This window comes from Muntiacus reevesi, chromosome 5 (assembly GCF_963930625.1).
Source record: "Muntiacus reevesi chromosome 5, mMunRee1.1, whole genome shotgun sequence".
Lineage (NCBI taxonomy): Eukaryota > Metazoa > Chordata > Mammalia > Artiodactyla > Cervidae > Muntiacus > Muntiacus reevesi.
In genome coordinates, this window is record NC_089253.1 from 26,422,835 (window position 1) to 26,494,923 (window position 72,089).

The 72,089-nt window shown below is 36.9% G+C and overlaps 3 protein-coding genes, 1 non-coding gene and 3 pseudogenes across 4 annotated transcripts; 4 read left to right on the top strand and 3 right to left on the bottom strand.

Moving 5' to 3' along the window:
• Nucleotides 1–2,643: 2,643 nt before the first annotated feature.
• On the bottom strand, nt 2,644–2,748 carry LOC136170084 (U6 spliceosomal RNA). Its single transcript, XR_010663536.1, has one exon. It is a non-coding gene; the product is annotated as a U6 spliceosomal RNA (small nuclear RNA).
• Nucleotides 2,749–11,524: 8,776 nt separating this feature from the next.
• LOC136168993 (olfactory receptor 8B3-like) lies at nt 11,525–12,464 on the bottom strand (annotated as a pseudogene).
• Nucleotides 12,465–22,288: 9,824 nt separating this feature from the next.
• On the bottom strand, nt 22,289–23,224 carry LOC136169441 (olfactory receptor 8C8-like). Its single transcript, XM_065937196.1, has one exon. It carries the CDS (start codon nt 23,219–23,221, stop codon nt 22,289–22,291), a length of 933 nt encoding a protein of 310 aa, XP_065793268.1. The 5' UTR covers nt 23,222–23,224.
• A 17,319-nt stretch (nt 23,225–40,543) lies between these two features.
• On the top strand, nt 40,544–41,475 carry LOC136169963 (putative olfactory receptor 8G3; annotated as a pseudogene).
• Nucleotides 41,476–50,732: 9,257 nt separating this feature from the next.
• LOC136169244 (putative olfactory receptor 8G3) lies at nt 50,733–51,668 on the top strand. The gene has a single exon (XM_065937044.1). The coding sequence runs from the start codon at nt 50,733–50,735 to the stop codon at nt 51,666–51,668; it is 936 nt and encodes a 311-aa protein (XP_065793116.1).
• Nucleotides 51,669–62,073: 10,405 nt separating this feature from the next.
• Nucleotides 62,074–63,022, top strand: LOC136169004 (olfactory receptor 8G1-like; annotated as a pseudogene).
• A 5,175-nt stretch (nt 63,023–68,197) lies between these two features.
• LOC136169116 (olfactory receptor 10D1B-like) lies at nt 68,198–69,130 on the top strand. The gene has a single exon (XM_065936893.1). The coding sequence runs from the start codon at nt 68,198–68,200 to the stop codon at nt 69,128–69,130; it is 933 nt and encodes a 310-aa protein (XP_065792965.1).
• The last annotated feature ends 2,959 nt before the right edge of the window (nt 69,131–72,089 follow it).

A 72,089-nucleotide genomic window follows, 5' to 3' on the forward strand; every position in this document is an offset into this window, starting at 1 on the left:
CTTCTCTCTTCTTTATGAGTCTGGCTAAGGGTTTGTCAATTTTATCTTCTAAAAGAACCAGCTTTAGTATTATTAATCTGTACTATTGCTTCTTTTATTTCTTTTTCAATTTTTTTCCTGATCTGATCTTTATGATTACTTTCCATCTACTAATATTGGAGGTTTTTTTTTTTCTTCTTTTTCCAGTTATTTTAGGTATAAAGTTAGGTTGTCTATTCGATGTTTTTCTTGTTTTTTGAGGTATGATTGCATTGTTAAAAACTTCCTTCTTAGATCTGCTTTTGCTGCATCCCATAGGTTTTGCGTTTTCATGTTTCATTGTCATTTATTTCTATAAACTTTTTTATTTCCCTTTTGATTTCTTCAGTAACCTGTTGGTTATTTAGAAATGTATTATTTAATCTCCATGTGTTTATGTTTTTTACAATTTTTTTCTTGTAATTAATATCTAATCTCATAGCATTGTGCTCAGAGAAGATGGTTGATACAATTTCAATTTTCTTAAATATAACAAGGTTTGATTTGTAACCCATGATGTGGTCTATCCTGGAGAATGTTCCATGTGCACGTGAGAAGAAGGTATATTCTTCTGCATTTGAATGGATGTCCTGAAAATATCAATGAGATCCTTCTCATCTAATGTATAACTTAAGACTTGTGTTTCCTTATTAATTTTCTGTTTTGATGATCTGTCCATTGGTGTGAGCGGGGTGTTAAAGTCTCCTACTATTATTGTGTTACTGTTAATTTCTCCTTTTATGTCTGTTAGTGTTTGTCTTATGTATTGAGGTGCTCCTGTTGGGTGCATAGATATTTACAATTCTTATGTCTTCCTCTTGGTTTGATCCCTTGATCATTATGAATTGTCCTTCCTTACCTCTTGGAATATTCTGTATTTTAAGGTCTGTTTTGCTTGATATGATTATTGCTACTCCAGCTTTCTATTTGCATGGAATAAATTTTTATATCTTCTCACTTTTAGTCTACATTTGTCTTTAGGTCTGAAGTTGGTTTCTTGTAGACCCCATATATATGGGTCTTATTTTGTATCCATTCAGCCAGTTTGTGTCTCTTGGTTGGCGCATTTAAGCCAATTAAATTTAAAGTAATTATTGATATATATGATCCTATTGCCATTTCCTTAACAGTTTGGGGTTGATTTTGTAGATCTTTTTCTTTTCTTGTATTTATTGACTATTATAAGTCCCTTTAGCATTTTTTGTGAAGTTGGTTTGGTGATAATGAATTCTTTTAACTTTTGTCTGAAAAGCTTTTTATTTCTCCATCAATTTTGAATGAGATCCTTTCCAGGTGCAGTAATCTTGGTTGTAGATTTTTCCCTCAGTACTTTAAATATATCCTGCCATTCCTTTCTGGCCTGCAGAGTTTCTGCTGAAAGATCAGCTGTTAAACCTATGGGGTTTACCTTTTATGTTAATTGCTTCCTTTCCCTTACTCTTTATAATATTCTTTCTTCCTGTTTAGTCTTTTTAGTTTGAATAGTATGTGTCTTGGCATGTTTCTCCTTGGGTTTATCATGTATGGGACTTTTTGTGCCTCTTGGACTTGACTGACTATTTTCTTTTCCATGTTGGGGAAATTTTCAAATATAGTCTCTTCAAAAATTTTCTCATACCCTTTCTTTGTCTCTTCTTCTTCTGGGACCCCTATAATTTGACTGTTGGTGCATTTGATATTGTCACAGAAATCTCTGAGACTACCCTCAGTTCTTTTCATTCTTTTTACTTTATTCTACTCTTCAGAAATTATTTCCAAAGTTTTGTCTTCTGGCTCACTGATTCATTCTTCTGCTTCAGATACTCTGCTGTTGATTCCTTCTAGAGTATTTTTATTTCCAGTAATCGTGTTGTTTGTCTATGTATGTTTATTCTTTAATTGTTCTAGGCCTTTGTTAATTGATTATTGCATTCTCTCCATTTTGTTTTTGAGGTTTTTGATCATCTTTACTATCATTGTTTTGAATTATTTTTCAGGTAGTTTGCCAGTTCCTTTCATTTATTTGGATTGCTGTGTTTCTGGTTTGTTCCTTTATTTGTGTAGTATTTCTCAGCCTTTTCTTTCTTTCTTTCTTTCTTTCTTTTTTTTTTTTACCTTATTGTGTTTGATGTCTCTTTTTATCAGGCTTCAAGGTTGAATTCTTTCTTTCTTTTGGTTTCTGCCCTCCTAAGGTTGGTGCAGTGGTTCATGTAAGCTTTATATAGGGTGAGACTTCTGCTGAGCTGGTTTTTTTTTCCCCTCTGATGGGCAAAACTGAGTGAGGGGTTAATCCTGTCTGCTGATGAATGTGTTTGTATTATTGTTTTGTTTAGTGTTTAAATGAGACGTCCTGCATAGGGTGATACTGGTGGTTGGGTGATAGTGGGTCTTATATTCAAGTGGTTTCCTTTGTGTGAGTTCTCACTACTTGATGTTCCCTAGGGTTATTTCTCTGATACTCTAGGGTCGTGGAGTCATTGCTCCCACTTCAGAGGCTCAGGGCTTGATCTCTGGTCAGGAATGAAGATTCCACTAGTGGTTTGCTATGGCATTAAATGAGATTAGAACAAATAACCAAAAATGAGAAACCAACAATTAATCCCAGACAAGTAGGAGTTACAAACTCAGGCAAATAATAATTTAAAAAAATATATGGAACACTTCAAGACTTTGCATGTCATCCTTGCATGGTGCCCATACTATCTTCTCTGTAAGATTTCAATTTTAGTATATGTGCTGCCAAGCGAGCACTAAATATTGAGTTTTAAGTCAGCTTTTAAACTCTCCTTTTTCACTTTCATCAACAGACACTTTAGTTCGTCTTTACTTTCTGCCTTAACGGTGGTGTCATCTGTGTATCTGAGACTATTGATATTTCTCCCAGCAGTCTTGATTCCAGCTGTGCTTCATCCAGCCCAGTATTTCGCATGATGTACTCTGCATAGAAATCAAATAAACAGAATGACAATATACAATGTTAACATCCTCTTTTCCTGATTTGGAACCAGTCTGTTATTCCATGTTCAGTTCTAACTGCTGCTTCTTGACCTGCATACAGATTTCTCAGGAGGCAGGTCAGGTGGTCTGGTATTCCCATTTCTTGAAGAATTTTCCACAGTTTGTCATTATCCATACAGCAAGGGATTTAGTATAGTCAATGAAACAGAAGTAGATATTTTTCTGGAACTCTCTTGCCTTTTCGATGATCCTACAGTTGTTGGCAATTTGATCTCTGGTTCCTCTGCCTTTTCTAAATCCAGTTTGAACATCTAGAAGTTCATAGTTCACGTACTGTTAAAGCTTGACTTGGAGAATTTTGAGCATTACTTTGCTAACCTGTGAGATAAATGCAATTGCACGGTAGTTTGCACATTGTTTGGCATTGCCTTTCTTTGGGATTGTAATGAAAACTGACCTTTTCCAGTCCTGTGGCCACTGCTGAGTTTTCCAAATTTGCTGGCATATTGAATGCAGCACTTGCACAGCATCAATTTTTAGGATTTGAAACAGCTCAACTGGAATTACATCACCTCCACTAGCTTTGTTTGCCATGATGCTTCCTAAGGCCCGCTGGACTTCCCATTCCAGGATGTCAGGCTCTAGGTGAATGATCAAATCATCATGGATATCTGGGTCATGAAGATCTTTTTTGTATAGGTCTTCTGTGTATTCTTGCCACCTCTTCTTATTATCTTCTGTTTCTGTTAGGTCCATACTGTTTCTGTCCCTTATTGTGCCCATCTTTGCACAAAATGTTCCCTTGGTATCTCGAATTATCTTGAAGAGATCGCTGGTCTTTCCCATTCTATTGTTTTCCTCTGTTTCTTTGCACTGGTCATGAAGAAAACTTTATCTCTCCTTGATACTCTTTGGAACTATGCATTCAGATGGTTATATCTTTCCTTTTCTCCTTTGCCTTTAGCTTCTCTTCTTTTCTCAGGTATATGAAAGGCTCCTCAGACAACCATTTTGTCATTTTATATTTCTTTTTCTTAGAGATGTTCTTGATCACTGTCTCTTTTTCAATGTCATGAACCTCTGTCCAACATTCTTCAGGCACTCTGTGTATCAGATCTAATCCCTTGAAACAATCTGTCACTTTCACTGTATAATCGTAAGGGATTTGATTCAGGTCATCTTGAATGGTCTGATGGTTTTCCCTACTTTCTTCAATTTAAGTCTGAATTTGACAATAAGGAATTCATGATCTGAGCCACAGTCACCTCCTGGTCTTGCTTTTGCTGACTGTATAGAGTTTAGCCATCATTGGTGGCAAAGAATACAATCAGTGTGATTTTGGTATTGACCATCTGGTGATGTCCATGTGTAGAGTCTTCTCTTGTGTTGTTGGAAGAAGGTGTTTGTTGTGACCAGTGCGTTCTTTTGGCAAATCTCTGTTAGTCTTGGCTCCAAGGCAAAATTTTCCTGTTAATCCAGGTATCTCTTGACTTCCTACTTTTGCATTCTAGTCCCCTATAATGAAAAGGACATCTTTTTTGGGTGTTAGTTCTAGAAAGTCTTGTGGATCTTCATAGGACATTCAACTTCAGCTTCTTCAGCATTCCTGATTGGGGCATAGACTTGGAATACTGTGATATTGAATGGTTTGCCCTGGAAATGAACAGAGATCATTGCATCATTTTTGAGATTGTACCAAGTACTGCATTTCAGACTCTTTATGACTATGAGGGCTATTCCATTTCTTCTAAGGGAGTCTTGTCCACAGTAGTAGATATAATAGTCATCTCAGTTAAATGTGCCCATTCCAGTCCATTTTAGTTCACTGATTCCTAAAATGTTGATGTTCATTCTTGCCATCTCCTGTTTGACTACTGCCAATTTACCTTGATTCATGGACCTAACATTCCAGGTTCCTATGCAGTAATGTTCTTTCAGCATTGGACTTTACTTTCATCTACAGTTACATCCACAACTGGGTGTTGCTTTGGCTTTGGCTTTGGCTTTGGCTCCGTCTCTTCATTCTTTCTGGAGTTATTTCTCCACTCTTCAGTAGAATATCGAGCACCTACCAACCTGGGGAGTTTATCTTCAAGAGTCATATCTTTTTGCATTTTCATACTGTTCATGGGGTTCTCAAGGCAAGAATACTGAAGTTGTTTGCCTTTCCCTTCTGCCATGGACCACGTTTTGTCAGAACTCTCTGCCACTTTTCTCAAAGGTTAAAACAATTCCCATTCTCACAGAGAATAAATGAAACCTTTATGTCTTCTCCAACATTTCTAAATTACATTCCTCTATTATTCAGCTTGAGAATCTTTTCATTAATGTCTAAATTGTTTGGATTTGCCTCTCTGTGACTTACACTTATGTCCTCCCACCATTTTCCATGAGGTCAATTCTCATTTGTTGTTCAGTTACAAAATACAGTGGATATTAACCTTATACCTGTTACTTGCTGTTAAACTCAATTTTTTCTTAATCTACTATACTCCATTGATTTACTTAGGGTATATTTTGACAAAACAACATTATATTTAACTCAATAAAATGTGACTACATTTATATTTACTTTATATATATATATATATATATATATATATATATATATATACATAAAATTAGGCTCAGATGATAAAGAATTTGAGATGCCTGCAATGTGGGAGACCCAGGTTCGATCCCTGGGTCGGATGGTAAAGAATCTGCAGATGCCTGCGGTGTGGGAGACCCAGGTTTGATCCCTGGGTCAGGAAGATCCCCTAGAGAAAGAAATGGCTACTCACTCCAGTATTCTTCCTTGGAGAATTCCTTGGACTGAGGAGCCTGGCAGGCTACAGTTCATGGAGTCAGACACGAATGAATGACTAACACAACATTTACACAACAACAACTTGTATTTCACATCTATGACACCACCTCCTTGATCACAACATTTACACAACAACAACTTGTATATCACATCTATGACACCACCTCCTTGATTTGAGAACCATAATCTGTTACCATTACTAGTGCTACTACAAACATCTCCTAAGTAGACCTCTCATTTATTTATTGCCTTCTGCAGTTTATTCCTCCCAAAGCAACTGGAATCATGCTTAAAAATTTTAAATCAGCTTATTTTTAATTTTCTGGACTCCATTTCACTCAAAGAAAAAGTCTAATTTTCACAATAACCCGTAAGATTCAAGGTGATCTTCCTCTTGTTACATCCCTGTCCTCATCTCCTTTAACTCTCTCTTTTATTCCATCATTCAGTACAGTAGCCCTTGTTATTTCTCAAACACGTTAGAAGCATCACCTTAGGGGGTTCTCACTGGCCATTAATCCCACTGAAATTATTTTTGCAAATATCAACTTTAAACATCACTTTCTCAGTGAAACAGGATTTATGTCTAATTTATCTTTGTATCTATTGCCTGGAAAATTCCATGGATGGAGGAGCCTGGTAGGCTACAGTCCATGGGGTCGCAAAGAGTTGGACATGACTGAGCAACTTCACTTTATCTTTGTATCACTGATCTTTAACACATTTTGTGACATAAGGATTGTGGTATATTTGGATAAGTTTTCCTTCTTGCATGTCACCTAAGCAGGGGTTAGGGGTTAAATTGCAAGGCTAATTTGACTGGCTCTAAAATATTCTGAAGTGAGTGAAAATATTTTAGTCAAATAATTCTTTAAATGGCCTTTAATAATTCCTTTTTAAATTAAAGACAAATTTTTGTAGCAATCTTTAATAATAATTAATTATTTAATTAATAATTCCTGTAGTAATTTCTTTTTAAATTAATGACATATTTTTCTTTTGAAATTAGAGGAACATATATGGTCATTTTTGTTGTTCAGTTGCTCAGTCATATCCAACTCTTTGCATCCCCATGGACTGCAGCATATCAGGCTTCCCTGCCCTTCACTATATCCTGGAGCTTGCTCAAACTCATGTTCATTGAGTGGATGATACTATCCAACAATCTCATCCTCTTTGCCCCCTCTCTGCCTTCCCTCAATCTTTCCCAGCATCAGGGTTTTTCCCAATGAGTTGGCTCTTCACTTCAGATGGCCAAAGTATTGGAACTTCAGGTTCAGGATCAGTCCTTCCAAGGAATATTCAGGGTTGATTTCCTTTAGGATTGACAAGTTTGATCTTGCTGTCCAAGGGCTTTGGCCATAAAACACATAATCAAATGTCAGGAGTAATGCTGATTATATAAGATGAATTTTAGAATTCATTCCTGTGTGAGATGTTATTCTATTTTGGTGCATTATCAAAAAATTGTCTTTGATCAGTCTCCTACATGGTCATCTTAATGTCTGTCAAATACAGCATATTGCAATATGTTACCAGGGACTCAGTAGGTAAAAAAAAAAAAAAAAAAAAATTGTTGTTGTTGGGTTTTTACCCAAACAAATTAATGTCTGAAGCAATAACAATTCCTTCTGGTTAGATTCAGCAAATACTTCTGACTGAGTCCAGGAGCTGGAGCAAGAAACATCTATCTGAATATGTTTGAAAAGATTAAAAGTGAGTTCCACACTATGCAGTAATAGACAGTGGTCTCATCAAATAGAAGACTTGAAGACACTGTGTGTGTGTGTGTATGTGTGTGTGCGTGTGTGTGTAATCCCTGTAAATGAAAGTAGAGGATGAAATTCAATATAGTGCAGTTTCAGGAATTAAATGGATAAAGAACTCAAAATTCCTTTTACTTCTCATTTTCATCAACCCTTAATCACAGTGACCCTCATCTTGCTCATTCCAAACCTGATCCTAAGTAATGATATCAACTCTCTCAGAGAACATTTACATTAAACAAATTTGAGATGTAACCAGGGAACTTGCATTCTGCTCTTTAACTTGAAGAACCATTTTCTGTTAAGCTTACAAACATGAAGTTTTCACATGTAAAAAGGTCTGTCTTTTTACAGTGGCACAGGGGAATCCCACGGCTCACCCAATTGATTATCAGCTGTGGTAACTTCAATAGAACCATTCTGAGAGGATAACAGTCTCTCCAAGTAGAGGAAATAGGCTGCAAGTGTCAGACATTTATTATCCTTCTCTTAAGAGGCAGGAGGAAACAAACTACAAGTGTTAGATTTTTTCCCCTTCTCTATACACATTTTAAAAGAGATATCTTTAAAAATTCTGTGTTGCCATGACAGCACCTTGTTCCACCTGAACTTAACTTTTCTCAGACCTTGAGTTAACCAATGTGTTTTTCTTATGGAAATGTTTATTTTAATCTATGTTAATGAACTATGTATTTACCCTATACTCTGTCTTCAAATTGGTTCACCTAAGACTCAAAACCTACTTGACAAACCAGTATGTTTTACTCAGGCAAATGTTCTCTTAAGCTATGTTAGTGAGACTGTATTTGCTTGGAAACCTGCCTTTCTTCAAGATTCTTGTCAATCATTTTATGGACCAGGACAACTCACGTTGTGCCAATGGTATCTCAAAATGCATGTTGTGGATGAAGGGCCTGGTGCTAGTCTCTGAGTTTTGAGATATTTCCTTTCTCCAATTAGTAGACTGCTAGTAGCTGTATAACATCCAGCTAAAGACTAGTGGGGGCGGGGGGAGGGGACTCTTTCTGCCCCCTTCCACTGTCTATGTCAAAACCTTTCTCTATATCTTTTATATTTTAATAAAACTTTATTCAACTAAAGCCCTTAGCCATATAGCCTCATCTCTAGCCCCAGATTGAATTCTTCTCTTCTAGAGGCAAAGAATCCAGGTATCTTTCATGGCTCAGCAGCAACTTTTCAATTCCTTCCCTCAAAAGGTGTCAGTGTCATTCACATAGCTCAAAAAAGCAAAAATGACTAAGAAATACTAACCTGTGCATGGAAAATACTCTGACTTGATTTCTCTCCTTTTGAAGAAAATCCAAATGATAGACAGGCTTATTGTAAAATAAAAAGTACTTAAACTGATTAACTATCAGTAAACTTGTCTCTCTTAAATTTAAATTGCCACACTTAATTATTACAAACTGTATTTTTAAATATAATTATTATTTTTTTCAAATAGGTAATATATAAAATTAATTGTCAAGATAGTTTACCTTCTCTGAAAATGAACACATTTATCTGAATTTTTAAGCTCATGAGATTAAACATTAGTGACCACACTAACCCACCATTTGCTGTTGTTGTTGCTCAGTTGCTAAGTTGTGCCAACTGTTTTGCAACCACACAGACTGTAACCCGCCAGGCTTCTCTGTCCATGACATTCTTCAGGCAAGAATACTGGCATGGGTTGCTATTTCCTCCTTCAAGGGAATCTTCTCAACCCAGGGATTGAGCTCTAGTCCCTTGCATTGTCAGGTGGTTTCTTTATATTGAGCCACCAGGGAAGTCCTACCCTTGGGAAAGCTCAAATATTTATAAAATACATAACAGAGTGAGCGGATGGAGATCTGAAACGTTTCCAAATGACTTGACATACGAACTTGCTTAGACACACCTTTGTTATTATAGGGGAAACAAGCTGGAAACAGAACATAAAAAATAAAAAAAGGAAACTCCTACCAAGATCAACTATTTTAAATAAATATAACTATTTCAGTGAAAAAGAAGTATGTTGATATTAGAGGTCAGGAGATGGGAGATGAGTGGTCATTTTAACCATAAGACAGAGATTTAGCCATGCCAAACAACTAAAAAATTTTTTGAAAATTTTAAAATATCCAACAAATCAGCTATGCTAAATTTCACAACACCCAAATATTGAGTGGAGATTAGGAAAATGATATATAATAATATTGTTAAAGTATCTTGGAAATTATTTTCATTATATATTCACACATCATATTGAAGATTTTTAAGGTAGTATTTTTCCTTTAAAAAAAAATCCAACATGCTTTTCAGTAAAGTCAGTGCCAAACTTTGGTGTATTCACCAAAATTTGTTTCAAGCTATCATTACTAACCAGCAGGACTTTGAGGATTAGTACCATGAAATGCATATGGAAATAGCACTTGGAAGTCCTGTTTCTGTGGATTTAATTGTTCTCAGGTTCTCCAGTTCAGTTGATTTAACTGTTTCAAAAAGTCTAATAACTTGAGCTTTCATCCTATCCAAAGAAACCCTCTAAGCTCCATGATATATATATCTAGGCCCTTCCAGGAAGGAGAGGGGAGTCATAGGTGAGGACTTTATCCATCATTTTTCTTCTCTAAATTCCTATTTCCTAACTGAGTTTCACATGCTCTTAACAATTTTATTACTTGTACCTGCTGCCTTCTTCTTTCCTGGTTCCAAATGCGACTGCAACTTTTTCACCTTCATTTTCCAAAACACTACTATTTACAGTCATGTACATCATAGCTTTATCAAAGATTTATAGAAAGTGAAATACATTTACAGTCCTGTACAGAAAGCATACAGATTCAGAACATTTGTCTCCTAATGCTCATGAATACTTTCCACACAAAACCTCTTATTTGTTGACAATGTGTCTTGTTGTGGTCTGGCATAATGATGTGACATATTCCCTTAATAAAAAAAATCTCAAATTCAATTTTCTTAATTTAAAAAAAAAAAACAAAAATCAGTAGCTCCCTATTTGAGTCAATTATCTCACCAATACACTAGCCTGAAAGGTCTTCTTTACCCACCCAAATAAACCCATGAAACTCTTTGCCTAAACAAGCAAACAACAGAAAAGCAACAAACAGCATGAGAGAAATTCACGTATTTCCCTGAATAAACAAAAGTTAAGCTTCAAATTTAAAATGTCTTCTCATTAATGATTGTACTGAAGGAAATAGAATAGAATGAAGTGGATGTAAACAAACTACAAAAGTAGCAGACTTAAAATTAGAAGGCTGTTTAGTCCAGATTTTTTCTTTATGAAGCTGTGACATTAAATCATTAACCATTCTGAGCTTCATTTCACCATCTATAAAACAAATATATTGATATGATCTGTCATTTGCTGGTTTCATTGAACAAAAGTAAAAAGAAAACACTTGCCCAAAGAAGCTTGATATAAAATATTTAGAGATGCAAAATAAATTATAATCAATATCTTAATGAAGGCTTCAATCTCTGACATTTAAAGGAGACACAGTCTTCCTAGTCAGAGAATAGAAAAATGGGAGTAAAATCAGAATAGTATCTGATACATGCTTCTAAAGCACGTGGAGGATACACACAACTCCAATAAAAATGATGTTGCTCTAGTGGTATCTAGCTGATTTTCATCATTGCTCTTTCATTATATCAAAGGTATCTCAAATTTGATCACTTGGAGACTTTTTTTTTTCAGTAAAAATTAAAACTTCGAAATGAAGCTAGAAAATAGCAGAGATGTTACATTTACAATTTAATTTTATTAAATAAAAGGAAAACTGGAGGAGATATTGTGCAAATCATTTGGGAAATAAAAGAAGTCCCAGACAGAAAACCTGGAAACATATTACTGAGAGAAGGCTTAAATTTTCTTAGGCATGTTATTTTAAAAAAGAGAAAAATAAGGCCATGACTAAAAATATTTAATTGAACACACAGAATCTCCTTGTCCTATACTATATGCACAGACAGATAATGTCTCCGATCAAAACTCTGCCACACATAGGGTTTTTCTCAAAGCAAGTTTAACATTTTTGTTCCTCAAGCTGTAAATTAAGGGATTCATCATGGGAATCACATTTGTGTAAAAGACAGAGGATATTTTCCCATCATCTGCAGACACAGAAGATGGTTTGAGATACACAAATGCACTTGATCCAAAGAACAGAGAAACAGCAATGATGTGGGAACTGCAGGTGCTGAAGGCTTTGGACCTGCCCTCTGTGGACTTGATGTGGAGGATGTTGGCAAGGATGAGGCCACAAGAGATAAAGATGGTGAGACTGGGCACAGTGATATTGATGCCTGACATGATGACAACTTCCAGCTCAAGGATGTAGGTACCTGTGTAGGAGAGCTGGAGGAGAGGGTAGATGTCACACAAACAATGGTTGATGGTGTTTTCATCACAGAAGGTCAGTCTCAGCATGCATCCAATGAGGGTCATTGCTTTAAAAAATGCCATCAGGTAGGAACCAAACATGAGGTTGAAACACACTTCAGGGGACATGGCAGTGTTATATAGTAGTGGGTTACAGATGGCCACATAGCGATCATAGGCCATTGATGTCAGCACATAACTTTCAGAAATGCCAAAAAAGCACAAAAAGTAAAGCTGAGTCATGCACCCCATGCAGGAGATAATATTCTTCTCTGATATGATGTTGATCAGCATTTTAGGTGTAAAAACAGAAGAATAGCAGAGATCTATGAAGGACAAATTAAAGAGGAAAAAGTACATAGGTGTGTGCAGGTGTGAACTCAGCCCGATTAGGATGATCAAGCTCAAATTTCCCATCACGGTGACCATATACATTACTAGAAACAGGAGAAACAGGGGGAGTTGAAGAGCTGTATTGGTCTGTTAATCCCACTAAAATTAACTGAGTTATGAAAGAATCATTCCCCAGAGCCATTCTTCTCTAGAAAACAGGGGAGAATGGTTTCATAGAAGAAAAAGAGTATTTCTCACACTTCCTCACATAAAGTGATATATGTGCTGGGAATGACTATGGGTAGCCCAAACTGAACCCATAGAATTTACTTACCATTACCATGGAAATGGATGACATAAATTTTCTTGATAAATGCTTTATAAACTAAGTAGCAAAAAGCATCAAAATTTAGCCTTTTCCCCAAAAGTAAAATGGAAAAGAAGTTTGAACCAGGACAGAATCTTCATTCTCTCATCTCACCATTATTTCATTCACTTGATCTCCTCTTCTTTTGGCAGCAAACCCCCAAAGCCTGATTTTGTCTCTAGTGCAGATAAGAATTTACAGGGTAGGAACCAAAAATTTTTGCTTCTAATTTGAAAAAAAAAAAAAAAAAATGGGCGGGGGGAGAAAGAAAAAGAAACACAAGAGCAACCAAAGTCTAGAAAAGTATAAGTCACTCCATGTATCACAGACTAAAAGCTATAAAAGTAGAAGAAAGAGCATTCCATCTATGGAGAGGGAACTTACTAAGAAACTGCATCACATGTATCCCTTAATAATTCTGAACAATCTCTTCTCTCCTTTCAGACAAATTTCTCTGCAAGATTCAATTGAATCTCAGGACTTCACAAATAGGAAATGAACTGTCATATCTGAGTCTCCATCTTGTCATATCTCAGTCTCCATCTTGGACAAGGAAAACATGAATATAAATGGAGTTTGGAAACTCACTCTCTTAAACCAGAATATCCCACGGCTTTCTTCTTAGTGATTTTACCTGATGGTCCTGGAAACACAATTTCAGATTCTGAGACTTTGGTTTCATTTTTTCTAAGAAAATGTCACCTGTAATTAATTTCTGATATACCTTAGAAATCTTTCAGAATTATAGATCATAATTTTGTTATGATTTTCATCCTATCCAGTAGCAGAAAACAATAAATGGACTCTAATATCATATTTGGCACATAGTAAATCACAGAGGATTTTAATGTGAGTGTAATGATACAATGCATTCAGTTACAGACATGGAAGCAGCTTGTCCAGTCTCTTCCCTAGGGAACAGTTTCTACATGTAATAGGGAACTAAAGGGACTGTCTTTACAATCTGTCTTTAGTCCCTTATAGCTTCAATATTTTACACAAGTTTTTCCTTCACTGTGGGGATTGTGCATCTCTTTCCTGGCATGAACACACTGACTCAAAAACAATTTATGTCAGACTCCCTCTGTAAAAAATCCAAAACTTACTTAAAAGGATCTTGAAGAGTTCAATCATGATACCAAGTCAAGATATGTCTTCCATATACCTATGGAGGTCCAGAACCACATGGCTGGGACAAAATTGCCAATTCCCAGGTTCTCCCTGGGAAGAGAAAGAGATGCATAATATATCCAAAACTCCAACTTTTCTAGGGGCCATCCAGGAGACTGGTTTCTGTTTAGCCTGTGCCAGAATGCTGGACAGGCACAGGAAATGGCATAATCTAGCTGCCTGAGGTGAGAGAAGAGAGACAGCGGTTTATGCTAAAACTCTCTGTAGCCACCCCCCTCACTTTGGTTTAACACAGCTAGAAGTAGAAAATACTTTTCCTACAGCTTCTCCTTATAAAGGAAAAGTTGCACTGTGCAGCCACTAACACAACCTACCTAGGGCCTACCAGAGGAAATTGACTTTACTCTCCCATGTTAAGGATCTAATGGGATCCTGACATTCTCCTGACTCCTGGGACCTACTAAAAACTAGGAAAGTGGATTGTAGTATCACAAGATTGAGAGGTCTGCCTTTTCTCACCAAGCTTATTAATAGGACCAGCTCCAGTACAAGGCCAGTTCATGAGGATTAAAATAGTTTGCTATTTTTGCCTGTGTGCAGACATGAGTGCAGAAAGTCAAGGAACAATAAAGAAAAGTTCAATGACATTGAAAAAAGAAGCATTCCAAGAAAGTGAGCATATGGAGTGGACCTAATGGAATGGAGATATATTACTTACATGACAGAGAATTCCTTTAACTGTCATAAAGATGCTCAGTGTAGTCACAGAACAATAGATGAACAAACTGTGACTTTTAACTTTAAAGAGTACCAAACAGAAATCATGAAGTAAAAAACACTATAATTGAACTGAAAAGTTCACTAGAAGGTCAAAATCACAGAGTAAACACAAAAAGCAAAGGATTATAGAATTTGGGGAAAAGGACAATTGAAACAATTCAGTAAATGCAGTGAATAGATAAAAGAATGAAAAATAATGTCAAAAGTCTAAGATTTATGGAATGTATTATATCACATGACACACAGGAATTATAGGGATCACCAAAAGAGAAAAATGTGAGTAATAATCTAAAAGAGTCCCCAAAGAAAAACTAGCTGAAAAAATCCGCAAAGCTCTGCAAGGAACTGGACATCCCAAACCAGGAAACAAAAATATTTCAAATAAGACAATCCCAAAGAAATCCACCACAAGGGACATTACAATTAAGTTATCAGAAGTCAAAGAAAGTTTTTTTTTATTGAAGTATATTTGGTTTAAAATGCTATGTAATTTTAGGCATACAATATAGTGATTCAGTATTTTTATAGATTATACTTCACTTAAAGCTATGTAAAAATATTGGCTATATGCATCACTGTATATGCTTGGTGTTTATATATTTTATACATACTGGTATGTATCTCCTAATCCCCTCCTTCTATATTTTCTTTTACCCCTTCCCTCTCCTTATTGATAACCACCAATTTGGTGTCTGTCTGTGAGAATGTCTCTGTTCTGCTATATTCATTTTTTTTCTTTTATTTTTTTATATTACATATATAACTGATAACATACCATATTGATCTTTGTGTTAGCTCACTGAAAATACTATTCTCTAGGGACCAGCTACATGACTGCAAATGGCAAAATTTCATTCTTTTGCATGACGAGTATAATATATATATATTATTGAGCCATTAAATGTATGTGTGTATGATAAATGTGTGTGTGTGTGTATATATATATATATATCCATATAATTCATCTGTTGATGTACATAAAGGTGGCCTCCACATCTTTGCTATTGAAAATAATGCTGCTAGGAACACTGGTTGCATGTATTTTTTCATATTACTATTTTCATTTTCTTCAGATATATACTGATTGTTGGATCATAAGGCAGTTTTATTTTTAGTTTTGTGATGAACCTCTGTACCTTTTTCCAAGGGTTTCCCTCATGGCTCAGAACTTAAAGAATCTACCCAAAATACAGGGGACCCAGGTTCGTCTTCTCCAACTCCACAGTTCAAAAGCATCAATTCTTCACTGCTCAGCTCTCTTTATAGTCCAACTCTCAAATCCATGCATGACTACTGGAAAAACCATAGCCTTGACTAGATGGACCTTTGCTGGCAAAGTAACGTCTCTGCTTTTTAATATGCTGTCTAGGTTGGTCATAACTTTCCTTCCAGGAGTAAACACCTTTTAATTTCATGGCTGTAATCACTATCTGCAGTGATTTTTGGAGCCCAAAAAAACGTTAGCCACTGTTACCACCATTTCCGCATCTGCCGGGAGCCATTATGGGAGGTCCCACCCGTGACGAGGTCATGAAGAATGTACCAGGCAGGCAAGGCCGTCCGGGACCACATCCATGACGAGGTCACGAGGAGAAAACCTGACAGGCAAGGCCTTCTAGGATAAGGGACCCTCCAGGTTGGCCTCGGCCTCTACCCCACCCTGTATCCTCCCCCCTTTTTCTGCTGCTGTTCTTGTTTGCCTTGCTGCGGATTCTTGTGTTGCCTGCCGATAGCTCTCCTGCTCCTCTTTCACTGAATGAGAACCAACTTAAAACCCTAATTAATAAATGTCCTAGATGCTGGTACCCTATGAAAGGGCCAGGGATGAAGGAAATGCTTCAGTTTAAACCCTTTTGCTGGCATTCTGGCTTGTTTGATAAATATGTGCTCTCATTGCAAAAAATGTTTGCGATTGTTCTAAACATCCTAAGCACAGTACACTAACAAAAGAAACTATTAAGCATAGATCCCTCTGCGGGGTGAGAAAAGCCCCACAAATATTATAGCCACAAATGTGCCTAATAGAAAATACTTTAGATAGAGATTAGCTGGCGACATCTTGCAGGTAATTAACTTTTAGACTAAGAGCCTATTTTGAGCCATATCTGCTGTTTTTGCAATCCTTTGCATTTCTGTTCTGTAAAAATGTAATCCTATCTAGTTCCCATGGAGATGACGCCTAATAGAAAGAAAATAGATTAACCACAAAAAAGACAGGGTCGGCTACTGAAGTTGCTTAAAATTGCACCATGTGCAAGCCATAAATTGTCAACAGGCCTGATAACCAAAAGATATTATACACAGAGATTAACCTTAAAAAAGGCCCTAATAGGCACAGAGCCCTTTGGGGGGTGAAGCAGCCCTATTAGAGAATACAAAAAATATTATTTTAAAAGTGGTTATTGGATCAACGTTTGATTGCTGTTAATGTGCTGAGGTTGTGCAGTGGAAACTATTGTTGATATAGTTAAAGATATAAAAAAATAAGAGTTTAGCCCTAGTGTAAAAACAATAAGATAATTGTTAATTTTCACAGGAGTGTTAAACAGGGGCTGGCTCACCTGAGCTGCAGAGTCTCTGTGTGCTAAACTTTTTAGATAAATTTAGCTGAAAACTTCTGCAAAAAGACTGACTTTTATGTTAACAGGATTGTATTTCTATTATGTTGCAACCTGCTGTATCATGAGACTGCCACATTTCTGTTTTCTGCGAAGCTCAAGGCCAGAAGATAATGTACAAAAAATCTATGGGAAAAGACTCTCATAAACAAAAATATACAGAGTACACCTGGTTTCGTGAAGGACAAGCTGATATAAGGTTCAACTAAGTCTGTATGTTTATCTGTCCCTTAGCAATGCACCAACTTAGGGTATAAAGGCGATGGTGAAAAATAAAGCAACTGCCAGACTCTACCGCATATCCTGGTCGGGTCTCTCTCTCTCTCTCTCTTTCTCTCTCTCTCCCTCGAAGACTTGGCCCTATCAAGGCTGGTCTCACGTGTCTTCTCTCACCGACGCCGTTCATCCTGAGGGTTCCCCTGGATCCTGCTGGGGCTGGACTCTGGCACCGATCTATTTGCCATGATCTTAATTTTCTGAATGTTGAGTTTTAAACTAAGTTTTTCACTCCCCTCTTTCACTTTCATCAAGAGGCTCTTTAGTTCTTCATTTTCTGCCATAAGGGTGGTGTCATCAGCATATGTAAGGTTATTGATATCTCTCCCAGCAATCTTGATTCCAGCTTGTACTTCCTCCAGCCCAGCGTTTCTCATGATGTGCTGTGCATATAAGTTAAATAAGCAGGGTGACAATATACAGCCTTTATATACTCCTTTCCTGATTTGGAACCAGTTTGTTGTTCCATGTCCATTTCTAACTGTTGCTTCCTGACCTGCATACAGATTTCTCAAGAGGCAGATCAGGTGGTCTGGTATTCCCATCTCTTAAGAATTTTCCAGAGTTTGTTGTGGTCCACACAGTAAAGGCTTTGGCATAGTCAGTAAGGCAGAAATAGATGTTTTTCTGGAACTCTCTTGCTTTTTCAGTGATCCAGTGGATGTTGGCAAATTGATCTCAGGTTTGTCTGCCTTTTCTAAATGAAGCTTGAACTTCTAGCAGTTCACTGTTCACATACCATTGAAGCCTGGCTTGGAGAATTTTGAGCTTTACTTTACCTGTGTGTGGGATGAGTACAATTGTGTGGTACTTTGAGCATTCTTTGGCATTGCCTTTCTTTGGGATTGGAATGAAAACTGACCTTTTCCAGTCCTGTGGCCTCTGCTGAGTTTTCCAAATTTGCTGGCATATTGAATGCAATACTTTCACAACATCATCTTTTAGGATTTGAAACAGCTCAGTTGGAATTACATCATCTCCACTAGTTTTGTTCATAGTGATGCTTCCTAAGGCCCACTTGACTTCACATTTCAGGATGTCTGGCTCTAGGTGAGTGATCAAACCATTGTGATTATCTGGGTCATGAAGATATTTTTTGTATAGTTCTCTTGTGTATTCTTGCCACCTGTCTTATTATCTTCTGCTTCTGTTACGTCCCTACCATTTCTGTCTTTTATTGTGGCTATCTTTGCATGAAATGTTCCCTTGGTATCTCTAATATTCTTGAAGAGATCTGTAGTCTTTCCTATTCTGTTGTTTCCCTCTATATCTTTGCAGTGATCACTAAGGAAGCCTTTCTTATCGCTCCTTGCTATTTTTTGGCCTCTGCATTCAAATGGGTATACCTTTCCATTTCTCCTTTGTCTTTCACTTCTCTTCTGTTTACAGCTATTTGTAAGGCCTCCTCAGACAACCATTTCACCTTTTTGAATATCTTTTTCTTGGGGATGATCTTGATCCCTGCCTCGTGTACAATGTCACGAACCTCTATCCATAGTTCTTCAGGCACTCTATCAGATCTAATCCCTTGAATCTGTTTGTCTCTTCTACTGTATAATCATAAAGGATTTAATTTAGGCCATACCTGAGTGGTCTAGTGGTTTTCCCTACTTTCTTCGATTTAAGTCTGAATTTGGTGATAAGGAGAATTTGGAATGAGGGAGAATGGGCACGTGTTCATGCATGGCTGAGTCCCTTCACTCTTCACCTGAAACGACCACAGCACTGTTAACCAGCTATACCCCAATACAAAAGAAAACGTTTGAAAAAAAAAAGAAAGCATCAAGTACATGGATGGATCTAGAAAACTTTATGATTAGTGAAATGTCTCATATAGAAACATAGTATAAGACTTATATGGGAATCTAAAATATAAAACAAGGAAATGTATATATCAAAACAGAAAGAGGCTCACAAACAAAGGGAAAAAATAATAGAGGTGACCAGCACGGAGAAGGGCAAGATAGGGGTATAGGATTAAGAAGTGCAAATTACTATGTATAAAGCAGATAAGCAATAAGGAGATTCTTTATAGCACAGAGAATCATACCATTATCTTACAATAACTTTGAATGGAGTATGAACTGTAAAAATATTGAAACACAATGCTGTGTACCTGAAAATAATGTTTTAACTCAACTATATTTCAATAAACTAAATTTTAAAAATTAATTCCAACATGAAAAGTTAGAAAATTATAGTAAAAATGTCTTAGACAAACCAAAAGGAGTTAATACTATATTCTGAATGGCCTGATGTAAGATTTCAGGTACAGAAATCAAGGGAGGTAAATCCACCTGGCATGAGAAATTTAGAATGAAAGACCTATATAGCTATCTAAACATCTAAATCCAAAATATTTTGTATACAATATTTACATGACTCTGTGTAGTCTTAAAGTATATCTACCAAGTATTTATTTACAGAAACTAGCAAGAACTCACAAAGCTATAATATAAGCTATTGTAGTTTTAAATTATAAATATGTCTATATAAACAAATATTTCTCCAAGTAAAAAGACAGTCAGCAAAATCAATGACAACACCAAATTCACTCACTGATTTGGCTAAATAAGCTCTTTTAAAACTTATCTATCTCATATCATTTAGTTAGATTTTTAAGTACAAATACATGGGGGAAAATATAGCTATAACTACCAAATGAACTATGTTGGAAATATTTCATGACCTTTGTAGATACTAAATTCAATTTTAAATTACTTATTAAATCATAAATGAACGTTCAGTGAGCACTCTACCATGCCTGTTACGTTTGATGATAAAGTAAGAAAAATAGGTATTTTCAACCTTTTCATATTAACATGAATTATCTAAACACTGAAAATATTCTTATATTTAAAGCTGAATTGTGATGATTTTATCTACTAGATAACATTCACAAATAAAATAATCAAAATCCTAATGTCAATTTGTGCTTGTTTGTGGAATGTAATTTTTCTGTCGGTTGTATGAATGAAATATCAATTACCAATCAAAAACTCTCTTTTTATTTATTTTATTGAAGTATACTTGATGTAAAATATTATATGAGTTAAAGGTGTACAATATAGTTATTCACAATCTTAGAGGCTATTTTCCATTTATAGTTATTATAAAAATCCTGGTTATATCTCCTGTGTTGTACAATATATCCTTAAAGCTTATTTTATACATAAAAGTTTATACTTCTTAATCACTTATCCCTTTATCCTCTTCCCACTTCTTTTTCCCCACAGGTAAGCATAAATTTGTTCTCTACATCAGTGAGTCTGTATCTCTTTTGCTATATTCACTAATTTTTTACAATTTTCTGATTTCACATATAAGTGATATCATCTTTGTCTCTTTTTCCTGACTTACTCCACTTTGCATAATAACCTCCAAGTTCATCCACGTTGCTGTAAATGGGAAATTGTCATCTTTTGCTGGATGAGTAACACTCCATTGTATATATTTACCACATCTTATCTATTTATCTGTTGATGAACATGTTTCAGTTGCTCCCATAACTTGGCAATGATAGACAATGCTGCTATGAGCATTGGAGTACAGACATCTTTTTGAAATAGCATTTACATATTTTTCAGATATATACCCAGGAGTGGAACTGCTGGGATATATTGTATTTCTATTTTTAGTTTCTTGAGATACATCCTTATTGAAAAATTCCCATTTTGAAGCTCAATTCAGAAACAAATCTCCAGATCTTCTCTCTGTCCCTTCACAGCTTTTTTTTCCTTCCATTTTTCATAAGGTGAACAGTGGGTTAAAAATTGGTCTCTACCATTTTAGCTATGCGATTCTGAGCAAGTAAGACAACTATTTACTCACCACTCCCCCCACCCCCCAAAAAAGAAAAAACTTAGACTTGCATTTTAAGACCATTTGTAAGACTCTGACACACATTAACTACAGATTTAATTTTTCATCATCCTAATACACAAAAGGAATGAATGGAATTTACAAATTAAGGACAAGGTTTCTGCCAAATATTTTTGTTTTGCCTTGGAAAGCAGGAAAAGCATCTTCTTTTGCAAAGGGGAGGTCCCCTTGCACAGTGAGACAACAAATTCTGACCAAACATTTGATAACATATTCTGTAGCCAAAAATATCACTGTGTAAATTTAAGCACAATTACAATCCACAGATATATGGACAAGTTGATGACAATTTCAATTATATTTATGACAACATATCAATTGACCAATATAATAAAAAGAGGCTTATGTTATTGGTCTGGATTGAGAAAGCTGAGTAGAATACTGTAATTTATTCATTTTCAAGTATCTTCAAGAATAAAAGAAAGAACTACAGATGATTCAACAAACTGTTCAATTTCTTTACCTATGTTGCACTTAAAATATAGAATAGGAGACATTACTAAAAGAATCTTGAAATTCTGGGGAAATTTTTACAACTCACCATGTCCACATTTTTGTCATTACATTTCTGTTTGAATGCAATGGTAAGTAAAGATACTACTGAAATAGGAAAGGGCTCAATGTAATGAAAGCAAGAAAGAAAAGGATTGGTTAGACTGAACAGACATCCATAGCTTACCTTGGGTGAGAAAGACCCACAAGGAAAATAAGAGTGTTATCATTAGATGGGAAAGGTTACTGGTCCCTTGTCTGCAACCGGTATGGGATCACTTAGGGCTGAGGATGAGTCTTCAGGCAAAGCATAGGTTCACAGAGTTACATTATGTGACAAGAGAAGAAAAGACATCAGACATTAGAGATGAAGTCCTGTCAAGAAGACATCAGAAAGGCAAGTGGCATGAAAAAAGAATGGAAGGAAGAGGATAAAGTGGAGCCAAGAAAAGAAAAAAGGCCAAGAAAAGGAGATATAAATGGTTTGGTTCAGTTTGTAATTCTCTTCAGGATTTTCTTCACAGCAATTTTGACATCCTTGTTCCTGAGGCTATAAATGAGAGGGTTCAGCATGGGTACCCCATTGGTGGAAAACACTGTGTAAAACTTTCCCTGCTCCACAAACCCAGAAGATGGTAGCCTGACATGAGTGAGCAGCGCAAATCCATAGAATAGACTAACTGTTGTGATGTGGGAACCACAGGTGCTCAAGGCTTTGGACCAACCTTTAGATGATGGCATATGACAGATATTGAAAAGAATCAAAGCATAAGAAATAAAGATAATGAGGCTGGATAATATGACAACTGTTCCCACAACAGCAGAAACCACAATCTCATTGGCATAAGTGCTGCTGCAGGAGAGCTGGAGCAGTGGGAAGATGTCACACAGGTAATCGTTGATGATATTGGAATCACAGAATATCAGCCTCATCATACACCATGTGTGGACCATGGCTCCAGCAAACCCCATCACATATGAAGCAGACATCAGCAGAGAACACACCTGACGGGACATGGCCGTTGTGTAGAGCAAGGGCTTACAGATGGCCACATAGCGATCATAGCCCATGGCTGTCAACACGTAGCATTCAGAGTTGACAAAAAAGCAGAAGAAAAAGAGCTGGGACATACATCCTCTATAGGAGATGACATTCGTGTCGGCAATAAAGTTTATTAGCATTTTGGGGGTAAAGACAGATGAGTAACAGATATCAATGAAGGACAGATTGAAGAGATAAAAGTACATGGGTGTGTGCAGGTGTGAATTTAGACAAATTAGAATCATCAAGTATAAATTGCCCACCACAGTGAACAGGTAGTTCAGCAGAAACAGGAAAAACAGAGGCAGCTGGAGTTTAGGTTGGTCTGTCAATCCCATAAGGATAAACTCAGTCACAGAGGAGGCATTTTCCATAGTCATTTACTCCACAGTCATGGTCTGGAACACGGGCAGAAACGGAGATTAACAGTGGAACTTAATGGACCTGCCCTCTTTGTCTCTGGAGTGAGAGCTGGATCTCTTGGTTTATAACCCCAGGGTTGTCTAAACACTCAGCAAAGCATTCAAAATACAAGACTTCTGATGATTATTACTGCAGATTTCTCATTTCCTTCTTTCTGCCTTTACTCCTTTTGTGTGTCTCTGAGCTGAACAAATGCAGATAAACTTCCAGTGTCTGCATAACATTCCTGCCTCTCTCCAGGCTCTGCTCAGGATCAAGGCTGAAAAGAGCAATAAACAGGCAGTGTTCCCCCAAACTCTTCATTTATATAGTTTGAGGTTTGAGGGGAATTGAGACAAAGGCAATTCAACACTCACCTGCTTTTTCCGAGATGGCTCAATGGCACTGAACCTTAAGGCTCCTTCTGCCCTGCAGTTCTGTGAGGTTCAAAGTTTCTGACAATGAATGAGGCAGTATTCATCACGGTGGTCCTCAGTCTTTGACATGCTACAGAACAGGCCATATATTTCAGAATTTTTCCAGAAGGTCTTCTTCATTTGCAAAGAGAAAAGCAACCTTATAGGATCTCCAAAACAATCAGGTGATGCAAATAAGAATCTATTCCACTCCTTGTCATTCTGGGAAAGTTGAGCAGAAAAGCAGAAAATTGTTCTCTCCCTTGAGATTTCCTTTCGTGTTAAAGGAGCCCACTGAGGGTGGAAATTAATGAGTCTGTGTTTCCACCCTGTGTCATTGATCTTTTGGGACACAACGTTCTACTCAATTTACAGTTTCACAATAATTCTTAGTCCCCCAAGAAGATGAGTGCGTGAGCTGATATTCAGTTCTTCATCATCTCCTGGAACTTATGCCCAGTTCTCAAAAGGAACATCTAGGGAATGATTACTTGCCATTATTAGCACTTTCCTAGAGTCTCTGGGACTGCATTAGTGAGACAGTATATCATAGTTTTAGCATCTTCTGTGCTTATGGATTTCATCTCTGTAAAGAGGTGTAGTGAAATGGTTATGAGACTATTGGTGTGCCCCTAAAGTTTAATCCTTGAACCTCAACTTCTTAATTGTGAGACTATAGACAATGATATAATCTGTCTGATCCTTGCATATATATATATATATACATATATATATATATATATGTATATATATATATATATTTAGAGAGAGAGGGGGGGGGGAGAGAGAGAGAGAAAGGTAGATAGATAGACAGATAGATAGATGTATATCTATAAAATGAAACTTGCAAGTGAGGTATCTCATAGGACCATTTTGAAGGGTAAATGAGTTATGTCACCCAGAGTATTAGGAACATAGCTAACATGTAATAAGAGATTGAGAAATGTTGGTACTTCTCCCCAACTGTATTCATAATATCAGGATTTCTCAATTTGGCTCAAATGAAATCTGGCACTACTGACATTTTGGTCTGGATAATTTGGGGGTGGGGGGATGATTCTGTGTATTTCAGGATGCAAAGCATCCCTTTCTGCAACCCATTTGTGTCTCCCAATCACCAGTTGTGAAAATGTAAATGTTCTCCAGACACTGTCATATGTTCCCTCAATAGCAAAAACCTGTATTTAAGAATTGTTGACCGATGTTTATTTATACCTGGTCTTCTAACATAATGGCCTTTGAGACAATTCTCTTACTTCTACATATGCCCCTCCAGCTCAATGTACTCCAAATTGAATTCATCCTTTTCTTAGTTTCCACTGCCGGTCTTCTGGGTTATACTTTTCAAAGCTCTTTTCACCAATCTCCAAACAATGAATCCATGAATTAAGCATAAGTAGTTCTCACTCATCAGTTTCATCTAGTCTTGAAGAATCAGAGAATCTATCTCCTTGAAATTTTTGGCCTTTCTTCTCACTTACACAGCTTCTGCAGTGTCTCTGCATCTCAAATTTCAACTACTCTAAGAGTTTTCTAATGTGGATCCCTATGGAATTTGACAATAGGTACCACTGTCACCTACTCATCATCACTATACAAATGCTGATTGAAACACACACACACACACACACACACAAATATCCATCTTTCTCTTCCTGTTCTCCATCCCTAATTCATACCTATATGATTTTCAACATAAATTACATGAGATCAATATTCTTGTGGTACATTATTAATACCATTTAAGCTCTAATCATAGTGAATCCATCTTGCTAATGATTGCTTTTATTTCCATATTCTTTCTTGTTTTTCTTTTTATTCCACAGACTTGCCCAGATTTTCCTCTGACTTCTTCTCCAGCTTTTGTAAATTCTTCTCTGTATGTTCAATAGTTTCTAAGAGCAGGAAGAAGGTTAATGATGTTAACATTCCTTAAATTTCTACTTTCATGCCCGGTTTTCAGTTTGGTAAAGCCTCCCTCAAATGTGCAGGTAATTGCCTAAATTAGAGAGTGTTTGAGTCTTTTTAAGGAATAAATCTCTAGATTTTACTGGGTGATAATGGTGGCAGTTAACTTACTACATGGAGAGGTAGGAATATCTGAATATCCAATTACTTCTTTTTTTTCCTTTTATTTATTTTTAATTGAAAGATAATTGCTTTATAGAATTTTGTTGTTTCCTGTCAAACTCAACATGAATCAGCCAAAGGTGTATGTATATCTCCTCTCTTTTGAATCTCCCTTTCCATCCCAACCTTCTAGATTGATACAGAGACCCTGTTTGAGTTTCCTGAGTCATACATCAAGTTCCTGTTGGCTATCTATTTCACATAAGGTAATGTAAGCTTCCATGTTACTCTTTCCATACATCTCACCCTCTCTTCCCTTCTGCCCATGTCCATAAATCTATTCTCTATGTCTGTTTCTCCACTGCTTCCCTGTAAACACATTTTTCTATACCATTTTTCTAGATTCTGTATACATGTGTTAGAATATGACATTTATCTTTCTCTTTCTGACTTACTTCACTCTGTATAACAGGCTCTAAGTTCATCCAACTCATTAGAACTGACTCAAATGCATTTCATTTAATGGCTGAGTAATATTCCAAAGTGTATATATACCACAATTTCTTTATCCATTCATCTTTCAATGGACATCTAGGTTGCTTCCATGTTCTAGCTGTTGTAAACACTGCTGCAATGAACAATGGGATACTTGTGTCTCTTTCAATTTTGGTTTCTTCAGGGAATATGCCTAGGAGTGGGATTGCTGGGTCATATGGTGGTTTTATTCCTAGTTTTTTTTTTAAGGAATCTCCATACCATCTTCCATAGTGGCTGTATCACATTACATTCCCACCAACAGTGCAAGAGCATTCCCTTTTGTCCACACCCTCTTCAGCATTTATTGTTTGTATACTTTTTGATAATAGTCATTTTGACTGGTGTGAGGTGATATTTCATTGTACTTTTGATTTGTATTTTGCAAATAATGAGCAATGCTAAGCTTCTTTTCATGAGTTTTGTAGCCATCTGTATGGCTTCTTTGGAGAAATGTCTGATTAGGTCTTTTCCCCACTTTTTTTTTTTTTCTCTTCTGCTATTGAGTTGTATGAGCTGTTTGCATATTTTAGAAATTAATCCTTTGTCATTTGCTGTTATTTTCTCCCATTCTGAAGGTTGCCTTTTCACCTTGCCTGTAGTTTCCTTTGTTATGCAAAATGTTTTAAGTTTAATCATGACCTGCTTGTTTACTTTTGTTTTTACTTCCATTACTTTAGGAGGTGGGTCATGGAGGATCTTGCTTTGATTTATGTCATCAAGTGTTCTGCCTATGTTTTTCTCTAAGAGTTTTATAGCTTCTGATCTGACCTTTAGGTCTTTAATCCATTTTAACTTTAATCTTCATGTGTGGTGTTAGGAAGTGTTCTAAATTTCATTCTTTTACATTTAGCTATCCAGGTTTCCCAGCACCATTTATTGAAGAGGCTGTCATTGCCCTATTGTATATTCTTGCCTCCTTTGCCAAAAATAAGTTACCTGTATGTGCATGCGTTTATTTCTTGGCTTTCTGCCTTATTCCATTGGTCTATATTTCAGATTTTGTGCCAGCACCATAATGTCTTGATGACTAGGGCTTTGTAGTATAATCTGAAGTCAGGAAGGTTGATTCCTCCAGCTCCATTCTTCTTTCTCAAGACTGCTCTTGCTATTCAGGTTCTTTTGTGTTTCCATATGAATTGTGAAATTTTTGTTCTAGTTCTGTGAAAAATGTCTTCGGTAATTTGATAGATGTCACATTGCATCCATAGATTGCATTTGGTAGTAGCTATTTTCACAATATTGATTCTTCCTACAGAGGAACATGGAATATCTCTTCATGTCTTTATCACATCTTGGATTTCTTTCATCAGTGTCTTATAATTTAGAGTGTATAGTTCTTTTATCACATTAGGCAAGTTTATTCCTAGATATTTAATTCTTTTTGTTGCAATGGTGAATGATTGTTTCCTTAATTTGTCTTTCTGATTTTACATTGTTAGTAAATATATATATAGAAATGCAAGTGATTTCTGTGTATTTTGTATCCTGCACATTTGCTAAATTCACTGATTAGCTCTAGCAATTTTCTGATACTACATTTAGGGATTTCAATGTTCAGTATCATGATATGTGCAAACAGTGAGAGCTTTACTTTTTCTTTTCTGATCTGGATTCGTTTTACTAATCTTTACTCCCTGATTGCTGCAGCTACAACTTCCAACACTATTTTGAATAATAGTAGGAACGTGGACACCCTTGACTTGTTCCTGATCTTAGGTGGAATGCTTTCAGTTTTTCAGCAGAGAATAATATTTGCTGAAAGGCTTATTTCAGTAATTTCAGCTTATTTACTATTTTGAGATAAGCTCCTTCTCTGACCATTTTGTGAAGAGTTTTCATCATAAATGGGTGCTGAATTTTGTCAAAGGCTTTTGCTGCATCTATTGAGATTATTATATGGTTTTCAATTTTTTAATTTGTTAATATGGGCTATCATATAGATTGATTTATGTATATTGAAGAATCCTTGTATCCCTTGAATAAACCCAACTTCATCATGGTGTATGAAATTTTTGATGTCTTGCTGAATTTTGTTTGCTAAAATTTTGTTGAGGATTTTGCATCTATGTTCATCAGTGATACTGGCCTGTAGTGTTCTTTTTTATATTGGGTGGGGGTTATCTGGCTTTGGTATCAGGGTGATGGTGGTCGTGAAGAATGAGTTTGGAAGTGTTCCTTCCTTGGCAATTTTTTGAAGGAGTTTTAGTAGGATAGGCAGTAACTCTTCCCTAAATGTTTGGTAGAATCCTCCCGTGAAACCACCTGGTCCTGGGCTTTTGTTTTTTGGGAGATTTTTGATCATAACTTCAATTTCAGTGCTTGTAATTGGGTTGCTCATAATTTCTATTTATTCCTGGTTCAGTCTTGGAAGATTGAACTTTTCTAAGAATCTGTCCATTTCTTCCAGGTTATCCATTTTATTGCCCTATAGTTGTTCATAATAGTCTCTTATAATCATTTTTATTTCTTCATTGTCTGTTGTAATCTCCCCTTTTCCATTTCTAATTCTATTGAATTGATTCTTCTCTCCTTTTGTCTTGATGAGACTGGCTAAAGACTTGTCAGTTTTGTTTATCTTCTCAAAGAAACAGCTTATAGTTTTAGTAATCTTTAGTATTGTTTCTTTCATTTTTTTTCATTTATTTCTGCTCTGATCTTTATGATTATTTTCCTTCTACTAATTTTGATTTTGTTGTTGTTGCTGCTTTTGTTCTTTTTCTAGTTGTTTTAGCTGGAGAATTATGTTGTCTATTCAAGGTTTTTCTTGTTTCTTGAGGTAGGATTGTATTGCTATAAACTTCACTCTTAGAACTGTTTTTGCTGCATACGTTTTGAGATGTGTTTTTATTGTCATTTGTTTCTAGGAACTTTTTGATTTCCCTTTTGAATACTTCAGTAACCTATTGATTATTTAGAAACATATTGTTTAATCTCCATTTGTTTGTGTTTTTTACAGTTTTTTTTCTTTGTTATTGATATCTAGTCTCATAGCACTGTGATTGGATAAGATGCTTGACATGATCTCAATTTTCTTATATTTATTGAGGCTTGATTTGTGGCCCAAGATGTGATCTACATTGGAGAATGTTGCATGTACACTTGAGAAAGTATATTCTTCAGCATTTGGACAGAGTGTCCTAAGATATCAATGAGATCCTTCTCATCTAATGTACCGTTTAAGACGTGTTTCCTAATGAATTTTCTGTTTTGATGATCTGTCCATTGATAAGAGTGGGCTGTTAAAGTCTCCTACCGTTTTTGTGTTACTATCAATTACTCCTTTTATCTCTGTTAGTGTTTGTCTTATGTATTGAGGTGCTTCTATGTTGGGTGCATCAGTTCAGTTCAGTTCAGTCACTCAGTCCTGTCTGACTCTTTGCGACCCCATGTATCACAGCACTCCAGGCCTCCCTGTCCATCACCAACTCTCAGAGTTTGCTCAGACTCATGTCCATCAAGTCGGTGATGCCATCCAGCCATCTCATCCTCTGTCATCCCCTTCTCCTCCTGCCTCCAATCCCTCCCAGCATCAGGGTTTTTTCCTATGAGTCAGTTCTTTGAAGGAGGTGGCCAAAGTATTAGAGTTTCAGCTTCAGCATCAGTCCTTCCAATGTACACTCAGGACTGATCTCCTTAAGGATGGACTGGTTAGATTTCCTTGCAGTCCAAGGGACTCTCAAGAGGCTTCTCCAACACCACAGTTCAAAAGCATCAATTTATCGGTGCTCAGCTTTCTTCACAGTCCAACTCTCACATCCATATATGACCACTGGAAAACCCACAGCCTTGAATAGACAGACCTTTGTTGACAAAGTAATGGCTCTGCTTTTTTAATATGCTGTCTAGGTTGGTGATAACTTTCCTTCTGGAGTAAGTGTCTTTTAATTTCATGGCTGCAATCACTATCTGCAGTGATTTTGGAGCCCCCCAAAAATAAAGTCTGACACTGCTTCCACTGTTTACCCGTCTATTTGCCATGAAGTGATTGGACCAGATGCCGTGATCTTAGCTTTCTGAATGTTGAGCTTTAAGCCCACTTTTTCACTCTCCTCTTTCACTTTCATCAAGAGGTTTTTTAGTTCCTCTTCACTTTCTGCCATAAGAGTGGTGTCATCTGCATATCTGAGGTTATTGATATTTCTCCTGGCAATCTTGATTCCAGCTTGTGCTTCCTCCAGCCCAGGGTTTCTCATGATGTGCTCTGCATATAAGTTAAATAAGCAGGGTGACAATATACAGCCTTGACAGACTCCTTTTCCTATTTGGAACCAGCCTGTTGTTCCGTGTCCAGTTCTGTTACTTTCTGACCTGCATATAGGTTTCTCAAGAGGCAGGTCATGTGGTCTGGTATTCCCATCTCTTTCAGAATTTTCCACAGTTTATTGTGATCCACACCGTCAAAGGTTTACGACTGAGTCAATAAAGTAGAAATAGATGTTCTTCTGGAACTCTCTTGCTTTTTCAATGATCCAGCGGATGTTGGCAATTTGATCTCTGGTTCCTCTGCCTTTTCTAAAACCAGCTTGAACATCTGGAAGTTCTCAGTTCACGTATTTTTGAAGCCTGGCTTGGAGAATTTTGAGTATTACTTTACTAGCTTGTGAGATGAGTGCAATTGTGCCGTAGTTTGAGCATTCTTTGGGGTTGCCTTTCTTTGGGATTGGGATGAAAACTGACCTTTTCCAGTCCTGTGGGTGCATTGATATTTACAGTTGCTATGTCTTCCTCTTGGGTTGGTCACTTTATTATTTTGTGATGTCCTTCCTTATATCTTGTAACCTTAATTTAAAGTCTATTTTGTCTGATATGAAAATTGCCACTCCAACTTTCTTTTGATTTCCATTTACATGGAATATATTTTTCCATCCTCTCACTTCAGTCAATAAGTGTCTTTTGGTCTGTGGTGGGTTTCTTGTGGACAGCATATGTACTGGTCTTCATTTTGTATCCATTCAACCAGTCTGTGTCTTTTGTTTGGAGCATTTAATTCATTTATATTTAAAATAGTTGTTGATATATATGTTCCTATTGCTATTTTCTTAATTATTTGGGGTTGATTTTGAGGCTCTTTTTCTTCTCTTGTATTTCTTGACTATTTAAGTCCCTTTAACATTTGTTTTAAAGCTGGTTTGCTGTTACTAAATTCTCTTAACTTTTGTTTGTCTGAAAAGCTTTTGATTTCTCCATCAATTTTGAATGAGATCTTTGCCAGGTAGAGTAATCTTGGTTGTAGCTTTTTCCCTTTCAGTACTTTAAATATATCCTGACATTCCCTTCTGGCCTGCAGAGTTTCTGTGGAAATATTAGCTGTTAAACATATGGGGTTTCCTTTGTATGTTACTTGTTCCTTTTCCCTTGCAACTTTTAATATTCTTTCTTTGTGTTTATTCTTTGGTAGTTTGATTAGCATGTATCTTGGTGTGTTTCTCCTGGGTTTATCCTGTATGGGATTCTTTGTGCCTCTTGAACTGATTGACTATTTCGTTTTCCATCCTGGGAAAATTTTCAGCTATAATCTCTTCAGAAGTTTTCTCATACCCTTTCTTTTTTTCTTCTTCTTTTTGGACCCCTATAATTCCAATATTGCTGTGTTTGATATTGTCCCAGAGGTCTCTGAGATGATCCTAATTTCTTTTCATTTTTTTACTTTATTCTGCTCTTCAGAAGTTATTGCCACCATATTATCTTCCAGCTTACTGGTTCGTTCTTCTGCTTCAGATATTCTGCTATTGATTCCTTCGAGAGTATGTTTAACCAGTATTTGTGTTGTTTGTCTCCGTACATTTATTCTTTGTTTCTTGTATATCTTTGTTGATTGACTCTTGTATTTTCTCCATTCTGTTTTCAAGGTTTTTGATCATCTTTTTATCATGATTCTGAATTATTTTGTCAGGTAGTTTTCCTATTTGCTCTTCATTTATTTGGACTTCTGTGTCTAGTTTGTACCTTCATTTGTGTAGTATTTCTCTGCCTTTTTATTAAAATTTTTTTAACTTATTGCATTTTAGGTCTCCTTTCCCCAGGCTTCAAGTTTGAGTTCTTTCTCCCTTTGGTTTCTGCTCTCCTAAATTCATCCAGTGGTTTATGTAAGCTTTGTATAGGGTGAGATTTGTACTGAGCTTTTGTTTTGTTTGTCTGTTTTTCCTCTGATGGCCAAGGCTGAGTGAAGTGGTAATCCTGTCTGCTGATGGTTGGGTTTGTATTTTTGTTTTATTTTTTGTTTAGATGAGGAGTCCTGCACGGGGTGCTACTGGTGGTTTGGTGATGCTGGGTCATGTATTCAAGAGGTTTCCTTAGTATGAGTTCTCAGAAGTTGACAGTTCCTAGGGTTAGTTCTTTGGTAGTCTAGGGTCTTAAAGTCGGTGCTCCCACTCCAAAGGCTCAGGGCTTTATCTCTGGTCAGGAATGAAGATTCCACAAGTGCTTTGTTATGGCATTATGTGAGATTAAAACAAATACCCACAAGTGAGAAACCAAAGACCAATCCCAGACAAATGGCAGTTACAAAATTAGGCAAATAATAATTAAATTAATGGAATATATACATATACATATATACCCATAAGCAATATCAAAACAGTCCAACTAAAGTACAGTACAGTAGATTGACATGGTGAACAAAGGAAATAAAAAATTATATCTACCAGTTAAGAGACAATCTAACTAAAGCACAAACTAGGAAACAAAACTAAAGCAAGGTGCCAAGTTGGGAATAAAGCAACGAAAGCAAAACTAACAAATATGCTGAGACGAAAGGAAAGAAAAAAACGAAAGAAAGAATATATATGCAAAGTTAAATAGAAGTAGATAAGGAAGATTTATATATATTAAAGATTAACTGCAAGGGGAGAAGAGCAGTAGGAAAAGCAAAAGAATAAATGTAGAAAAACTACTAGTACACTTTAAAAAGTAAAAATTAAATTAAAAATTAAGAAAAAAAAAAAAAAAAAAAGGATAACTCCAAAGAATTGCAAAAGTCCAATGTAGAGGCAGAGGAATATAATAACAATAAAATTTGTGGGTGAGGGAAAAAAAAATCTCAAAAACTTAATTATATTTCATAGTGCCAGTAAAATTGACAATTACAATGGGGAGGGGGTGGGAAGGAAAAAAAATAGAAAAGAATCTAAAGAATATGTGAAAAACGTAAGAATAGTAAATGTTTTCCTTGAGTCACTTCTGTCAGAGTCCTTTCTCTTGCTGGGAGTCACAGTCCACCGCAACTTTCTAGGTTACCCTTCAACACTATGCTGGTTTCTGGACCTGCTGTGGCAGCAACTCAGATTCTAATTTGGTCTTACTCCTGTGTATTGTTGCCTCCAATGTCCACAGCTATCAGAACGAACGTGTTTTCTTTTGTGGGAGCCCTCAATGTCCTTTTATATAGTCCACAGACACAGAGTCTGCCTTGTTGAGCATGTGGATTTAATCTGCAGCTTGTACAACTGGCAGGAAGGATCTGGGCCATCTTCCTTAGCCACACTGCCCCCTGGGTTTCGATTGTGGCTTTATTTCCACCTCTGCACATGGGCCGTCCACTGGGGGTTGCTCCTGAGGCTGCCCTGGAGGACTTGGGTCTGCCCCAGTGAGGGCAGGTGTGGAGGTGGTGCAGCTGCTTGGGCTGTAGGGGTTCTGGCAGCACCAGGTACTCAGCGGAGTTGGTGTCTAGGGCAGCAGGAAATATAGTGATCTAGAAGGGCGTGGCAGCCACTATTGGCCAACACGCTGCAGTATTCTTACCTGGAGAACCTCCCTCACCCCCCAACAGAGAAGCCTGGCAGACCACAGTCCTCAGAGCCGTGGAGAGTTAGACATGACCAATGTGACCTGCATGCTTAGACGAAAGGCTTTTTTTGCCTGTGGCAGCTCTGCCCCAGTGAGGCTTGGGCATGAAGGTGGCACTGCTGCTTGGCTTGCAGGGACCGTGGTGGCGCCAAGTGTGCAGGGACATGGACTGCCTCCGCCACAGGAGTTATGGCCCTATCAGAGTCTTTTTTAAAGCCTCTGGTAGCTGGCAATCAGAAGGCCTCTTTCTCTGTAGTTCTGCCCACTCAGGCACTTAGAGGTCTCCCTTGCCTAGGTCCTTCTCTGTTGTTCAGTCTGTCAGGCACTTAAAGGAGCACGCTGGGTAGGGTCCTACTCTTGTAGTTCAGTGCCTGAGGGGTTTGATGAGCCAGCCTCTCTATTTTTCAGCTGTGGATGCTAGTCTGTGGGGATAGAGAGGCTATGGTGATGGCTTCACCCCCTACGCATGACTCAGCAGTAACACCTTGCTTCCATGGCTGCTTGGCTTTCCTCCACAGTCATTTCCCAGCACAATATCCTCTGTCACATCCCCTCGATCCATTTCTCCATAGTCAACAGCAGCCTTTGCCCTGGGATTGCTCCCAAGTACCTAAACTCCAGCTCCCAGCTTCTTCACCTCCTAAGGGACCTGCGTCCCCATCTGGGGTATGTATGACTGCAGCAAGAACTGTCTGATTCTCATCCCATTTAGGCTCCCACAGATCAGCTGCTTCACTTTCAGCCTTAAATGTTTCTCCTCTGACTCAGACAACTTCCCCGATGTGGGGAACAGACACCTGCTTCAGTTCCCCCACCTTAACAGAGGGCAGGTGCAGTCCTACTAACATTCCTGTTTTTCCTCCTAGTTCCTTCATCCTACCAAGTTTTGCATGATTCCATATATTCTTTACCACTGGTCAGGTACTCCTGTCTACTCTTATCTGATGTTCTGCATGCACTCTGAAGTCATATTCCTGATGTATCCGTGGAGAGAGATGCACTCCACACCCACCTACTCCTCTGCCATCTTGTTCTCCCTCTTACCAAGAACTAGGAACTATGCTAAGAAACAAGTAGGCAGCGTTTAATTTGGTTTTCAAACAAAGCAGATATTTTAGTTTTTATTTTTCAGAGATCTGGAGAGTAGAAGGGATTATCCCCAGGTCACACAGCAAGCAAGAGGTTGAATTAAAATTTCAATTCACTACTGTCTAACTTAGTATCATAACCATTAAGAATTATGAAATATGTAGAGGATCATGTCATCTGCAAACAGCGAGAGTTTCACTTCTTCTTTTCCTATCTGGATTCCTTTTATGTCTTTTTCTGCTCTGATTGCTGTGGCCAAAACTTCCAACACTATGTTGAATAGTAGTGGTGAGAGTGGGCATCCTTGTCTTGTTCCTGATTTCAGAGGAAATGCTTTCAATTTATCACCATTGAGGGTGATGCTTGCGGTGGGTTTGTCATATATAGCTTTTATTATGTTGAGGTATGTTCCTTCTATTCCTGCTTTCTGGAGAGTTTTAATCATAAATGAGTGTTGAATTTTGTCAAAGGCTTTCTCTGCATCTATTGAGATAATCATATGGTTTTTATCTTTCAATTTGTTAATGTGGTATATTACGTTGATTGATTTGCGGATATTAAAGAATCCTTGCATTCCTGGGATAAAGCCCACTTGGTCATGGTGTATGATTTTTTTAATATGTTGTTGGATTCTGTTTGCTAGAATTTTGTTAAGGATTTTTGCATCTATGTTCATCAGTGATATTGGCCTGTAGTTTTCTTTTTTTGTGGCATCTTTGTCTGATTTTGGAATTAGGGTGATGGTGGCCTCATAGAATGAGTTTGGAAGTTTACCTTCTTCTGCAATTTTCTGGAAGAGTTTGAGTAAGATAGGTGTTAGGTCTTCTCTAAATTTTTGGTAGAATTCAGCTGTGAAGCCATCTGGCCCTGGGCTTTTGTTTGCTGGAAGATTTCTGATTACAGTTTCGATTTCCTTGCTTGTGATGACTCTGTTAAGATCTTCTATTTCTTCCTGGTTCAGTTTTGGAAAGTTATACTTTTCTAAGAATTTGTCCATTTCATCCAAGTTGTCCATTTTATTGGCATAGAGCTGCTGGTAGTAGTCTCTTATGATCCTTTGTATTTCAGTGTTGTCTGTTGTGATCTCACCCTTTTCATTTCTTATTTTGTTAATTTGGTTCTTCTCTCTTTGTTTCTTAATGAGTCTTGCTAATGGTTTGTCAATTTTGTTTATTTTTTCAAAAAACCAGCTTTTAGCTTTGTTGATTTTTGCTATGGTCTCTTTAGTTTCTTTCGCATTTATTTCTGCCCTAATTTTTAAGATTTCTTTCCTTCTGCTAAGTGAAATTCTCGCTGTTTGCAGATGACATGATCCTCTACATAGAAAACCCTAAAGACTCTTCCAGAAAATTACTAGAGCTAATCAATGAATATAGTAAAGTTGCAGGATATAAAATTAACACACAGAAATCCCTTGCATTCCTATACACTAACAATGAAAAAACAGAAAGAGAAATTAAGGAAACAATACCATTCACCATTGCAACAAAAAGAATAAAATACTTAGGAGTATATCTACCTAAAGAAACAAAAGACCTATACATAGAAAACTATAAAACACTGATGAAAGAAATCAAAGAGGACACAAACAGATGGAGAAACATACCGTGTTCATGGATTGGAAGAATCAATATTGTCAAAATGGCTATTCTACCCAAAGCAATCTATAGATTCAATGCAATCCCTATCAAGCTACCAACGGTATTTTTCACAGAACTAGAACAAATAATTTCACAATTTGTATGGAAATACAAAAAACCTCGAATAGCCAAAGTAATCTTGAGAAAGAAGAATGGAACTGGAGGAATCAACCTGCCTGACTTCAGACTCTACTACAAAGCCACAGTCATCAAGACAGTATGGTACTGGCACAAAGACAGAAATATAGATCAATGGAACAGAATAGAAAGCCCAGAGATAAATCCACGAACCTATGGACACCTCATCTTTGACAAAGGAGGCAAGGATATACAATGGAAAAAAGACAATCTCTTTAACAAGTGGTGCTGGGAAAACTGGTTAACCACTTGTAAAAGAATGAAACTAGAACACTTCCTAACACCATACACAAAAATAAACTCAAAATGGATTAAAGATCTAAATGTAAGACCAGAAACTATAAAACTCCTAGAGGAGAACATAGGCAAAACACTCTCCGACATAAATCACAGCAAGATCTTCTATGACCCACCTCCCAGAATATTGGAAATAAAAGCAAAAATAAACAAATGGGACCTAATGAAAATTAAAAGCTTTTGCACAACAAAGGAAACTATAAGTAAGATGAAAAGACAGCCCTCAGATTGGGAGAAAATAATAACAAATGAGGAAACAGACAAAGGATTAATCTCAAAAATATACAAGCAACTCCTGAAGCTCAATTCCAGAAAAATAAACGACCCAATCAAAAAATGGGCCAAAGAACTAAACAGACATTTCTCCAAAGAAGACATACAGATGGCTAACAAACACATGAAAAGATGCTCAACATCACTCATCATCAGAGAAATGCAAATCAAAACCACAATGAGGTACCATTACACGCCAGTCAGGATGGCTGCTATCCAAAAGTCTACAAGCAATAAATGCTGGAGAGGGTGTGGAGAAAAGGGAACCCTCTTACACTGTTGGTGGGAATGCAAACTAGTACAGCCACTATGGAAAACAGTGTGGAGATTTCTTAAAAAACTGGAAATAGAACTGCCATATGACCCAGCAATACCACTTCTAGGCATACACACTGAGGAATCCAGATCTGAAAGAGACACGTGCACCCCAATGTTCATCGCAGCACTGTTTATAATAGCCAGGACATGGAAGCAACCCAGATGCCCATCAACAGATGAATGGATAAGGAAGCTGTGGTACATATACACCATGGAATATTACTCAGCCGTTAAAAAGAATTCATTTGAATCAGTTCTAATGAGATGGATGAAACTGGAGCCCATTATACAGAGTGAAGTAAGCCAGAAAGATAAAGAACATTACAGTATACTAACACATATATACGGAATTTAGATAGATGGTGGCGATAACCCTATATGCAAAACAGAAAAAGAGACACAGAAGTACAGAACAGACTTTTGAACTCTGGGGGAGAACGTGAGGGTGGGATGTTTTGAAAGAACAGCATGTATACTATCTATGGTGAAACGGACCACCAGCCCAGGTGGGATACATGAGTCAGGTGCTCGGGCCTGGTGCACTGGGAGGACCCTGAGGAGTCGGGTGGGGAGGGAGGTGGGAGGGGGGATCGGGATGGGGAATACGTGTAACTATATGGCTGATTCATGCCAATGTATGACAAAACCCACTGAAATGTTGTAAAGTGATTGGCCTCCAACTAATAAAATAATATTAAAAAAAAAAAAAAAGAATTATGAAATAAAAAGAAAAGAATTATGAAATCATGAAATTTGGGAACTGGAATAAATGTTAAAGGTAATTGAATCCAACCAGGTGATTGTATCTTTAAACAATTTTTGCTAAGCAATTGACCATTCAAGCCGACCACAACATTTTGACTATAAGATCATAGTGTGTCTGGTGATTGGAATATCAAACCTCTGTTGTGAAACCAAATATTTCTCCCTACAGTTTCAAGCAATAGTTTTACTTTAATCTCTTCAGACATACAAAGATATACCTCTAATATAAGTACATATGTTTAACAGTGCAATGACTGTCATGTGCCACATGAAGTTTTGCTCTGGTAAAAAATATCTTCAGTTCTTTCAGCCATTCTAAAATGACCAATTTCTAGTTCATGTTTCTGAAGTTGTCCAGTATTTCCCTATCGCATAAAGTATTGTACCTGAAAGTGAGCATGCTAACCCAACTATTTGCTTGCGCATTAAGTAGGAACATGGTTTTCCACTTTGTGCAATCTACAAACCTTTGTAAATTTAAACTAAAAACATATTGGTCTTTTAAAAAATTATATTAACTAGTTAATGTAACTGTTGACTAATATTAATTAAAATCTCTACTTGTATTTTGCATGTGGTCTACTAATTCATATCCTCACTGTATTTGAATTCTATGGAGAACATATGCAAAATGCATGATTATTTTAAAAAGCACAGCATAAATGACACACAAAAGCACAGCAAAAAAATGTTTGCCTTCAAAAACCATTATTATATTTTGGAAATATGAACAATTATTTGACTGCCAGTACTTCAACCATGAAGCTCAAATTGCCTAAACCATTCTTAGTGCACTGTTCCCAGGATCAGAATGGTGGAATATATGACTTAAATATATGCCATTTCATTATGTTCCCTTAGAGCATTCAAATTAGAAATAGGAGCAGGGTTTTTCTGGGACTTGGAAAATCTGTTGAAATATAAATATGATGCATGCTAAACAGTTGTGTTTCTAAACTCCTGGGTCATGGTCTGTGTTGGAAGAAGGTGAGCTCTAAAGCAGTAGATCTCAGCTGGAATGAAGCTGATAGTTGACCAGTCCTTCGGAAATTCTAGGGCTTCCCTGATACCTCAGTTGGTGAAGAATCTGCCTGCGATGCAGGAGATCTGGGTTTGATCCCTGGGTTGGGAAGATCTCCTGGAGAAGGGACAGACCACCCACTCCAGTATTCTGGCCTGAAGAGCTCCATGGACTGTATCGTCCATGGGGTCACAGCGAGTTGGATGTGACTGAGCGACTTTTACTTTCACTTTTCTGAAATTCTGAGTGGATATTCTGTAAGAAATATCTCAGACTAATACAACTACTTTTCACAGCCTTATGTAACCTTTGTTTACAACTTACAGAAAGCATACCCTACTTTCATTTATTCTGAGTGAAATGAAAATACTGGCCATTTGACATGCATTATATTAATATAGGCTCATAGGGTATGAAAGGAAAACAAAGAGTCCTCAGATATAAGAGTAGTAACATTTGCTGTGAATGACTTTAAAAATCCAGAATCGGTATCTTCTTTTAAAATGTTATTGGATATCTTTTTTTTTTTTCATTTATCTTTATTAGTAGGAGGCTAATTTTTCACAACATTGCAGTGGGTTCTGTCATACATTGACATGAATCAGCGATGGAGTTACATGTAATCCCCATCCCGATCTCCCCTCCCACCTCTCTCCCACCCGATTCCTCTGGGTCTTTCCAGTGCACCAGGCCTGAGCACATGTCTCATGCATCAAAATGTTATTTGATATCTTAATTATAACTTTCTTGAAGTCTATAATTTCTATTCTGGTACAACAAGAATCATTGTTTTTCAAGAGATCCCCACATTTGAACTTCTTCTGATGAGGGATAAATTAATGATATCCCCGGAATTACTCTTCCTCACACATAAAGATGTACATACACACAGAAGGGAACACAAAAGAACACTCATCTACTCTTTTTATACTTAGAAACTCAGACAGGATAATGGACCCTGGAAGTCACTCTTCGATGACTGAGTTCATCCTCTCTGAGGTCACAGAACAGCCACAACTCCAGATGTCACTTTTCCTCCTCTTCCGAGGAATCTATGTGGTCATGGTGGTAGGGAACCTGGACATGATTACATTATAGGGCTCAGTTTTCACCTGCACACTCCCATATACTATTTCCTCAGCAACTTGTCTTTATTGACTTCAGTCAGCCCACTGTCATTACTCCCAAAATGCTGGTAAACTTTATGACAAAGAAGAACATCATTTATTTCTCTGAATGCATGACCCAGTTCTACTTCTTCAGCACTCTTGCTATTGTAGAGTGTCACACGTTGGCTGCAATGGCATATGATTTCTAAGTTGCCGTCCACAATCCCTTGCTTTAAAATGTTACCATGTCTTACCACATCTGCCTCCGCCTCACAGTGGGAGTTTATATTTTGGCCATCATTGGGTCCACAATCCATACAGGATTTATGTTGAGACTCCTTTTCTGCAAGAACAAGGTGATTAACCATTATTTCTGTGATCTCTTCCCACTCTTGGAACTATCCTGTTCCAGCATCTTCATCAATGAATTATTGGTTCTAGTCTTGAGTGCATTTAACATCCTGACTCTTGACTCAACCATCCTTACATCCTACATCTTCATCCCCTCCAGGAATACAAATCCACTCCCCTGAGGGCAGGTCCAAAACCTTCACCACCTGCAGCTCTCACATCTTAGCTGTTGTTGTTTTCTTTGGATCTGCAGCATTCATATACCTGAAACCATCATCTGTGAGCTCCATGGATCAACAGAAAGTGTTCTCTCTGTTTTATACCTGCATCATTCCCATGCTAAATCCTCTAATTTACAGTCTGCAGAATAAGGATGTCAGATTTGTCCTGAAGAAAATTCTGGAAAGAGGAAAATGTATATGAATAGAATCAATAGCATGATGTAATCGAAGTCATTTGGTTTGCTCAACTATGCAGTGTGTTAGATATATTGTCCAAATTTTTGGAAATTTATTGATACTTCTCTATATAACTCATCTCCAAAATTCTCTTCCTGGCTACTTCTTTGAACATACATTACAATGATTATATAAGGAAAAATACAATAATAGAATTTTTTAAAAATCTTGAATAATAAAGGAGCTTACTTTTATTTTTAATAATAATATATCTAGGAAGAACAACGATGCTTATGATGATTATGGTGAAAATCACAGTAATGCATATTACCAAGATTTAGGAAATATAAAGTACTATGCCCAGTACTTTAAATGGATAGCTTTATTTACTATATTCCTTCAGGACAAATTCTAGTATTATTTTCCTTTGTAAAGAAGAAATGGAATGTTACTTCATTTGTATATTTGCCATGGTCCCAAACATAATAAATGATAGAGAAAACATAAGAAGTGATACTTTCCTTCTATATGTCAAGCATCATCACTTTCCTATAAGATCGTGTTTCTTTTCTCTAGATATCTTCTATGCTATTTTCACTTTTATTTCCTTCGATAAAATGAAAATAATCAAAATCTTTCAAACTGTGTTGGTCAAAGCAAACATTGCAAAGATGGAGATTTATTGCAGAGTTTCACAGTAGACAGTCTTTAAAGAGATTCAAATTATAATTGAAATGTAAATATTTATAAAAGCAGCCTAAACAACGTTGTCTTATCTTTATACCAATAGCGCTATAACTATTTTTGAAGCAGATGTTCATAAAAGAAAGAAACCCTGCTGAGTTATATCACTTCTATATTGTTAATGCTCTTCTGTTCCATACTTTATTGAGTTGTCATTTCATGTTCAGTTCAGTCTCTCAGGTTGTGTCCAACTCTTTGCAACCCCATGGACTGCAGCACACCAGGCTTCCCTGTCCCTCACCAACTCCTGCAGCATACTCAAACTCATGTCCATTGAGTCGGTGATGCTATCCAACCATCTCATCCTCTATCGGTTCCTTCTCCTCCTGCCTTCAATCTTACCCAGCATCAGAGTCTATTCCAATGAGTCAGTTTTTTGCATCATGTGTCCAAAGTATTGGTGCTTCAGTTTCAGCATCATTCCTTCCAATGAATAGCCAACATTGATTTCCTTTTGGGTTAACTGGTTTGATCCCCTTGCAGTCCAAGGGATTCTCAAGAGTCTTCTCCAACATCACAGTTCAAAAGCATCAATTCTTTGGTGCTCAGCTTTTTTGTTCTTCAACTCTCACATCCATACATGACTAACTGAAAAAATATATCTTTGACAATGGTGACAAAGTAATATCTCTACTTTTTAACATGCTTTCTAGGTTGGTCATAGCTTTTCTTCCAAGGAGCAAGCATCTTTTAATTTCATGGTGATAGTCACCATCTGCAGTGATTTTGGAGCCCAAGAAAAGAAAGTCTGTTTGTTTCCATTGTTTCCCTATCTATTTGCCATGAAGTGATGGGACCGGATGCCATGGTCTTACTGTTTTGAATGTTGAGTTTTAAGCCAGATTTACTTTCATCAAGAGACTTTAGTTCCTCTTCGCTTTCTGCCATAAAGGTGGTGTCATCTGTGTTTCTTGGATTATTGACATTTTTGCTGGCAATCTTGATTCCAGCTTGTGCTTCATCCAGCCTAACATTTTGCATGATGCACTCTGCACATAAGTTAAATAAGCAGGGTGACGATATACAGCCTTGACATATGTTAATGCTCTTTTGTCCCATAGTTCATATAGTTGCCATTCCATGTTATGTTTTCTTTAAAACATCTCTTCTTTTCCCTCATACTATAGCTTTTATGATTGTGAGTCTTAGACATCTTACAATTATAAGTTCTCATGTCATTCTAAATGCTCAGTTGTATTCTCTTTTCCTAATTCAAACCATCCTATTCATTATTGTCATATCAATATCCTTTAAATAGTGTGCTGTCTATTCACCTCATATAACAAGTTGCAGTGTTTACTTATAGTATCCAAATATTAGACAGATATATAATACAACTTTGTTGCTTTTTACTCACTAAATTCTATCCAACTCTTTGCAACCCCATGGATTTTAGCCTGCCATGCTTTTCTGTCTACAGGGTTTCCCAGGTAGGAATTCTGGAGTGGGTTTCTATTTCCTTCAAGGATCTTCTCAAAGGATTGTCCCAATGCAGTGCAAGATGCATGACTCCTGCATTTGCAAGTGGATTCTTTACTGCTGAGCCACCAGGGAACCCCATAATATAAATTCACCCCCTTGTATTTCATTAAACATTAACTGAATATCAGATAATCATTTTCAAAGAACACTCATATTTATCATTTGACTTAATTTTCATCAGTCCTATTTGCTCAGTCATGTCCAATTCTTTGCAGTCCCATGGAATGTAGCCCACCAGGCTCCTCTGATGATGGAATTTTCCAGGCGAGAATACTGTGGTGTGGTGCCATTTCCTACTTCAGAGGTTATTCCCAAACCCATATGTCCATCTCCTGCATTGGCAGTGGGATGCTTTACCCCTAGAGCCACCTGGGAAGCCAGTGGTATAAAGGAGGGGAGATGGTCACAATCACAACTCCTGTCATAGGCAAGATTCCTAGTCCAGTGCTTTTCCCAACAAGCACAAATGGATTAACAGAGAACAAATACTAAGAATTCTGGTGGAAAATCCTTGAACTACCGGGGCTTAGGCACCTAAATAAAACATAGGTAAGGGACAGGAAATGGTCTTACTAGACAAGAAAAGCATATCTAGATCCAGAAAAAAACAGGTCATACTTCACATATGATTGATCATTCTATCGGACTAGAAAAGTAGATAGCAGACAGTTCATGAATCACGTGTGGATCACCGTAAGATGTCAATTTTTTTTTTTTTTTTTTTTTTTTTTTGTGAAGGGAGATGCTAAATTTTTTTTAATAAGGAAGTGACACAGTTTTGAATGTTAATAATATCACACATGCCAAAGAATGCTCAAACTACCACACAATTGGACTTGTCTAACATGCTAGTAAAGTAATGCTCAAAATTTTCCAAGCCAGGCTTCAACAGTATATCAACTGTGAACTTCCAGATGTTCAAGCTGGATTTAGAAAAGTCAGAGAAACCAGAGATCAAATTGATAAACATCTGTTGAATTATTGAAAAAGCAAGGGAGTTCCAGAAAAACATCTATTTCTCCTTTATTGATTATGTCAAAGCCTTTTAATGTACAGATCACTGCAAACTGGAAAATTCTTAAAAAGATGGGAATACCAGACCACGTGACCTGCCTCTTGAGAAACCTGTATGCAGGTCAGGAAGCAAAAGTTAGAACTGGACATGGAACAAGAGACTGGTTCCAAATAGGAAAAGGAGTATGTCAAGGCTGTATATTGTCAGCCTGCTTATTTAACTTATATGCAGAGTACATCATGAGAAATGCTGGGATGAATGAAGCCCAAGTTGGAATCAAGTTTGCCAGGGGAAATATCAATAACCTCAGATATGCAGAAGACACCATCCTTATGGCCGAAAGCGAAGAAGAACTAAAGAGCCTCTTGATGAAAGGGAAAGAGGGGAGTGAAAAAGTGGCCTTAAAGCTCAACATTCAGAAAACTTAGATCATGGCCTCTGGTCCCATCCTTCATGGCAAATAGATGGGGAAACAGTGACAGACTTTATTTGGGGGGGGGCTCAAAAGTCACTGCAGATGGTGACTGCAGCCATGAAATTAACAGTCTCTTGCTCTATGGAAGAAAAGCTGTGACTAACCTAGATGGCGTATTAAAAAGCAGAGACATTACTTTGCCAACAAATGTCTGTTTAGTCAAAGCTATGGTTTTTCCATCATCATGTATGGATGTGAGAGTTGGACAATCAGGAAAGCTGATGACCAAAGAATTGATGCTTTTGAACTGTGGTGTTGGAGAAGACTCTTGAGGGTCCCTTGGACTGCAAGGAGACCCAACCAGTCCATTCTGAAAGAAATCAGTATTGAATATTCATTGGAAGGAGATGCTGAAGCTGAAACTCCAAACGTTGGCCACCTGATATGAAGAAGTGACTCATTGGAAAAACCCCGATGCTGGTAAAGATTGAGATCAGAAGGAGAAGGGGATGGCAGAGTATGAGATTTTTGAATGGCATCACCGAGTTGATGGACATGAATTTGAGTAAGCTGCTGGAGTTGGTTTTGGACAGGGAAAACTGGCATGATGCCACCCATGGGGTCACAAAGAGTTGGGCATGACTGAACAACTGAACGGAATTGAACTGCACTGAACCATTGTTGCTATGATCTTCTGCCCCTCCTCAAGCTCTCCTGCTCTAGCACCTATCTCAGTGAATTATGGTTCTATGTTTTGGTGCACTTAACATCTTTGTCTCCATCCTGATCATCTTCAGCTCCTACATCATCATTTCCAGCAGCATCCACATTTGTTCCACAGAGGGCAGGTCCAAAGACTTGAGCACATGTCACTCCTGCATCTCAGATGCTGTTTTCTATGAATCTGCAGCATTCATATGCCTGAAGCCATCACCTGTGAGATCCATGGACCAAGGGAAAATGTCCTCTGTGTTTTATACTATTGTTTTGCCCATGCTGAATCCCCTGATTAACAGCCTCAGGAATAAAGATGTTAATGTTTTCCTGATGAAAATACTTGACAGAAGAATATTTTTGTGATCAGACACATAACATCAACATGATATTTTAGATCTAGTCTTTGCTATTTTATCGTATGGATATATGGTTCTCTTACTTCAAAATCTTTACCAGAACTTACAATCTTAGTTAAGATCTCCTTCATGCTTTCTAACATTGCTCAAACCAGTATGCCTCCTACTATACCAGTTATTGTTTTGGGTGTGTACTTGCCTGCTTATTGTCCAGAATATACTGTACTGTAGTGTTCATTAAGGTTATCCCCATGCATGTATTTCATTGCCATATCTGCATGACATAAGATAGTTCCTGCCACTAGAAACACCTTGATAATTTTCTTATTTTCTTTTAAAAAATATTTAAGGGAAGCCATATATATTTCATACTGTCTTTTTGCATTACTTTCTCCAATTAGCTACATATGACTTTTAAAAGTTAAAATTAATTAAATTTATGTTTGAAGAGTTCTTCAAAATCTGCAGTAAAACTGATGACATCCTAAATTATTTCTATACAAAAATTTAGAAGCATGAACTTGAGTACCTTCTGTATCGAACCCGGGTGCAGGTAAAATAACTTGTGAACATCTGATTTCTTAAGTCATTGAGTAAAGTCCGAAACCCAAAATCCTTGAAGCAAAACTCTTGGTTATCAAGCATACAACATACATGCCTTTAAAAATAATATGCATATTCGTTATCTGATGGGTCAACACAGCAAATCTGGAGATACAGTGGTACCTAGAACTCGAATACTCCAATCTAAAGTACCATGGTTTCCCATACCTATACTGGAAAAAAACTTCACCTATATTGACATTGAGAAAATTCTTCGTATGTAGAATTTTATCCATGTAAATTATAGTTCAATAAATTTAAAGATTAAAAAATAATATGAGTTATATATACTGCTGCAGTCAGAGTTGTAGATCTTCCTAGATTGCCACGTTGAACCAGGACATGATTTTTATTACTCTATATGTTAAGCAAATTTTTTCACATCAAGTGACACATCTCTATATTATTCCTCAAAATTTCTCTTATTTATAGAGTTAGATAAATTCATTAACTTTTTCTACTTGTTAGGAACTTTTCATGGGGTAATGGCAGCAACCAGTTGAAACCTTCCTGCAGCCTAACATGTTAAAATATCTCAAGCACTACTATTTTATAAATGTTTCTTGGTATCTAAATATAGTTAAATATAGGTCAGTGAGAAAAAATCTTTCAACTATTGCACACAAAGATTTTTTTCGATTTTTTATTTATCTCTTGTGTAAAATCACTTTAGAATGTTTCTTTAATACAGGTCTTAAATATTTCCTAAAATTTTGAATTTTTATATAGCTTGACAGGAAATTCACCAGAGTTCTAATAAGATCTATCATAGCTTTGCTTTCAACCTATAATCTAACAAAAAATGATAAATTACAATGATATGACACTATTAAACAACTGAGACTCAAAGGAAGAAAAGGGAACTGCTAATTGCAACTTATCCCAAGAGTTGATACTTGTGGGATATGATCCTAATGGGAGATCATTAGCATTATCTGTTCTTCATCTAACTTAGCATCTATACTTAGAGTATAAAGCACCATTTATACCAACCAACCTTTGCAGAGGGCCATTGACTTCAACAGAAGTCAGGACCAGTGACTCAAAATTTTTACAACAGTATCTTCTAGGTTATGAGACTACAAGAAGAAGTCCTACAAGGTTAGTACTCAGAACTATCCACCTGCATCTCCAGACCATTATTCCGTTCAGAGAAATAAAGGAGAAGAATACACAGCACTGGTGTACTGGGGAGCAAGAGGGATGTATTTGAATCCCAGTCCTGGACTTTAAAAAGTTAGATCTTCTGTTCTAGCTCCCTCACAGTGCACTAATAGATGTGAGTAGCTATTTTTCTGTCTCTATCTCTCCTCACTCTAATATTTACACTCCCTGAGGAGCTAAGGTTCACTTATCATCTATCTGTCCCCACTGGAGAAAGTTATGGCCAGTATTTCTTTGTTTACTCACCTCCACTCAAGCAGTGTGAGAGCTTTGTTCACTTGTGTTGGAGTCTATGTTAACTTATTACTGCAATCCTTTCAATAATTTTATTAAAAAATCATATTTATTGATACTTGTATATAAGACATTGTGCCAAGCACTGTATTGAGTTTACAGTATCGTACAGAAGAAAAGCCAATAAGTAACTCATAATAATTGATGCAGAATGAAGCATGTACTAAATGTAAACATGAGAAAGGTATCCTTAGCACATAGAAAATGGTCTTATTAACTGGGGTTTCCATTATTAAAGTCCTTAACTTAAGGGTCCTAGCTATTTAATAGGTTTCATCAGATACACTGGGAATGTGTGAGAGAAGATAAAGAAATATGATGAGTCAAAAAAAAAAAAAAAAAAAAAAACCAGAGAGTCTACCAAATGCTGTTTTGTGTAATAGTTAAATCATGTGATACCTGGTGGGACATAAAAATAAAATATTTTGTTGTTGGGTGAAATAAAATCATTGAATGACAGAAATTTATTCAAACTTTATTTGGAGACCTTTGAAAATGTTGATATTTATGAGTTAACATTGAGTAAAAATTTCAAATTTCAGTATCATTGTATATATTTAGGTAGAAAAGAGGAACAAGAAAGTGTCTTAAGGAAAGAAAAAAAACAAAAATCCCAGCCATCATAGCAGGGATGAAAATGCCGCTGAAACAAAAGATAAAATGGGAAGCAACTCAATAGATCAAAATTCAAATAACAATGACAGTAATAGGGTCTTTCCAAGGGTATGGGACTGTGCTGAACATTTCATAGGAATCAGTATTATGAATTTACACAGAAGGTAGAATTTAGTGTTTCTGTTTTTCAGAAAGTTGGAGAGTAGACATATTATCTCAAGATCACACAGCAAGAATGGGGTCGATCTGAGGCTTCAGTCCTCTACTGTCTACCACAATCAAGATCCAATAGAACGAAGATAATAGAAGTACATCTAATCCAACTACCCATTCGGTGTGTCCTTAAAGAATATCCGAATGCACATGGTTATTCAGTCTGTGCTCCAACTGTTATGACAGTCGGCTCGGGTGTGTCTGGGGATAGGGCTGTTTGTCTTTGCTGTGAAACCAAATATTTCTTCCCATAGTTTGAAGCAGTTAATTTTACCCAATCTCTTGAATGTACACAATAAGTTCAGTACCTCTCACTGCCATGTGATGAACTTTGAGATAACTTCCTTTGCCACATGAATTTTTGCCTTGCTAGAAAATAATATCCTTGGTTGTTTTAGCCATCTTAAAATAATTGATTTCTTGATGACATTTATGAAACTGTGCAGCTTTACCTGTATCACACAGGCATTTTATTTCAAACTGAACACAATAGCCAAATACTACTTGAGTGTTAATATGAATTTCTATGTTCTAGAACCTACTCATTTCCTTTGCAAATCTTAACTAAAGATACATTGGTCTTTAAAAACCACATCACACTGTTGACTAGTATTGAATTGATGTTAAAGTTACTTATTTTATTTTGCATGTACTTTACTCATCCACATCTCTCCCATCTTTGAATTCTATTGAGAGCATATGCAAAATGCTTCACTATATTTTTAAAAGGTCGGCATATCAAACACCTAGTGTTTGTGTTCAAATGCATTTTATGATTTGGAGAATAGAATCATTTTCTCACCTCCACCATTTAAATCATGAAGTCCAAATTGCACAGATCAATCTTGGTACACTGATGCCATAGTCACAGTGATGGAATATGTGACTTGTACTTAGGACTTTATACTCTCACCCCTAAGATTACCCAAATTAGAATAAGAAGAATGGTTCCTGGAGTGGAAAGACCTATGGAGGTATAAGTATGATGTCTGCCAAGCAGTTACCTTTCTGTCCTCTGGGGTAAAAGTCCAGGGAGAAGAAACGAACATTAAATCATCAGATCTCAGGTGAATAACACCGGTCATCACATTTCAGATATTTTTCAGTTGAGATGTTACTAAAGAAGACAGCCCCAAATAATATAACTACTTTCCACAGACTTATGAATCCTCTCTGTATTAATTATAGAAAGCCTGTACAACTATTACTTATTATAAATGAAAGGAAAGTACTATGCCATTCAACAAACATGAAATTGATATATAAACATAGAAACTTGGAGGAAGGAACAGTACTCAGAAATAATACTAGAAATGTTCATGTAGACTAACTCTAAAAATCCATAAATTGTTGTTTCTTTTAAACTTTATGAAATTTCTTATTTGTAAATAACTTGATGTTTACAATTTCTTTTCTAGTTCAACCAGATTCACTGCTTGTCCTAGAGTAGCAAGAGATACTGGAGAGATCCCTGCATTATGTGTGTCCTCTGCTGAAAGATAAAGAAAGAGCTCCATAAAACTACTCTCTGCCTCTCTCTCACACACACAAACATACACACAGGCATAAACCTCTCTCTCTCACAAACACACACAAATATATACTCATTTTCTGATTTTTTTTTTTTGTTTCATTTTTTAAACTTAGAACCTGTTGAAAAGATAATGGACCCTAGAAATCACACCTCAGTGACTGAGTTCATCCTCGCTGGGCTCACAGAACAGCCACAACTCCAGCTGCCACTTTTCCTCCTCTTCCTAGGAATCTATGTGGTCACGGTGGTAGGGAATCTGGGCATGATCACACTGACTGGGCTCAATTCTCACCTGAAAACCCCCATGTATTATTTCCTCAGCAACTTGTCCCTTATTGATCTCTGTCAGTCTACTGTCATTACCCCCAAAATGCTGGTGAACTTTGTGACAGAGAAAAATATCATCTCCTATCCTGAATGTATGACTCAGCTCTATTACTTTCTTCTTTTTATTATTGCAGAGAGCTATATATTGGCTGAAATGGCATATGACCGCTATGTTGCCATCTGTAACCCCTTGCTTTATAATGCCATCATGTCTTATTATAGGTGCTTCCAGCTCACAGCAGCAGTTTATATCTTGTGCATTATTCAATCGACATTCCATACTTGCCTAATGTTGAGATTCTATTTCTGCAAGGCCAATATTATTAACTATTATTTCTGTGATGTTTTTCCACTCATGGAGCTATCCTGTTCTAGTATCTATTTCAATGAGTTATTGGCTCTAGTCTGCAGTTCTTTCAATGCCCTGATTCCTACCTTGACTGTTCTTATCTCCTATATCTACATCCTCTACAAAATCTTCCACATCCACTCCACGGAGGGCAGGTCCAAAGCCTTCAGCACTTGCAGTTCCCATATCTTGGCTGTTGCTGTTTTCTATGGATCTGCAGCATTCATGTACCTGCAGCCATCATCTGTGAGCCCCATGGACCAAGGGAAAGTGTCCTCTGTGCTTTATACCTGCATTGTTCCCATGCTGAATCCTTTGATCTACAGCTTGTGGAGTAAGGACGTCAAATGGGCCCTAAATAAAATACTGGACCTTGGAAAATATAGATGAATAAACTCAATGTTGGTATCATATCAGAAATAAACCTTTGTTTTGCTGAGATATACAGTGTTTTAGTTTTATTGTTTAAATTTTTGGAAATTCAGGATCATTTCCCCATACAATACATTTCCCAAATTCCTTCCAGGCTAGTTCCTTTGAATTTGTGTTATATTGAAAATGTATGGAGAAATATCAAGAATAATGTCAGAGATTCTTGAGAATTACAGAAACTCCAGTGCAATATAAAAAATAAAATAACAAGAATATGATGATCATCATAATGTAATAACATATTATTATTGAGATAGTATAAAATAGTAAGCACTTTACATTAGACAACTTTCTTTAATATTTGTGATATCTCTCAAAGCAAGCCCTCGTATTGTTTCCATTTGAAAGATGAATAAATTGAAACTTGTTTACTTTGAGTAAATGCCCATAGTCCCAAATTTAAAAAATACAGAGGCTAGAATGGAACCAGGCTTCAAGAACTGTGATTTTACTTAAAATAATCTATTGCCCCCACACAATTGTGGGTAAATGTAAGGTCTTCCAATAATTTCCTTCTACACATTAAGCTTCTACTTTTCCTGTGAGATTGTATTTCTTTCTGCTAGATCTCTTCAATGCGATGTTCACTTTTATTTCATTTGATTTAATGAAAATAATCAAAATATTTCAAACTTGTGTTGATCAAGCAAAAAGACCAAATGCAGAGTTAATACAGAATGTTAAGATAAGACTTATCAAAGAGATTCAAATTATCATGTTCAATACCAACCATTTTTATTAAAATTGCCCAATATATTTTTATCTTTAAACCATTAGTGCTATACTGTTTATGTAACAGGGCTTCCCTGGTGGTTCAGTGGTAAAGAATACAGTTGCCAATACAGGGGATGTGGGTTCAGTCCTTGGGTGAGGAAGATAACCTGGAGAGGGAAATGACAACCCACTCCAATATTCTTGCCTGGGAAATCCCATGGAGAGACGAGTCTTGCCGGCTAGAGTCCACAGGGTCACAGAGTGTCCATCCAACACAACCTTACCACTAAAGTACAACAGTAAATTTATGTTAACAACTGCTCATAATAAACCAATATTATGTAAGTTGTATCACTTTCATGAGGTTCATGCACTTTTGCCATGGAAGTTATAAACAATTGCTATTTCTTGTTACTTTTATGTTAGAAACATCTTTTCTCTCCCCTCATATTGGTCTTTTTTAGCTTCTGGGCATTAACATCTGGTAAATGTAAATTCACATGAAACTGTAAATATCCAGTTGTCTTCTTCCTCTTCTCAGTTCAAACCCTCTTACTCATTATTGACACATCAACATTCTTTGGGTAGTGTGCTTCCTTATTCACCTGCAGTGTCCAAATATACTACAAATAAATAAAAAATAATTTTAGTTACCACCCATGTATTTTTTTATCCATTCTTTCATCAATGTCAAGTATTTATTTTCAATTATTTCATATTATTTTACTTAAATTTCATGTTATTTGTCTTATATGTTCATATTATTTGACTTAATTTTCATAAGTACTATAAAAAGAAGGTAAAATGAGTACAATTACAAATAAGCATGATTTGTAGTCTGATTTATATAGTCCAGAATATATATAAATCAGCTAAATCAAAACATATACCCTGTCTGTACCATAAGAATGGCTTCTATGGGTCTCTTCAAATTTTTAATTTCTGAATAATTATAGAAATGATCTGTTTACTCCTTGTTTACATTCTTTCTACATCTGACCTTTACCAAACTCCAGCTCTCTTTCTCACTTGTTTAATTTGGCACACTGAAGCAACTTCAATCATCATCTGTTCACTTATAAGGTGGCAGTTCAAACACACAGTATTCTTCTCCAAACATGTCAGAATCCTGAAGACACAGCAAACCCTTAGTTAAAGATTTTCAATGCATGGGTATGGTAGATATTCCTTGAATCTGAAAGAACTCCAGTGGAAGGTATCCAAAACAAGAGATACTCTAGCACCTTGTTTCTCGAAGTTGTCTACAGATGAGAAATAGTGGAAAAATCTGAGAGATTTTATTTAAAATGTATAATCTCAAGCTATACACGAGACTTACTATCAGAATCTGCTTTTGATCAATATCTTTAGGTAACTCCCATGCACATTAAAAGTTGAGAAGCTTTTGAAAAATATTGATATCTGACCTTACAAGCTAAAATTTTGACTTAATTGGTATAGTGTTCGCCTTCGGTATTGAAATTAAGTAAAATTAAAACACTCCCTTGATAATTGTTTAAATGAGTTTAAATGAGTATCTAAAACTGAGAAGGACTAGCTTCCCTTTTGGTTCAGCTGGTAAAGAACACACCTGTCATGTGGGAGACCTTGGATCGACGTCTGGGTTGGAAAGATCCCAGGGAGAAGGGAAAGGTTACCCACTCCAGTATTCTGGCCTGGAGAATTCCATGGACTCTAGAGTCCATGGGGTCACAAAGTGTCAGACACAACTGAGTTACTTTCACTTTCAATGTAACACAAATATAAACTCTAAAAATAACTGAATCTTCTTACATTTAACTATAAGATCTCTCAACTTGAGTGTGCAATTTACCTTGACTCAATCATTTTATATATACTTCCAAACTTCCTATTTTAGAATAAAAATTGAAAATCTGATATATAAGAATAGAAGAAGCATGAAACATAAGTGCCTATTAAAATAGTTTATATATGCAACTTTGAAGCTAGAATCATTAACAGTAAGCACCTAAAATATAAAAAATTAAGCCAATATTCTGAATTTCTACACTACAGCTTTAAATCCAATAACATATAGATTTCACTTTGAATTAATATGTATATTACATATTTACACATAAAATGGATTAAATACATTTTTGTACAAGGATAGGTGATTTGTTCATCATTTTAAAATTTGTTGCCATATCAACATTAAGATAACTTGTCAGAATGTTGCTTGATCCTCTAAAACCTTTTATTCACGGAGTGAACTGGGAATTGGTAGCTCTGGCTAGGAGCCTGTAAAGATGCAGAATCTCTAGGAGTTTTACATTTTCTGGTCTTACATTTAGATCTTTAATCCATTTGGAGTTTATTTTTGTGTATGGTATTAGAAAGTGTTTGAGTTTCATTATTTTATAAGTGGTTGACCAGTTTTCGCAGCACCACTTGTTAAAGAGACTGTCTTTTCTCCGTTGTATATTCTTGCCTCCTTTGTCAAAGATAAGGTGTCCATAGGTGTATGGATTTATTTCTGGGCTTTCTATTTTGTTCCATTGATCTACATTTCTGTTTTGGTGCCGGTGCAATACTGTCTTGAGGACTGTAGCTTTGCAGTATAGCCTGAAGTCAGGCAGGTTGATTCCTCCAGTTCCATTCTTCTTTCTCAAGATTGCCTTGGCTATTCAAGTTTTTTGTATTTCTATACAAATTGTGAAATTATTTGTTCTAGTTCTGTGAAAAGTACTGTTGGCAGTTTGATAGGGATTGCATTGAATCTATAGATTGCTTTGGGTAGTATCCTCATTTTCACTGTATTGGTTCTTTCAATCCATGAACATGGTATATTTCTCGATCTATTTGTGTCCTCTTTGATTTCTTTCATCAGTATTTTATAGTTTTCTATATATAGGTCGTTTCTTTAGGTAGATATATCCCGATGTATTTTTTGTTGTTGTTGCAATGGTGAATGGAATTGTTTCCTTAATTCCTCTCTCTGTTTTCTCATTGTTAGTGTATAGGAATGCAAGGGATTTCTGTGTGTTAATTTTATATCCTGCAACTTTACTGTATTCATTGATTAGCTCTAGTAATTTTCTGGTGGAGTCTTTAGGATTTTTTATTTAGAGGATCATGTCATCTGCAAACAGTGAGAGTTTTACTTCTTCTTTTCCAAACTGGATTCCTTTTATTTCTTTTTCTTCTCTGATTGCTGTGGCTAGAACTTCCAAAACTATGTTGAATCACCCTTGTCTTGTTCCTGACTCTAGGGGGAAATGTTTTCAATTTTTCACCATTGAGGAAAATATCTGCTGGGGTTTATCATATATGGCTTTTATTATGTTGAGGTATATTCCTTCTATGCCTGCTTTCTGGAGGATTTTTATCATAAATGGATGTTGAATTTTGTCAAGGGTTTTCTCTGCATCTATTGAGATAGTCATATAGTTTTTATCTTTCAATTTGTTAATGTAGTGTATCACATTGATTGATTTGTGAATACTGAAGAATCCTTGCATCACTTGGATAAAGCCCATTTGGTCATGATGTATGATGTTTTTAATATGTTGTTGGATTCTGTTTGCTAGAATTTTGTTGAGGATTTTTGCATCTATGTTCATCAGTGATATTAGCCAGTGATTTTTTTTTTTTTTTTTTTTTTGGTAGCATCTTTGCCTGGTTTTGGTATTAGGGTAATGGTGGCCTCAGAGAATGATTTTGGCAGTTTACTTTCCTCTGCAATTTTCTGGAACAGTTTGAGTAGCATAGGTGTTAGCTCTTCTAGGTTAAACACTCTCTGGCCATAAATCACAGCAGGATCTTCTATGACCCACTTCCCAGAGTAATGGAAACAAAAGCAAAAATAAACAAATGGGACCTAATTAAACTTAAAAGCTTTTGCACAATGAATGAAACTATAAGCAAGGTGAAAAGACAGCCTTCAGAATGGGAGAAAATAATAGCAAATGAAGCAACTGACAAAGAATTAACCTCAAAAATATACAAGCAGCTCATGCAGTTCAATTCCAGAAAAATAAACGACCAAATCAAAAAATGGGCCAAAGAACTAAACAGACATTTCTACAAAGAAGACATACAAATGGTTAACAAACACATGAAAAGATGCTCAACATCAATCATTATCAGAGAAATGCAAATCAAAACCACAATATGGTACCATCTCAAGCCAGTCAGAATGGCTGCTATCAAAAAATCTACAAACAATAAATGCTGGAGAGGGTGTGGAGTAAAGGGAACCCTCTTACACTGTTGGTGGGAATGCAAATAGTACAGCCACTATGGAGAATAGTGTGGAGATTCATTAAAAAAAAAAAAAAAAACTGAAAATAGAACTGCCATGTGACACAGCAATCCCACTGCTGGGCATACACACCAAAGAAACCAGAATTGAAAGAGACACATGTACCCTAATATTCATCACAGCACTGTTTACAATAAGCTAGGATGTGGAAGCAACCTAGATGTCCACTGGCAGATGAATGGATAATAAAGCTGTCGTACATATACATAATGAATATTACTCAGATATTAAAAAGAATACAGTTGAATCAGTTCTAATGAGGTGGATGAAACTGGAGCGTATTATACAGTGTTAAGTAAGTCAAAAAGAAAAACACCAATACAATAAAACGCATGTTTATGAAATTTAGAAAGATGGTAAAAATGACCCCATATGCAAGACAGCAAAAGAGACACAGATGTAAAGAACAGACTTTTGGACTCTGTGGGAGAAGGTGAGGGTGGGATGATTTGAGAGAATAGCATTGAAACATGTATATTACCGTATGTGAAATAGATTGCCAATCCAGACTTGATGCATGAGACAGGGTGCTCAGGGCTGGTGTTACTGGGATGACCCTGAGGGTTGGGATGGGGAGGGAGATGGGAGGGTGGTTCAGATGAGGAACATATGTACACCCATGACTGATTCATGTGAATATATGGCAAAAACCACTACAACTTCTTGAAGTAATTACCCTTCAATTAAAATAAATTAATTTACAAAAAAAAAAAAAAAAAGATTCAGAATCTCAAATGCTCCTCAGAACTGCTGGTGAGGATCTGATTTTGAAAAAATCTCCAGGTAATCCTGTGAAGAAATCTTGATCACTAATTGATGAGTTCAGGATTGACAGAGAACCCCTCTTGAAGGAAAAAGTTAGACACCTGGGCACATGTCAACTGCAACTGCTTCATTTCTCAACAGCTTGTCTCCTGAGAAATGGAAATCCTTGGGGAGTATTTGAATCCATGTTAATTATTGCCTGGCATATATGAAATCCAGAACACACCTTCATAGCACAATGATCACAACCACTCAGGGGAGAACTGAGAAAGGTGCAGATGTTTGCTACCTTAAAGCTGAACAAACACACACTGAAGATTTAGAATTAGAGATGCTAACCTGTGATGGATACCACCTTCAAAAAGGCATTCTGAGACCTGGGCTGTGCCAGCTCTCTCGACACTAAAGACAGCAGAATGCTGGGTACCTATCATTCCTGACACCAAAACAGAGCTATCTTCTGAGTCAAAGGAAGCCTGATGAAAATAAAATTTGGTGTTGAGATTTCCAGCAAGGAGAAAGGTGAGTGTATCCATCTCACATTTGTGACTTGAGGCTATTAAGACTGGAAATAATACCGTGAAAATTCAGGTAAATATTCATCATATATTCATGTATGGAATTACTTATAAAATCCCATTTATAGCTTCCTATGTCCTAAACACTGTGCAACTTACTTGTTATGCAGAGGAGAATAAGTCTGATTCAGTGCCTCATATGACTTACAGTATATCTCAGGTCTAAATATGTGCTGTTTAGAAATGACAGTTTTCTGAATTTGAAGTAAGAAGGTTAAATCAATTTCAAGGTGTTGGAGAATGTTTTCATGATGACTTCTAATTTAAAGAAGATTAAAAATGAAAATAGAACATATTTACAACACGGCAGAGACAAAGAGAGTTGGTAGGATTATTTCATTTTTATTTCATTATTTAATTTATTTATTTATTCAATTATTTAATATTAAATGATAATTATTTATATTATACATGTTTATATATTTATAATTAAATATAATCAACTATATTCAATTATATATAATAAAAATTATTAATAATTATTATTAATTATTTAATTATTATTTAATTCATTGTTTCAGAAAAACAAATAAAAAGATAGACAGCTGAGAAAACAAGACATGGTCCCCAAATTGAAAGCTGGGTACTAGAGGAATTTGATTACAAAAACTAAGGATGGAGAGGGGCAAAAGAATGTGGTGTTTTTTACTTTATTCTAAAATCATTAAAGGAAATCTTTTCTCCAGTGTCCCTGAATGTGGATCGTCATCTGGTTTAGGGTTGAGTGCATTTTGTGATGAGAATTAATAGTTCATTCCAGTTCTAGGCATTCAAATGTTAAAATATTTTTCTTACTTTGATTAAAGATAGTGTTTTAATTCTTTCATATACCATTCACAAAAAAAAACTTCTCTCTTTTTGCTTCTCTTAGGATATATGAAGATGCCTGCAAATTATCCCATTACCTTCAAATATTTTCCAAGCTTTTGATAGGTGTTTGTATGTCTTCTCACTTATATCTCTTTCAAAAAGGAATCTATAACTAAATACAGAACACTAGATATAAGTCCAGTACAGTGCTTCCAAATCTCTTGGCACACATGTTCTTATTGTTCATCAGTCACTAATTCATGTTGAATTCTTTGCAACCTCATGGACTACAGCAAACCAGGCTCCTTTGTCCTCCACTGTCTCCCTGAATTTGCTCAAAATCATGTCAACTTAGTCAGTGATGCTCTCCAACCATCTCATCTTGTATTGCCTGTTTCTCCTTTAGCCTTCAATTGAAAGAGTCAATTCCTAGGCAGGTTGATAAGAAGTCCCAGGATCCCCAAGGAGATAGGGATCTGGAAGTCTCAAGGAAGAGGAAACGACAAGCATTTTTTCCCCCCTCTTCATTCCTTATTCTTAGTCACATAAAACTTTTTTTTAAGCCTTGACCTGATGATTACACAGCAAACAACTCAGTTTAAACTCGGTACTAAGGATTATATAACAACAACGTATTCTGCTTGAGGACAGTTTCTCCTTCCTGAAAACCTTCTGGCTAATCATATTATCTTAAAAATGTAAATTGTGGGAGCGGCTCTAGTAAGATCTTTACAACCTCTAGACATTCTTTTGATTTATTTTAATAATTGATTAAAAAGTATATAACTCCATAGCTAACACTAGCAAGGGGGCACTCTTTCTGCCCTCTTCTGTCTATGTCAGAAACTTTCCCTATCTCTTTTATACTTTAATGAATCTTTTTTACACAAAAGCTCTCAGTGATCAAGTCTTGTTTCTGGCCCTGGATTAAATTCTCCGGAGGCCAAATATCCCGGCATCTTTCGTGGTTCAACAACAACCTTTCACAGTCTTTCCCAACATCAGGGTCTTTTCCAGTGAGAAAGGTGGCCAAAGTATTGGCGCTTCAGCTTTGGCAACAATTCCATCCAATAAGTATTCAGGGTTAATTTTGATGGCACACATCAGTCCAGTTCAGTTGCTCAGTCATGTCCGACTCTTTGTGAACCCATGAATCGCAGCACACCAGGCCTCTCTGTCCATCACCAACTCCCGGAGTTTACTCACACTCATGTCCATCGAGTCGGTGATGTCATCCAGTCATCTCATCCTCTGTCATTCCCTTCTCCTCCTGCCCCCAGTCCTTCCGAGCATCAGGGTCTTTTCCAATGAGTCAACTCTTCACATGAGGTGGCCAAAGTATTGGAGTTTCAGCTTCATCATCAGTCCCTCCAATGAACACCCAGGACTGATCTCCTTCAGGATAGACTGGTTGGATCTCCTTGCAGTCCAAGAGACTCCCAAGAATCTTTTCCAACACCACAGTTCAAAAGCATCAATTTTTCACCGCTCAGCTTTCTTCACAATCCAACTCTCACATCCATTCATGACCACTGGAAAAACCATAGCCTTGATTAGATGGATCTTTGTTGGCAATGTAATGTCTCTGCTTTTTAATATGCTATCTAGGTTGGTCACTGAAGACTTGACTCATTGGAAAAGACCTGATGCTGGGAGGGATTGGGAGCAGGAAGAGAAGGGGATGACAGAGGATGAGATGGCTGGATGGCATCACCGACTCGATGGACATGAATTTGAGTAAACTCTGGGAGTTTGTGATGGACAGGGAGGCCTGGTGTGTTGAAACTCATGGGTTGCAAAGAGTCGGACACGACTGAGCGACAGAACTGTACTGAACTGTCATAACTTTCCTTCCAAGGAGTAAGCGTCTTTTAATTTCATGGCTGCAGTCACCATCTGCAGTGATTTTGGAGCCCCCAAAATAAAGTCTGACACTGTTTCCCCATCTATTTCCCATGACGTGATGGGGTCAGATTCCATGATCTTAGCTTTCTGAATGTTGAGCTTTAAGACAACGTTTTCACTCTCCTCTTTCACTTTCATCAAGAGGCTTTTTAGTTCCTCTTCACTTTCTGCCGTAACGGTGGTGTCATCTGCATATCTGAAGTTATTGATATTTCTCCCAGCAATCTTGATTCCACCTTGGGCTTCTTCCAGCCCAGCGTTTCTCATGATGTACTCTGCATAGAAGTTAAACAAGCAGGGTGACAATATACAGCCTTGACGGACTCCTTTTCCTATTTGGAACCAGTCTGTTGGTCCATGTCCATTCTAACTGTTGCTTCCTGACCTGCATACAGGTTTCTCAAGAGGCAGGTCAGGTGATCTGGTATTCCCATCTCTTTCGGAATTTTCCACAGTTTATTGTGATCCACACAGTCAAAGGCTTTGGCATAGTCAATAAAGCAGAAATAGATGGTGTTGGTTTTTTTTTTTTTTTTTTTTTTTTTTTGGAACTCCCTTGCTTTTTCGATGATCCAGTGGATGTTGGCAGCATAGAAAATGGTAATACTGATATGGCATCATGGGGTAGGTGGATGAGGCAGTTTGTGCCTGATGGTGACCAGTTAAAATATTCTGAATGTCACACATTAAATCTCACCTATAGATGCCATCTGTATATGTCTCTACATAAGTATATTGATCTATATATATATGCACACATATGCATATATGTATGTACATATCACATATGTGTATATATGGATATGCATTTGTTTATTTATTTATGTGTGTATACTGAGACTCATCCATTTATCAGTTGATGAACATAAATTCAAATTATTTCCAAATTGGATTGTTATGCATAGAGCTGCCATGCACCTTTAATGATTATGCTGCTGCTGCTAAGTCGCTTCAGTCATGTCCGACTCTGTGTGACCCCATAGACAGCAGCCCACCAGACTCCTCTCCATGGGTTTCTCTAGGCAAGAATACTGGAATGGGTTGCCATTTCCTTCTCCATTAGTGATTATACACATGGCTAAGTTTTTAATAGAAAATATATTTATTATATTTGAAAATTAGGCTTTATAAATATTGGATTGAGATATGCTTTGCTTACATGAGTGGACCCAGAGTTGAGTGATCATATAGGTCAAAAGGATGCCTAAACCATGAATCATTTATATGAAACATCCTATTCCCAATGAAAAGAAAAATAATGAATTCCCTCCGATGACCGTGTTTTTCTCTTTCCTCTCCAGAAACAATGCAGAGGGAAATGGCAGCAGAAAATCACTCCTTAGTGACTGAGTTCATCTTCACTGGGCTCACAGAACAGCCACAACTCCAGCTTCCCCTTTTCCTCCTCTTCCTGGGAATTTATGTGGGCAGGGTGGTGGGGAACCTGGGCATGATCATACTGATTGGGCTCGGTTCTTGCCTGCACACCCCCATGTACTCTTTCCTACGCAGTTTGTCCTTCATTAACCTCTGTCAGTCAGTCCACTGTCATTACCCCCAGAATGCTGGTGAACTTCATGACAGAGAAGAACATCATCTCCTACCCTGAATGCATGACACAGCTTTACTTATTCCTCCTTTTTGCTGTCTCTGAGTGTTACATGTTGGCTGCAATGGCTTATGAACGCTATGTTGCCATCTGTAGCAGCTTGCTGTATAATATTATCATGTCCCATCAGGTCTGTTTCTCCCTCATTTGGGGAGTATATATGATGGGACTGATATGTGCATTCTCTCACACAGGCTGCAAGCTTAGGGTTCATTTCTGAAAATTAGATGGTATCAACCATTATTTCTGTGAGCTTCTGTCCCTTCTAAAGCTCTCCTGCTTAGCTCCTATGTCAACGAACTACTGGTTCTGTTTTAGTGCACTTCACATCTTTACGCCCAGCCTGATCATCCTCAGCTCCTACATCTTCATTATTTCCAGCATCTTCCACATTCCTTCCATGGAGGGCAGGTCCAAAATCTTCAGCATATGCAGCTCCCATATCTTAGCTGTTGCTGTTTTCTATGGGTCTGCAGCATTCATGTATCTGCAGCTATCATCAGTCAGCTCCATGGACGAAGGGAAAGTGTCCTCTGTGTTTTACACTATTGTTGTACCCATGCTGAACCCCCTGATTTATAGTCTACAGAACAGGGATGTCAATGTTGCCCTAAAGAAAATTCTAGAGATAAGAATATTCTTTTGATCAGAAATAATATGAGAATGATTTTTTAGTCTATATAACTGGCTATTTTATTGTGTACATTGATATTTAATTTTAATCCACATGCCAATACATATTTATCAACATATATACATACATTTAGTGGCATTATATTAACATTGTTTCATATTCATTTGGCCTGTGATGCCGTTTGTCTCTGAGTTTTTTCTCTCATAAACATCACTGAGACACAGATTAAAAGAAATACTAAGGATGATCTGGATCCATGGACCCACTAAAGTCACCAACACCATCTCTCCCTCTGTTCTTCTCTACAATTGATAAAAACCTTCAGTCAATGAAATATCTTCTAGCAGTTATCACTAATGTTCTTTCTTCTATCCAATAAAAAACAACAAAACTGATATCAGTATAATGACTGTAATCTCTAACTTTTGCACATCTGATCTGGAAATGTATCTTTCCCAAATCATAACTTGTGAATATCTGACTTCTTAAGTCATTAAGTTGTGTTGAGAACCAACACTGGACTTGGAAAAAATTTCTAGATATGACTCCAAAAGCATAATTCATAATAATTGATAGTGTGAATTTCATCAAAATTAAAATATTTTGCTTTTCAAAGACAGTGTTAAGTGAATAAAACATGGTTTTAGGTAAGTGCCTACATATATTTTTACATATATATATGTAGATAGATAAACAGTGATTTCTAAGTTTCATATTTTGTTTTAAGTTGCACTTTTTTATAATAAATGAAAGCTGTCTGACCTGCTATAATGCATTATCCTGTTTAGCGCATCATGGATTCCTTTAAGTCTTTTTACAATATTTTTTTTGTTATTGTTAGTTGATACTTAAAGAATCCTAGAGTTTGACTTGTTTTAGATGTGTGACTGGACTCTAGAAAACAAGTGTGAATCTATTGCATAATTCTGGCACTATACCAGAAGCCACATCAGTCACAATACCTAGACTGAACCCTGGATCTTCCTTTCCAAACTAGGATATTTCTTACATATGTATAACCATTCATATTTATGAATCATATGAAAAAGTATTCTTCCCTTCTGAGTCACATTCAATTCAACATCTTTGAGGTATCAAAGAACCATGCTTAACTTTTTCCTCTTTGATTTTCTTGACCAATTTCCACCACCCACCCACACATTTATAAAAGAAATAATATGTGAATACTTATTTTATATTTTGGTCATGTCAGGCTTACCATTACCAAGTCAATGGATTGGAATCCAGGCAACTCAGGGTTACAAGTTGAAGATGCTATCACTGGATGTGTGTGTGTGTGTGTGTGTGTGTGTGTGTGTGTGTGTGTGTGTGTGCGCGCGCACTCAGTTGCACAGTCATGTCCAACTCCTTGAGGCCCCATGGACTGTAGCCTACCAAGCTCCTGTGCCCACGGAATTTTTCAGGCAAGAATACTGGAGTGGAGTGCCATTTCTTACTCCAGGGACCTTCCAAATCTAGGATCCAACCCAGGTCTTCTGTGGCCCCCAAAAGAGGAGCATCAAATCTATCATTCTATTTGACTTAATAATAGCTTCAATTGCTTTTCACAAGCAGTTATTTATGCTGATGAGAGAGAACTGAATTACAAGTGGATTTTGAAGGTCATTTTAATACATGGAGGAAGTTAATTAGTACAAATTATTTGTGAAAATTTATTTCCTGTTGCTGGACTTAGGGTATTTCAATGCTCATACTCATAATTCACAAATCATCACGGATTCAATCAAGCCTGATAGAATGTGAGAACCAGACACACTCATTTCTGTACTTTCTTTGTTACCCAATAATTCAAGGGGATTCAAAACCACTGGAAAGTGGCTTCAGAAATTTAATCAGAAACAGAGAAAGTTAATATTCTGATACATTTGGACTGAAATGAGCAGAAATCTTCTTCCTTCAGCTTTCTCATATTCTGAGAAGGGTTTGTTAGGTCAGTCATACATATCCTTAAAAACTTTATTACATAATATAACCTGTGATCTTCAAAACGCATAGAATATAATGAAGATCTATACAAGATATACTCTGTATAGATCTAGAAGACAGCTCTATAGACTCTTGAAAATAACTTGATTACTGCCTAATTGGTATGTGAAAATAACATGATTTATAATAGATGCTACACTCTTACATCAGCACACTAAGACAAGTTGTTATGGACCAATGGTATCTCAGGAATTGTTGGAAATGTGTATAACATTTGAGATGTTATAGGTTATGAAATGTGGAAAGAAGATGACTTATAATGGCAAATAACAGTGTTTGCCCCTGCAGCCTCTTTTGTTAATGAAATTAGACATTTATTATTATAAATGAGTTTTTACAATGACAAAATGAGAGACATTTAGGGAAGATAGGTATTATAATAATTAATAAATTTTTTTACTTAAATGTTTATGAAACTTTCCTTTTCTGAATTGTGCAAGAAACACTACACTTAACTGTCCTCATGATGTTGGTTAGAATCATAAGGATATACCATCTACCATGAAGATTTAGCCAGATCAGCTTATCTTCTTTTTGCTTTTCAGGAATGCTTGATGTCTATAAACCAAGGGAAGAAGAACTATGGCATTGGTTGGTATTAATTCTGCAGCATACTCTTTCAGAGTTTCAGCTTTTATCCTGGAGAGGATAACATAGAAATCTATACCATCATCCACATACCTAGAGTGAAACCTAGATTTTCCTTTCCAAACTCGGATATTTTTTTCCCCATATGTATAACCTTTCACATGTAAGAATCATATGAAAACGTAGCCTTCCCTTCTGATACACATTCAATTCATCAGTCTTTGAAGTATCAGAGTTCAAAGAACCATGCTTGACTTTTTCCTCTTTGATTTTCTTGACCAATTTCTACCACCCACCCATGCACTTATGAAATAAATAAAATGTGAATACTTATTTTATATAAATGCTTTTGTGTTAATATAAACGCACAAACTTGCAAAAGTGAAACTTCAACTCCCAATTATAGAGGTAGGATTTATTTCTATGAGTGAGACAATTTCAGACCAGTTGGGTGGGTAAAATATCTGCAAAACTTAAAAAATATTGCAACTCATAAATAGAAGTGAAATAAAGACAGGCTGGTATTTCTTAATGATGAAAATTTTCATTGACATTGCACCATAATCTGAGATACTCCCATGGGAATCATCCTCAGGAAATGAAATTTCTCTGTAGCTATGGGACCTATTGAAATATAATATGATATTGAGAGACTCACCTCCCTCTCTGGAGCTACAATCTAGTACCATAAATGTTTCAGTGAATAGTAGATAAAGACAGCTAATGGTTGTAGGGTGCCTGGAAGACTTCTCCAAATCATAAGAATGAATCTGTGAGTGGATTTTCAGTCATAAAGGGGCAATTTGCTTCTGTATTGTCTTTTCCTTTGGGGGGGAGGAGAACACTAAACTTGGAATCAGATTTGAATATGACTTGTTCTTCACTTTTCAGTTTTAGTAAAGTTTCTAACTTGCTGAATATCAGTGTTCTTTTTTAGAAATTTGGATTCATTACCACTACTTCACAAGGATTTTGCAAGAATTAAGGGATCATAAAATTACATTATAACAAATAAGAAATATAAACATATCTTTATTTTAAAGTTACTATTTTGAATGAATGTTAGAAAGGCAGAATTAGTAACTCAGCAGATGCTCCTATTGTTCTTTGCCGGAGAGCCAAGTCTACCATCTAACAGATGTAAGAACTTGGTCAATTTTCTTAAACTCTTTGTGCCTCAGTTTCCTAATGTAAACAGGAATTAACCCTACCTGCCTCAGAGAATTGTAGTAAGGACTAAAGGTGGTAATGTACATGAAGTAATCAGTAGTGCCTGGACATATTTCTATTAACATAACTCAGGTTTTATCTCTTTTAATTAATTAATTTTTAAAAAATTGGATTATAGTTACTTTACAAGCATGTTGTGTTATTTTCTGCTATATAACAGCATGAATCAGATACATAGACATATTTCCTCCCTTTTGAGACTCCCTCTTACCTTCCCATTCCACACCTCTAGGTCATAACAGAGCACCGACCTGAACTCCCTCTGCTATACAGCAGGTTCCTACTTGCTTCGAAGAAAAATAAAAAAACCACACCAAACACAAAAGCATCCCAAAGAGTTTCTGTCATTTTAAAGGACTCTTGCTCAGTGGCATTCTGGCCTTCCCCATGGCACATGTCTATCGTTTATTAAGATACATTAAGAATGGTATTAAGTAGTTATTGTAACTTTTATAACTATATTCATAATTCTTATTGTTATAGAGGCAGATAGATTTATCATATTTAAATCAAAGTCATCTGCTCACTAGGAGAATCACTTGTTAAATTTGTGCCTCTTCAGATATATTTGAGAAAATGAACAAAGTAGTAAAGGCAAAGAATTACAGAGGATATTAAGGGTGCATGTGGGAAAAAAATTGCATTTAAATTGGGAATGCAAGTTCTTCATATCTGAAAGAATATCACCCTACAAATAATCAAACCCTTATCATGATGAGAACACAACACTTAATAAGGCAACTTAGCCATTAACTTGTTCCTATAGTGAAATAAAATCTAACTTTTTAGTTTAGATTTAGTCCCACTTTTCTACACATCATTTGCTATGGATGAGCACCCAGCACATCTACATAGCAGCTCTTTAGTTATTTGAAGATGAAAATCAAGTCTCAGCTTCTCTAAGTAAAAATTCCTGGGAGCTTTCACAGTAGAAATGTTAGAAATTTGACTCTGCAGACATGAGTTTTAATCTCAGATTAGTTATTTTCTAGCTACATGATCAGGTTACTAAAAACTCCCCATGCTTTTTATGTCTTCTTTAACTTAATAAGGCTGTTTCTGAGACGTAAATTTAAAAATAAAAGAAATTAGCATAACACTTGCAAATAGTCAAAAGCTATTATTTTAATTAAAACATTTTCATATGGAATAATTTCAATAAAGTCACTTTATATATTTATAATGTTGCTTTAAAAGTATTTAGTTTATTAACGATGCTTTGTAAATTACACTTGCTAGAAGGACACATAAGGTAATGATTAAATAATTGCTTATCCTTTATTAAACAGCTTCTCAGTTTGACATCAGTGCTGACACTTTGGAGACCTGTATTCTACATTGAAGTCCAACATTCTAGCACAGATGAGGAACGCCTCACTGGTGACTGAGTTTATTCTGCTGGGCATCCCGCACACAGAAGACCTGGAGACCATGCTCTTTGTCCTATTTCTGTCCTTCTACATCTTCACTCTTATGGGGAACCTGCTCATCCTACTGGCAATTGTCTCCTCCACACGGCTGCACACTCCCATGTACTTCTTTCTGTGTAAACTATCTGTGTGTGACATATTTTTTCCCTCTGTGAGTTCCCCCAAGATGCTCTTCTACCTCTCAGGGAACAGCCGAGCCATCTCCTACGCAGGCTGCGTGTCCCAGCTCTTCTTCTACCACTTCCTGGGTTGTACGGAGTGTTTCTTGTACACGGTAATGGCCTATGATCGCTTTGTTGCCATATGTTACCCTCTGCGCTACACAATAATCATGAGTCACAGAGCGTGTGCCATCCTGGCCATGGGCACCTCGTTTTTTGGGTGTATTCAGGCCATCTTTCTAACTACACTCACCTTCCAATTGCCCTACTGTGGCCCCAATGAGGTGGACTATTACTTCTGCAATATCCCAGTGATGCTGAAGCTGGCTTGTGCAGATACCTCTGCACTAGAGATGGTGGGGTTCATCAGTGTGGGTCTCATGCCCCTCAGCTGCTTCCTTCTCATCCTCACCTCCTACAACTGCATCGTTTACTCCATTCTTCAAATCCGATCGACTGAAGGCCAACGGCGTGCCTTCTCCACCTGCAGCGCCCACCTCACTGCCATCCTCCTCTCCTTTATGCCAGTGGTTCTCATCTACCTGCAGCCCACCCCTAACCCCTGGCTTAATGCAACTGTTCAGGTCCTGAATAACCTTGTCACCCCCATGCTAAACCCCTTGATCTACAGTTTGAGAAATAAGGAAGTGAAATATTCTCTGAGGAAGGTAGTAGAGGAGATGGCCCTCATTCATGAGAAGTGATAGAGGTCATATCGTATTGCTTATGGAGGACTTTGCACAGAAATATTATCTCTGCTCCCTTTTACAGATGAAGAAGCTAAGATTTGAAAATGTGAAGTGAATTGCTCCAGGTCACTAATAAATTACCCTGCTCAGGAGGGATAATAGGATATCCTACTGCTCCCATTTGGCAATAAAATACCTAGGCCTTCTGTTCCTCACTCTTTGTCTTCCTCTCCTCCTAATCCTCTCCTGTTCCCTTCTCCCTTACCTTAGCACTTCCTCATCTTGGCTGACATGATTAAATGATTAACCTCTCAAATGCCTGCATCAGAAAAGCCCTCATTTGTTGCTCTAGGGATTGTAGAAAAATGGGAAGGTTTCAACCTTATGGCTTCCAGTGGTACTCTGTGACGTCTGAAATGAAAAGAAACTGTGTAAAGTAAAGGACCTCAGGGTGAGACTTCAGGACCTTTGCCTCCTAATGACTGAATCATAGGTATCAATGCACTGTATCACCCACAAAGTCTGCCTATTGGTCTTCAATCTGAAGACAAGACTTGACTGGGATTTGAAGTTGTAGATGAAAGAGAATGTGAAGAAAGTAGCCAGGGGAGTCTGTGAAGCGGTGACTAATTCTATTGTTTTTCAGTATTCAAAATTTTAGTTTGTCTTTATAATCCCAAGCCTAATCAGCAGTCCATGCAAAATCTAAGCTGCTATTGTTCCATGGTTTTGAATACTTTGCTTACCAGAAAGCTGTGACTTTAGTACTGCCCCTCTTTCTTTTTTCACTTGTCTAATGAGCTCAGCATGAGATACGTGCTATTTTAGTCCAGACAGAGATTTGAAGAAAAGTGAAGGGTGAGATGAGTAGAGAAGGCGGTGATGGGGTGATTGGAAGGTGATTGGTGATTGAAAGAGAAGGGGGTAATGTGAAGAGAAAGATGCGATGAGAAGCTAAATGGATGCTGGGATGAGAAGAAGAAGAGGTAGAGGCCAGTTGGCTCTCCTTTTGTTTTTCAGGATCAGAGTTCAGTCAGGGATTCTCCCACACTTGAACCAATCACAACATTGTGTTTAAAAGCTCATATCAGGGTGATGAGATGATGTGTGTTTTTAAAGGGAAGAACATTTCTCCTGCTCATTTCTCTTAAACCCTGTGCCTTTTATTCTAACAGAAATGCTCCTTCCAGAGTCTTTAGTAGAACAAATTCATTCTTATCACTGTTAGTTGCTCAATAATGTCTGACTCTTTGTGACCCCATGGACTGTACCCCTCCAGGCTCCTCTGTCCATGGAAAACTCCAGACAAGAATGCTGGAATGGGTAGCCATTCTCTTCTCCAGGGGATCTTCCTGACCTAGGGATCGAAACTGGGTCTCCTACACTGGAAGCAGATTCTTTACGATCTGAGCCATCAGGGAAACGCACTAAAGACCCAGTTAAAATATTTCCTGTGTGAAACTTTATACTAAGCAAATCAGGCTCTCATTTCTCTGTGTTTTAAGTCAGACTTAGCAAAAACATCCCTCCATCGTGCTAGGATAAGTATTAGCAAAGCTTTTTCCAAGAGTGAAAGTCAAGTAGGTTCAGGGAAGGTAAGGAAAAAACAAGAGTTAGTTGGGGATTGACTATATGGAATCAACAGTTCATTTGTTGAATAGAAGAAATTCTGAGTCCCAGATGAGTTTTTTTGTTTGTTTGCTTGCTTGTTTAATTTGAGGAAGCAGAACCTCAGTAACAAATCTGTCAGCTGTTCCTTTTATTTAGTTATTTATTTTTTGGCTGTGCTGGTCTTTGTTGCTCCATGGGGTTTTCTCTAGTTGCAGTGAGTGGAGTTTACTCTCCAGTTGGGATGTGTGGGCCTCTCATGGTGACTTCTCTTATTGTGGGCTTAGCTGTTCCCTGGTATGTGGTTCCTTCCTGGATCAGGGATCAAATCCATATCTCCTGCATTGGCAGGTGGATTCTTTACCACTGGATCACCAGCAAAGCCCCTGTCAGTTATTTCTAATCAATCAGTATCTTGAGAGTCAAAAGGGCAGATACATCTTCTGGCTCTTGAGATGAAGCTGGAATGGAACAAGCCCTTGTCCCCTAAAGAGTTTTTATCAAACAGAGAAAATACAGCAGACGTCATGTTTTCTACTCATTCAGTAATAATTTTTGGATCCCACATTCCTACCTTGCTTTCCTAGATGAGGTGGTTTTCCTTCATTGGCAACTGGAACTCTTCCCAGAACTGGACTACTCTCTTCTGTTTCAGTACTTTAAGGAGATAGAGTCCTGATCCTTTTGTCCAACTCCATTGTTTTCCATTAATTTTACTCTGTGCCTTGACCATGCTCGTAGCTCAGTCATTTCTTACTCTTTGTGACACCATTGGTTGTATCATGCCAGAATCCTCTGTCCATGGGGATTCTCCATGCAAGAATATTGGAGTGGGTAGCCATTTCCTTCTCCAGGGGATCTTCCCAACCCAGGGACTGAACCCAGGTCTCTAGCATTGCAGGTGGATTCTTTACTGTCTGATCCACCAAGGAAGGTAGGATATATCATACCCCAAATTCAAGATATTTTGTGGATTGTATATGAAGCATTAGTGTATAAGTAAAATCATGATGAAGCAGAAAGAAGTATATAAATTTTGTCTATGATTTTTAATTTGTGTAGTTCTGTGAGATCAAACTACTTGAGAGTTTTCAAAGTGAGTAGACGATGTAGATATTAAAAAAAAAATAGAGTTACTTGTTATTTACATCAAGGACATAGTATTGATGTGTATAAGCATATATATTTATACACATATATACAATAAAATACATATACAATATTTCATAATTTGATAATTTAAAAAACAAGTAACATTTTCAAGTACTTGCTGTCTACCATCCAATATATTAAAACAGTTCAATTCAGCTCAGTTCAGTTAGTCAGCATAGTCGTGTCCAACTCTTTCTGATCCAAAGAACTGCAG

Bases quoted from the DNA above. Each gene is read 5' to 3' on its own strand.
- LOC136169441 (XM_065937196.1), bottom strand. From the start codon at position 23,221: ATGACTATGGAAAATGCCTCCTCTGTGACTGAGTTTATCCTTATGGGA.
- LOC136169244 (XM_065937044.1), top strand. From the start codon at position 50,733: ATGGACCCTAGAAATCACACCTCAGTGACTGAGTTCATCCTCGCTGGG.
- LOC136169116 (XM_065936893.1), top strand. From the start codon at position 68,198: ATGAGGAACGCCTCACTGGTGACTGAGTTTATTCTGCTGGGCATCCCG.